Source organism: Saccostrea cucullata, unplaced genomic scaffold (genome assembly GCF_032062105.1).
Source record: "Saccostrea cucullata isolate Sc308-1 unplaced genomic scaffold, CSIRO_AGI_Scuc_v1 ctg4099, whole genome shotgun sequence".
Classification (NCBI taxonomy): Eukaryota; Metazoa; Mollusca; class Bivalvia; order Ostreida; family Ostreidae; genus Saccostrea; species Saccostrea cuccullata.
This window is the reverse complement of record NW_026926003.1, coordinates 40011-103525: the sequence shown is the minus strand read 5'-3', so window position 1 is coordinate 103525 and position 63515 is coordinate 40011. Positions and strand designations below refer to the sequence as shown.

The following is a 63515-nucleotide window of genomic DNA, read 5'->3' as shown; positions in this document are numbered from 1 at the left end:
TTTTTGGCGAAAATTGAGAGTAGAGCAGGTTTAGAAGCAAGACCAAATCTCTCTTTCTTTCTTTTTCAAATTATCATGACAATATTTTTGTAACCGATTCATCGAATGTTTTAATATTATAAACATTTTGGTAAACATACTTTCTACTTGGAAAATTTGATTATTTGTGAAAAATAATGGAAACGTCCTTGTCTGATTCCGCTTACGTCATTAGTATTGTGACATCACGTTTCGTAGTAGACTGTCGTTGTGTTGTGGTTACGATTCATTCCAACGGCTTTAGTCGCAGACATCAGACGTATTTGTTTACTCTCCCGAATTTTTGCAAAGTTTACTACATTTAGCAGATACATGGCAACGATGATGAACGAAAACAAAGATAAGAGGGTAAAGCCTCATATTGTGTGTTTAATTTAGTAAAAAGATAAGTTTGATATTGATTTCTTTGTTTAATATTATGTTAGAGAACTATGAGGGGTAATGCATGGTTCTATGCTGACATATTGTTACCCTCCTTTCTTACACACGCCCGTTTTCCTGATATCACTGCCAAAGAAAATATATCTACATGTAATTTTTATTCTCGGGGAAGAAAGGTTGTCGAGAAAAACTTAAGATCAGCGACTGAACGTTTTGTTGAACATTATAAGTGAAAAGATCCAGTTTCTCTATATCTATTCCGGACAAATGGTGTAGATTTTCTAGTAAAAAATCTTTTAATTTATGATATAGAAGGTTAAATATAGATATTTCTTTCCTTAAAAAGCTGTTTTCAGATCATAGAAGGAAGGGAGTTAGCCGCGTAATTAGAATATATACAGGGAATGAAATATTTTCCTAGCTCTACATTATTTCATGTCGTCATTGGCAACGTAAGCATTTCCTGCTTCCGGGAGGGGGGGGGGGGTTACAAAAAATTAAAAAGTTATTAAAAGGAGAGGGGGTTAACAAATTTTGCGGTACGAGGGGGATCGTAGTTCATAGGAATTTACATTTTTAAACCTACCATTCAATGATTAAAAAAATCCCCATAGGTATAATGTTTTTTATAGTATGGTGATTATTTAATGAAGAGAAATGTTTTTTGAAAAGGTGCCTTGAGGAGGGGGGTGTATTCTAATAATTAATAAGATGTTTCATATAATTATTTAACAGCAAAGTATCGACCCATTATAGTTTGAGAAAAGTTTTATTAATATTTCGTGAAAGTATTTATACTGTATTCGCATAACCTGTGGCCTTTTATATTTCAGAAGTTTGTTGATCCAGACGAGACAACCCTCAGAACCAGAGCAGCGCCATCTTTGGGGTCTCACAAGGTACAACATATTATTACATGTTACTTACCTTTACAAAAACGGATTGAATCATTTGGGGGGTGGGGATGGGTGTTCCAGTGCATTAAATTATAGTCTTGGAGTTGACACGTGTGTTTTAGCTCACAAAAGAATCTGACAATGGAATAGAAATGCATGTATGATTCTCCAAAGTAAAAAAAAAATGGCCATAGAAAAATAAAAAAAGAGAATGAAATAGGAATAATGAAATCCCAACAAATTAATCAAACAAATCAAATACAATCTGAACATTAAATTATAATATATTTTGCAACAATTTTACTGAATATGTTATAGGGCTTTACAGCACAGTGCAATGAGTGCACACAATTCAGTATTGCTGAACAAAAAAAGGAACCCTTTCTACGTAGATACATTGAGTTCAAGAGTATGCCGAATTACATGTATAACGAACGACCTCAAATGAATAGAAAAAATTAAAAATACTTTTTTGGCGAAAATTGAGAGTAGAGCAGGTTTAGAAGCAAGACCAAATCTCTCTTTCTTTCTTTTTCAAATTATCATGACAATATTTTTGTAACCGATTCATCGAATGTTTTAATATTATAAACATTTTGGTAAACATACTTTCTACTTGGAAAATTTGATTATTTGTGAAAAATAATGGAAACGTCCTTGTCTGATTCCGCTTACGTCATTAGTATTGTGACATCACGTTTCGTAGTAGACTGTCGTTGTGTTGTGGTTACGATTCATTCCAACGGCTTTAGTCGCAGACATCAGACGTATTTGTTTACTCTCCCGAATTTTTGCAAAGTTTACTACATTTAGCAGATACATGGCAACGATGATGAACGAAAACAAAGATAAGAGGGTAAAGCCTCATATTGTGTGTTTAATTTAGTAAAAAGATAAGTTTGATATTGATTTCTTTGTTTAATATTATGTTAGAGAACTATGAGGGGTAATGCATGGTTCTATGCTGACATATTGTTACCCTCCTTTCTTACACACGCCCATTTTCCTGATATCACTGCCAAAGAAAATATACTTACATGTAATTTTTATTCTCGGGGAAGAAAGGTTGTCGAGAAAAACTTAAGATCAGCGACTGAACGTTTTGTTGAACATTATAAGTGAAAAGATCCAGTTTCTCTATATCTATTCCGGACAAATGGTGTAGATTTTCTAGTAAAAAATCTTTTAATTTATGATATAGAAGGTTAAATATAGATATTTCTTTCCTTAAAAAGCTGTTTTCAGATCATAGAAGGAAGGGAGTTAGCCGCGTAATTAGAATATATACAGGGAATGAAATATTTTCCTAGCTCTACATTATTTCATGTCGTCATTGGCAACGTAAGCCTTTCCTGCTTCCGGGAGGGGGGGGGGTTACAAAAAATTAACAAGTTATTAAAAGGAGAGGGGGTTAACAAATTTTGCGGTACGAGGGGGATCGTAGTTCATAGGAATTTACATTTTTAAACCTACCATTCAATGATTAAAAAAATCCCCATACCATTATAGGTATAATGTTTTTTATAGTATGGTGATTATTTAATGAAGAGAAATGTTTTTTGAAAAGGTGCCTTGAGGAGAGGGGTGTATTCTAATAATTAATAAGATGTTTCATATAATTATTTAACAGCAAAGTATCGACCCATTATAGTTTGAGAAAAAGTTTTATTAATATTTCTTGAAAATATTCATATTGTATATTTGTATTCGCATAACCTGTGGCCTTTTATATTTCAGAAGTTTGTTGATCCAGACGAGACAACCCTCAGAGCCAGGGCATCGCCATCTTTGGCGTCTCACAAGGTACAACATATTATTACATGTTACTTACCTTTACAAAAACGGATTGAATAATTTCTTCTTTTTTCCAGTGCATAATAATTTTTTATAGTCTTGAAGTTGACACGTAACAAAAGAATCTGATAAGGGAATAGAAATATGACATCCCCCCCCCCCATTTTTTTTTGTTTTTTTTGTAAAACTCAAGCGAGGCCATCTTTACAAAATTTTCTGCTTGACATCTCCCGACTGATTGACTGAAACTGCCCGACTCATGGACTTTTTATTTACATTCCAGGACACTTTTTTCCCGTTAACAAATGCTAGTATGTTGAAATTTTTTTGGAGAAAGATTTTCATACATACCTCTCGACCCAATAGTTTTACCCAGAGTGGGGAGACGGCAAGTAAACAGTTTTGATAAAGATGGCCTGAGCTTAATTCATTGTCGGTCCGTTATCTAGTTGTTCTTATTGTTTCGTCCTAGTTTGTCAAAGTTCTCTCTCGAAAAGGCCATATTATTTATATTCTTAAAAAAGATTATTTAATCTTTTAAATTGGGGAGAAAGGGGGGGGGGGTCAAGTTAAAGAAAAAATAGAACTTATTACAGAAAAACGTCAAAAATTACTTGGCCATAAAATTAAAATATGAAAAAAAAAATAAATTAATCAAACATAAAACAAAACGGACTCTGTCTCTGAATATTAATTTATCTACCGGTATTTTGCGAAAATGTACTGAATGTGCTTATATTTAATGCTGAACAGAAAGTAGATTTATTAAGTTCAAAGGCATGCCGACTTATATCGAAAGATCTCAAATGAACAGAAAAAATAAATACTTTTTGGTGAAGTTTGAGAGTAGAGCAGGTTAAAAGCAAAACCAAATCTATTTTTTTTTTTTAATTTTCAAATACTCATGATAAAATTTTTATAACCGATTCATTGTATAGATTGATATTAAAACATTTTTGCAAACCTAATTTCTTCATGAAAAATGTGGTTATTATGAAAAATAACGGGAAAGTCCAAACGTAGTGGCTGATTTTGCTTACGTCATTAGCATTGTGACATCACGTTTCGCAGTAGACTGTCGTTATGTTGTGGTTACGATTCATTCCAACGGCTTTAGTCGAAGACATTGGACGCATATTTTTACTGTCTCGATTTTTTGCAAATTTTACTGCATTTAGCAGAGAAATGGCGACGATGATGCACGGCAACAAAGATAAGAGGGTAAAGCCTCATATTGTGTGTTTTATTTAGTAAAAAATAAGTTTGGTTTTGATTTCTTTGTTCAATTTTACTATAGAACACTACGAGGGGTAACGGATTTTTCTATGCTGACATATTGTTACCCCCTTTCTTACACACGTCCATTTTCCTGGTATCATTGCCAAAGAAAATATATCTACATGTAATTTTTATTATCGGGGGAGGGAGGATGTCGAGGAAAACATAAGATCAGCGATCGAACGTTTTGCTGAACATTATAGGTCCAAAGATCCAGTTTCTCTATATCTATTCCGGACATATGATGTATATTTCCTTTGATAAAAATCTGATAATTTATATATAAAGGGTTTATATAGACGATTCTTTCGTTAAAAAAGTTGTTTTCAAATCATAGAATGTAATAAGAATATACAGGGAATGAAATCTTGTCCTAGCTCTACATTATTTCATGTCACCATTGGCAACGTTAGCCTTTCCTGGATGGGGGGGTGGGGGGTGGGGGGGGGGGGGGTTGCAGAGTTACAAAAAAGAAGGATAAGGGAATTAATAAAAAAAAATCAAGGTACAGGGTCATAGAAACTTGGCATTTTAAACCTTTCTTTCAATAATAAATTTATATATTTTTTTCTCATGATATGGGAATTAATTTAATCAATGAAGAGAAAGGATTAAAACGTGTTGCGGGCGGGCGTATTCTAGTACTTGTGAAAAATGATGCACATGGAAGAGAAATGCATTTAACCCACTGTAAATTGGCAATAAGCGGGGGTTGCAAATTAACGGGTGCATTAACACAGGGTGAAGTTTAGGAGAATTCCTGGCAATGAGCGGGTGTGGCAATATAACGGAGGGCATTATACCCAGGTAGCACTGTAAGATTTTGAAAGTATTTGTACTGAAAGTGATATATTTTAATGGATATTTTGTTTGTGTTGGGATGAAGGGGTTGGGATACATTATATTCGTATAACTACCAGTCTACTAGTTGGTATAAAGTATTAAGCGTACACATTTTCTATACTTCAGACTGTGGATGGTCCAGACGGGAACTCACAGGGAACCAGAAAGCCTCCGCTCTGCACCCCTGATGAGGTACTGTTAATAACTTTTTATTTGCAAGATCATTATTTTCGCTAGATAATATGCTTGCAAAAATATTATTCTCGCGTATATTAATATTCTTAAAGATTAGTTATGTACATCAGTGAGCAGCATTCGTGAAAATTTTGTCTCGCAAAAATAAGGTGTCGCAAAAGTCTTGTACAGAATGCTCTAGCTCATATTAATCAAAACTGCAGAGCATTTACTGTTTCCTGTTTAGAAAAATCTTAATTTCGCTTTTATGAATATAAAAATTTGCAGAATTATCATGAATATTTGTTATTATTTATTGACTGGAATTAAGACATATGTAATAGTTCTTAATGTTCTCTTTATTTCGTAGGCTGTACCCGTAAAGAGAAAGCGGTCCTGGCGATACAACCGTGTCTGGACAAAGGACCAGAAGTGGACACGAGAGGTAAACATCATATTTATATCCTGTTGATGGAGATTTTCAACATTCAAAATAACTAAGATAATAATTACGAAATTAAAACGATTTGATGATCAAAACATGTTCAGAATAGCTTGATAAACACGTATTGAGAGATATATATATATAATTAGCTGATATGGAAAAATAAAACCAATCTTTGCTGTCTTTCAGGGACTCGCCACCAGCGTACAACAGAGGGTGCCACCCCCCTCTACAAAGGACCAACCCAAACAGGTATGTCGAATTATAATAATTTTAAAATAATTAGAGTATAGGCAGCATCTTAACACTCAACATAAACCAAATATTACCGGTATTATATAGTATTTGCGGCAACTTATATTATCAATGGTGTTAAATAGTGATTTTTTTTTAAATACAAGTATGCTATTTTTTTTTGTTTAATTTCAGACCGGTGATGAATCAGGCAAGGCCTCGCCAGAGACCCCCAGGGGCTCACCATCCCGGGAAACTGACGAGGTGCGGCACCCGAGTATTATTTATTGACTTTATGTAATTAATGATACTACATGTATAATAGTAATGGTGTTTACAGTAAATATGTCTCCTCTGTTTTGTAGGTCGTACCCAAACGGAGGAGGATAACCTGGAGGTACAACAGAGTCTGGCGGAGGGACCAGAAGTGGACAAGAGAGGTGAATGTTCAGCATCAGTTACAAGTATTTGAAAGGGGGCAATTGAAAAAAAGATAACTTAATTTTAAAAAAATTGTAATACTGTATTATAAACTACATATCAAACTGAAATAAACATTGTATTTTAGGAGCAGACCCAGCAGCAGAAGACACCACCCAACACCCCAGTGACCAGTGACGGACCCACCAAGGCGCCACCTGTCCCAGAACCCAAACAGGTGAATAATCATTCTTAATCTAAGTGCTCCAGTTTCTTCTTATATTTCTGAACATTTCTTCACAATGTAATTTTGGACATGATAAATTGTTGATACATTTTTATGGAGGTTTAATTGTATATAGATAAAACACTTTTTCCCTCAAGGATTATGACATTATGAACTACATGAATACTAGTATATCAAACTGAAACATTTTATTTTAGAAGCAGACCAAGCAGCAGAAGACACCACCCACCACCCAGGTGACCAGTGACGGACCCACCAAGGTGCCACCTGTCCCAGAACCCAAACAGGTAAATAACCATGCTTAATCCCCAGTTACTTCTTGACTATTATTAATCATTTAACATGTTTATCATAAGATTCCTATCGATTTGTTGAAATTTTTTATGAATCTGTTTAAGTTTTGGAACGCGTATTTCATTGACAGCACATACATAGTAACATATAGACTTCAATATCACATTTATTACATTATCGTCATAATTATTCATCACAGTCAGCAGAATATGTATTCCTTTATCATGTAGAATGCTTATTACTCCAGCAACATTATTAATTCAGATATATATATACTTGAACTACACTTGATACCCGGGTACTTGATTTTTAACCTATACCTAGATAGTTCCAGTTAAGAAATGATTCAATTGAAGATGACTTGTTTTACAGCCTGAGCCACCACAGTTCCTGAGGACCTACTGGAGAACCAACCGGGTGTGGAGACGGGACATGGTGTGGACCAGAAAGGTAAACAAAGTACAATTGTCCTCTGTCATATTGGTAACAGTCTATCAAGCTAGCTATACAGTCCTGTAAAGGTAGCAGTGTTGTACCCATATTTCTCTGTAACACGTGGTCATTTGCAATGCATTGCTGATCAAACTATCAGTGTCATCGGAGGACTTTCCAAGCGGCAGGTTTCAGTCTGTTTTACTCGAGCTGTTTGAAATTTCGAAACTCAGGACATGGAAAACAGACTGTGTGTTTTGACTGGTTGAGGTAAAATCGCAGAGGAGATCTGAGAGGGCTTGTTCAGGTACCACATTACACAAGGTCCAGTCTACGACCCTTGAAGAACTAATTGTGGACAGGAGGAACCATCATATTAGCTTAATTGGTATCATGGAACCCAAGAGGTGGTCAACTGTGGAGTGATTCTAGGACTAGGTTGAGGCGTACCATGAACTGTACTAATGTGTATTTGGCATAAAATCAAATACACTTTGTGAAAAATCAGGAGAATTTAATTTGTCCGATTTTAGTAAGACGATAGATTACATGATGTAGATTATACTAATTGCATACTTCTTTTTATTGGTATTTGATTTCCACAAATAGTGTAAAATGCCATAGTCACAGAAATTCAATTTCTTTGAATTATTTGACCTATTGCTATCTGTTTTCGTCCGTCGTCGTGCGTCGTGTGTTGTGTGTTGTGTGTCGTGCGTTGTGTGTTAAAACATTTTCAGCTTCTTCTCTGCAACCAATGAACCAATTTCAACCAAATTTGGCACAAAGCATCTATGGGTAAAGGGGAACAAAAAATGTGAATTTCATGATCCCTGCCCCCCTGGGGCCTGAGGGGTGGGGCCAAAACCACTAAAATTAATGCAATCTTTAAAAATCTTCTTCTTTACTCCTGGACATCAAGCAGTCATACTGTTTGCATGATTGTAATCAGCATTGAGTCCTCTACCAAAATTTTGAAATTCATGGCCCTGGGGTCAGGGGTTCTAGTGCTAGGCCGGGGCTAAATAAGTATATAGTGAAAATGCATTATTTCCTTGAGAATCTTCTTCTCTGCTCCTGGGTATTAAATAAACCAACTGAGTACATAGTTATGATGAGAGTGAGTGCCTCTACCAAAATTGTGAATTTTATGGTCCCAGGGTCAGTGGTTCTGGTGTTAGGGTCGGGCTCTATTGATTATATATATAGTGAAAATACATGAATTCTTTGAAAATCTTCTTCTCTGCTCCTAGGTATTAAATAAACTAACTAAGTGCATAGTTATGATGAGCAAGAGTGCCTCTATCAAAATTGTGAATTTTATGGCCCCAGGGTCAAGGGTTCTGGTGTTGGGGGGGGGCTCTAGTAAAAATACATGAATTCTTTGAAAATCTTCTTCTCTGCTCCTAGGTATTAAATAAACTAACTAAGTGCATAGTTCTGATGAACAAGAGTGCCTCAACCAAAATTATGAATTTTATGGCCCCAGGGTCAAGGGTTCTGGTGTTGAGGGGGGGGGGGGCTCTATTGATTATATAGTGAAAATACATGAATTCTTTAAAAATCTTCTTCTCTGCTCCTAGGTATTAAATAAATAACTAAGTGCATAGTTATGATGAGCAAGAGTGCCTCAACCAAAATTGTGAATTTTATGGCCCTAGAGTCAAGGGTTCTGGTGTTGGGGGGGGGGGGGCTCTATTGATTTTATAGTGAAGATACATGAATTCTTTGAAAATCTTCTTCTCTGATCCTGGGTATTAAATAAACTAACTTAGTGCATAGTTATGATGAGCAAGAGTGCCTCAAACAAAATTGTGAATTTTATGGTCCCAGGGTCAGGGGTTCTGGTGTTAGGGCGGGGTTGTATAAATTATATAGTAAAAATACATGAATTCTTTGAAAATCTTCTTCTCTGCTCCTATGTATTAAATAAATTAACTAAGTGCATAGTTATGATGAGCAAGAGTGCCTCAAACAAAATTTTGAATTTTATGGTCCCAGGGTCAGGGGTTCTGGTGTTAGGGCGGGGTTGTGTAGATTATATAGTAAAAATACATGAATTCTTTGAAAATCTTCTTCTCTGCTCCTAGGAATTAAATAAACTAACTAAGTACACAGTTATGATGAGCAAGAATGCCTCTTCTAAAATTTTCAATTTTGTGTCCCCAGGATCAGGGGTTCTGGTGTTAGGGCGGGGCTCTATTGATTATATAGTGAAAATGCATTAAATCTTTGAAAATTTTCTTCTCTGTCTCTGGGTATGAAGCAGATGAACTACCTATATAGTTATGATGAGCAAGGGCTTTAATCTTGCAGAATTGTGAATTTCAAGGCCCCAGGGTCAGGGTTTGGGGGGGAGGGGCTATACTTATATACTGAAAATGAATTGATTGTTTGAAATCTGCTCCTTTGTATTTATAAAACATTTATTTATTTTTTGATAGGCAATTTTAAGGGTGCCTTTTTAAAATTTGTGCAATGTGTGGACATAGGGTCAGGGGTTTTTGTCACAGTGTTAGGAGCACTACTGTTTATTGCTGAATATTACTGATTAGTTGGAATGCATTTTTGTTCCCTTACCCTGCGTATGGGTATTCAGTAACCAAGCTAAGCATCTGCTAAGTGTAAAGTTATGATGATCAATGGTGCCTCTTTCAAAATAATGAATGCCATATAGCATCTGGCTTAAAACATGAATCAAATTCAATAACTGGAAAGTTGTTGCATAATGCTCAGGTGACCTATAAGGCCTGTGGGCCTCTTGTTGTCTCCTGCAGTTTGGTATGATTTCAGTAAGACTATGTACACAAGTAGATAAATCTTTCTATTTATCATTTTTTGATTTTGACAAATTGTGCTGTCATGGATATATATAATTAAAAGAAAGAAATAAGTTTAACTATTTTTTTCTCAAAAATTATTTTTCTCACAGTTTCAAACCAATGCCAATAAGTTGATGCATGTGTAAACTATATTAAAATGCATAATACTGTACATCGTTTTTTTTTTTTTTACTGTGACAAATGGTGTTACCATGGTAATTAAAATTTGAAATACCTAGGTAATTCATCCTAAAATTGAAAATCATTTTCAATCAGTCTGGATACACAAGTAGACTATACATGTACTTTATACTGAGAAAAATATAAATGCATTGCTTTTTTCATTTTTACAATCATTGTTGCCATGTGATGCATATTCATAAATACTCTATAAATACATTTTTCTTGAAATCTCTTTTTACTGTTTTGGTTGGAAGTTATTAGACAAGAAGTCTAATACACTACTTGATAAGTAAATGCAAGTAGATCCTCTGGTATCTGAAAATAAATTTTAAATTAATTGTCCAAACTATCTCTTTCTGAATTTGAAGACAGCTGAAATATGCATAGAGGAGTCCTAACAAAACTACAGTTCTGTAAATGAATCCAAATATTATCTTAATAGAATGAGAAATTTAGGATGTGAATGTCAATAAAGTCCCATGGGCCTCTTCTTTACATAAAAATATTTCCACAATTATATAAATAAAAAACATAGGTAATCAGAAATAACAGAGCTCACCTCATTGAATGCAAGAGATATCAGAGCTCACCTCAATGAATGCAATGTCTTAACTAAGGCAAAGTCCCACATTAAACTGACAATCTTGAAGTTTACATTGCAAGATGCAAAAATTTGATCTCATAGGGTTTGCAGTTATCATTAACTTCAAACTAGACACCCATCAAGAAAATGTAATTCAACATCCGAAGCAAGTTTGAGAGTGTTCATCTTTTGATGCATCATCCTTGCAAGTTTGGTTAATATCTACTTAGGCCTTATAGTTTTGTGGTAAAAGAACTGCACCCATAACTTTCATCTGGTCCATTATCTGAGATATGCATGCCAGATCCAGCATCCAAAAAAAGTCAATTGGTGTGCATCCTTAGCTATATCATTCATACAGGTTTGGTCAACATAGGGCTTATAGGTACTATAGAATAAACCTGCTCCAAAAGTTTTAACCTGTTCATTCATCTGGAAAAATGTAGGTCAGATTCAGCATCCAAAACAAGTCCATTATTGTGGATACTCATCAGTGCAAGTTTGGTCAATACAGAGCTCAAAGTAAGTCAGAAATAAGACCTGCACCAAAAACTTAACCTTTTCACTCATCCAAAAATGCATATATATATGTCATCCTGGATACGCAAGTTTGGTCAACATAAGGCTCACAGTTACTTAGAAATGAGACCTGCACCAAACACTTTAGCCTGTTCACTCATCTGGAAAATGTAGGTCAGATCCAGCATCTGAAGCAAGCCTGGTAGTATACAATCCTAGATGTATCATCCATGAAAGTTTAGTCATCACAGGGTTTATATAGTTACTTGGAAATGAGACCTGCACCATAAATATTTTTACACATCCAGAAAATATGTTAGACCCAGCATCGGAAGCAAGCTCTATGATGTACATCCTTAGATGTATCATCCATGTAAGTTTGGTCAACATAGGGCTTATAGTTGCTTGAAAATGAGACTGCACCAAAAAACTTTAACCTGCACCAAAAACGTTAACCTGCTCCAAAAACATTAACCTGGTCATTCCTTAGCTAAAATTGATGCATCTGAAACCTTAACCACTAGAAGCATCCTTCATGCATGTCTGATCAATATATAGCATAGAAGTACTTAAAAAGAAAACTGCATCAAAAACTTTAATCTGATATGCCAATGTCAATGCGGAGGGTATATATCACATGAGCTCCCCAAACTTCACTGAGGTGAGTTAAAAACAACAAAAAACTTCCAAAGAAACAAAAATGAGTCCAAACTGCAGCTGCTGAGTCCTCCTGTGTTGGCACCACTAGACCAGAGAGAAAGAGCAGGCAGACAGTTGTAAGGAATAATGGGTAAAAGGTCAAAGGTAAATTTATTCTTGAAAATCATCTAATCATTGATAGGACTGTTAGTCATAGCAGTGAAATTCAAGTATAATACAATATTAATATGAATTGTAATACATGCATGTGTATGTTTTACGGTAAAAGTCATCATGAAATAGTCTGTTACCTGTCCCATGTCTTTTTAAAAATTTGGGTTGGGGTTCATTTTTCTTTGGCAAAGAGGTTATGTTTTCCATTATTAGGCTTTTATTCCTATATCTGATCTTTATTAAAGCTTAAGAATGGCTGTTTAGGTCAGGAAAATATCCCTGGGCAAATGAGTTATTTGGCAGTTACTTAATTTATAACAATATTAACTATTCCTTCTTTCTTTATTTACATAGTCATCGGTAGAGCCAGAGGCCAAGACTGCTGTTGCTGTAAGTATACTCAGATACAATGTTAAATATATATAGCATATAGCATATACAGCAATTATTGACATGCTTTGTATAATATCTCTTATTTTGCATAGAATATTTTTGTTATAAATAGATTAACAAAAGATTTATTTTTTCAAACAAACAAAGTATGACACTTTGGTACCTTTCTTCCAGGAGGCTGACCCACCCTCTCCCACTGTTGAGACTGGACTCTGTGAGGTACAGACTGATGTCACCACTCGATCTTCCCTGGGTGAAGACGTCCCTTCCAGACGTTCCTCCTCGACTGATGAGTCGTATCCCACCCCACCCTCCGATTGCGGATCTACCCCACATGCTGAGATTCCTCTCAACTCTTCCTCTGACAAGCCTACAGCTGCCACTGACAGGGTAGGTGTAATTAAAGAATTACAAGAACATGTATTATTGTTATACTCGAATAAAGCAATGAAACCAAACAAAATATTCAGAAAATTTAACCTTCAAAAATGTTTGTATAATAAGAAAGATATAATCTAAGCAACAGCAAGTCAATATTTGAGAGGAGAATGATGGCTGCTTTGAGCAGGTACTAAAATGAGACCAAAAAAAGTGAAATTTAATTAATTATTTTTTCAGGTGATTGGTGGCAAGCTGCCAGAGACAGAGAGATTGGTGGAGGACAAGGCAGGACGGAATGGATGTACCGAGACACAGCCTACAGGGGCGGAGGTAATGGGAAATAATCAAATAGTCTTTATTAATTACAGATAAATAAAATGTGGAATGTCTACATATGTGTCTGTATAATAGTTGTCTGATATTACAAATATTGTTGGTTTATTTCAGGATCGACCCACTCGAAAACGTAAAAGACCGGACCAACCATTTGTGTCTTCAAAGAGACAGAAGACTGCTATGGTAGGCATTTTTTTTTGTAACATTGACTACTTTTAAAATGTATTCTAGACATTTCTGTTATTCTAGCTTTAGCATTTTTTCTTATTCATTTTATTTGAAAATCTTCTCTTTTTTTTTAGCTTTCGCCAATGGAGATTGAAATACAGTGCTTGGAACAGATGTTTGCTGCCTTGAGTTTGTAGGCCCCAGCTTTTACCTGTGTGACTGTGCACCTGACTTGAGACTTCTGACATAATGTGCTGTTTTGGGTTGGTGTTTTTCCATGTTCCTCTATGACTTGTCACACAGGTATGTGGTCCTACATCTCTTTGTATATATGTACATAATTCATACTGAATCAGTGTAAATAGTTTTGATTAAATTTTGCTAATTTACATATTTGACATTGAAAAAATTTTATACCCCACTCCGAAGGAGAGGGGGCCTGGTATACTGTTTTACCCTTGTGTGTCTGTCTATCTGTCTGTCCATAACACATTTTTGGTCGCAGTTTTCTCAGCAACTACTCATCGCAGATGCTTGAAATTTTAACACAATCTTTTCTGAGGCATGCCATATCTTTTGATTTGATGTCAACTTCCTGTTCATCTGTGCATCTGTCTGTTTCATACATACAATTTTTGTCACAGTTTTCTCAGCAACTACTCATTGCAGATGCTAGAAATTTTAGTACACTCTTTGTACATAAAATTTTTGTCACAGTTTTCTCAGCAACTACTCATTACAGATGCTTGAAATTTTAGCACATACTTTGTTGAGGCTTGCTATATGGTTGGATTTATTTTTATGTGAACTTGATGTCAACTTCCTATTTATCCATGCATCTGCCTGTCACTGTACATGTGTATTTTAACATGATGTTTATGTTCACATCAGTGCGGGGGCATTGGCTCACAGGCTTCTTGTTTGTCCTTTTCGGCTTTTTTATATTCTTAATTTTACATTTATTTGGAATTATATAGTTTTTTTCTCTCTCTGAAATAGTGTAAATACTTGTTGATTTTTTCCAATAAACTTTAAACATCTTTATTTTGTTGTTATGTTTTTATTTGATGATGGAGACATATAACATGGTGATACCTTTACATAGCTGTGTCACAATTAAGAGCACAATAACTCGGCATGATGGATTCTGGAGCAGAATAGTCTATAGTCACATCAACATTGAATGACTAAATATATTGCTGTTTAAAGAGACAATAAACATTAGGTACATGTAATCAGAGATTAGAGCTACCTCAACGAATGTTGCCTTTAAATAAGACAATGTCCCACATTAAACTAACAATGTAGGAGTGAACATACCAAATTGCAAAATTTATGAAATTTTGATCTGATAGGGCCTGCAGTTACTTGGGAATAGACTTATCCTTCAAACTTCAAAGTAGTCGCCCATCAAGAAAATGTTTTTCAAATCCAGCATCTGAAACAAGTTTGAGAGTGTTCATCCCTTGATGCATCATCATTGCATTAAGTTTGGTTAACATAGGTCTAATAGTTTCTTGGTAATAGACTTACACCCATAACTAATTAAACCTGGTCCATTATCTAGCAAATGTATGTCGGATCCAGCATCTGAAGCAAGTTCATGAGTGTGCATGATCTTTACATGTATCATCCATGCAAGTTTGCTCAACATAGAGCCTATACCTACCTTAGAATCAACCTGCTTCAAAAACTGTTCACTCATCCGAAAAATGTTTGTCAGATTCAGCATCCAAAGTAATTTCATATGCGTGCATACTTAGATGTACTTGTATCATCAATGCAAGTTTGGTCAATATAGGACTCATAGTTACTTGGACATTGGACCTGCATGAAAACCTTTAACCTGTTCACTCATCCAGAATATGTAGGTCAGATCCAGCACCTGAAGCAAGCTTGGTAGTATGCATCCTTAGATGTGTCATCCATGCAAGTATGGTCATTATAGGGATCATCGTTACTTGGAAATGAAACCTGCACCAAAAACATTACTTTGTTCACTCATCTGGAAAATGTAGTTAGATCAAGCAACTGAAGCAAGCCTGGTAGTATGCATCCGTAGATATGTTACTCCTTCAAGTTTGGTCATCATAGGACTCACTGTTAATTGGAAATGAGACCTGCACCAAAAACATTAAACAGCACCAAAAACATTAACCTGTTCACTCATCTGGAAAGTGGAGGTCAGAGCCAGCATCTGAAGCAAGCCTGGTAGTACGCATCCTTAGATGTATCGGTATCATCCATGCAAGTTTGATCATCATAGGACTCATAGTTACTTGGAAATGAGACCTGCACCAAAAACATTAACCTGTTCATTCACCTGTTCATTCATGTGAAAAATGTACATATAGGTCATATCCAGCATCTGAGGCAAACCTGACAGTGTGCAATCTAAGATGTGTTATACATCAAAGTCTGGTCAATAAAGGATTTAGTTACTTTGATATGAGACCTGCACCATAAACATGAACCTGTTCACTCATGTGGAAAATGTAGATCAGATTCAGCACCCGAGGCACGCCTGAAATAAGCAATGCATCCTTAACTGTATCATCCATCGAGGTTTGGTCACCATAGTTACTTGGATATGAGATCTGCACGGAAAACATGAATCTGTTCACTCATCTGGAAAAAGGTCAAATCCAGCATATGAACCAAGGCTGGAGGTATGCATCCTTAGATTATCATCCATCGAAGTTTGGTCGATATACGACTTATAGTTACTTTTAAATGAGACCCGTACCAAAAACATTTACCTGTTCACTCATGCAGAAAATGTAGGTTAGATTCAGCATCCAAAGCAAGCCTGATAGTTTGCATCCTTAGATGTATCATTCTTGTAAGCTTGGTCATCATAGGACTTACAGTTACTTGGAAATGAGACCTGCACCAAAAAAATTAAATTTGTTCACTCATCTGGAAATTGTAGTTGGATGCAGCATCTGAAGCAATCCTGGTAATATACATCCTTAAATGTATTATCCATGCAAGTAAGGTCAACATATGACTCATAGTTACTTGGAAATGAGACTTGCAACAAAAACATGAATCTGTCCACTTATGTGGAATAGTAGGTCAGATCCAGCATCCGAGGCAAACCTGATAGTATGCATACATCGAAGTTTGGTCAACATAAGACTTATAGCTATTTGCCATGGATATGAGACCTGCACCAAAAACATGAACCTGTTCACTCATGCAGAAAATGTAGGTTAGATCCAGCATCCGTGGCAAGCCTGATAGTATGCATCCTTAGATGTATCATCCATTTAAGATTGGTCATTAGAGAACTCATAGTTACTTGGAAATGAGACCTGCGCCAAAAACTTTAACCTGCACCAAAAACATTAACCCTATTCACTCATCTAGAAAAAGAAGGTCAGATTCAGCATCTGAAGCAACCCGGTAGTATGCATCCTTAGATGTATCATCCATGCAAGTTTAGTAATCATAGGACTCAAAGTTAGTTGGAAATGAGACCTGCACCAAACAAGAGGCCCACGGGCCTTATAGGTCACCTGAGCATCATGCAACAACTTTCAAATGATTGAATTTGGTTCATGTTTCAAGCCAGGTGCTATGGCATTCACAATTCTAAAAGAGGCACCATTGCTAATCATAACTATACACTCAGCAATTGTTTAGTTTGTTTACTTAATACCCATAAGCAGGGCAGGGGAACAAAAAATGCATTTCAAGCAATCAGTAATATTCACCGATATCATAAGTGCCCCTACCACACATGAACCCCTGGCCCTAGGTAAACACATTGCATAATTTTTGATAAGGCAGACTTGCTTATCAATAATGTTTGATTAATAATAAGGAGAAGATTTCAAACAATTCATTTTCAGTACATAAGTAGAGCCCCCCCCCCTCTTCGGTATCCCTGACCCAGGGGCCTTGATATTTACAATTCTGGAAGAAGAGCCCTTGCACATCATAACTATATAGGTAGTACATCTGTTTATTACCCTGGAGTAGAGAAATAGATTTTCATAGATGTAATGTATTTTTACTATATAATCATTATAGAGCCACTCCGTAACACCATAACCCTTGACCCTGGGGCCATGAATTTCACAATTTTGGTAGAGGCATTCTTGCTCATCATAACTATGTACTTAGTTTATTTAATACCTAGGAGCAGATAAGAAGATTTTCAAAGAAATAATGTATTTTCACTATATAATCAATAGAGCACCACCCTGACCCTGGGGCCATTAAATTCAAAATTTTGGAAAAGGTTCTCTTGCTCATGATAACTTTTTACTTAGTTGGTTTATTTGATACAGAAGAAGCAGAGAAGATTTTCAAAGAATAAATGCATTTTTACTATACAATCAACAGAGCCCTGCCCTAACACCAGAACCCCTGACCCTGGGGCCATAAAATTCATAATTTTGGTACAGGCACTCTTGCTCGGGAGGTCAACATTACCGCTACATTGCCAAAAATTTCAACTCATTACCGCTACATTTTGTCAGATTTTCGACCGATCATTACCGCTACATTTTTCCGGCAAAAAACAATTCATTACCGCTACATACTAAATCAGCCCAAAACAACTCATTACCGCTATACATATCGATTTAGCCAGGTATGGTTCGGTATACATGAGTTCTAATCAATAGAATTTACTCACTGTCTAATCAGAATGAGTACATACAGTGTATATATAAATAACTATGCAGTCGGAATTTGATTATTTAGCGTCATCTTAACATTATGACCACCATTGAGAAGTTTAATACAAATCGAGGGAATGCCGGCTTACTTATCGATTTTTTTTTTTATAAATTTAGAAAAAATAAGACTTTCAAAAACTCAAAATTGTGGAGATGCGTTGAAAAGAGTTGCAAAAATAGCTGCAAAACAGACCTCGACGAATTATTTGTTGATTTTAATTTTAAAAAAAACCCATCCTGTTCAAATTCCTACTTTTACCACCCCGTGTTGAGCAGGAGGAACGGGTCTTATGCATGAAGTACATGTATAGGTTGTACTGTACACGCATAAGTGGCTGGCTAACGAAATAGGCAATGTAGTAGTAATGTATACATTTTTATATGTAACAGTAATGTAAGTTTTTTTGTAGCAATAATGACTATGTAGCGGTAATGAAAATTTTGAAAATGTATGAAAATGTAGCGGTAATGATACGCACCCTCTTGCTCATCATAACTATGTACTTATTTACTTTATTTAATACCTAGGAGTAGAGAAAAAGATTTTCATAGATGTAATGTATTTTCACAATATAATCATTATAGAGCCACTCCGTAACACCATAACCCCTGACCCTGGGGCCATGAATTTCACAATTTTGGTAGAGGTTCTCTTGCTCATCATAACTATGTACTTAATTAGTTTATTTAATACTCAGGAACAGAGAAGAAGATTTTCAAAAAAATAATGCATTTTCACTATATAATCAATAGAGCCCCGCCCTAACACCAGAACCCCTGACCCTTGGGCCATGAATTTCACAATTTTGGTAGAGGCACTCTTGCTCATCATTACTATGTACTTAATTAGTTTATCTAATTCTCAGGAACAGAGAAGAAGATTTTCAAAGAAATAATGCATTTTCACTATATAATCAATAGAGCCCCGCCCTAACACCAGAACCCCTGACCCTGGGGCCATGAATTTCACAATTTTGGTAGAGGACTCAATTCTGATTACAATCATACCAACAGTTTGACTGCTTGATGTCCAGGAGTAAAGAAGAAGACATTTTTAAAGATTGCACTAATTTTAGTGGTTTTGGCCCCACCCCCTAGGCCCCAGGGGGGGGGCAGGGACTATGAAATTCACAATTTTTGTTCCCCTTCACCCACAGATGCTATATGCCAAAATTGGTTGAAATTGGTTCAGTGGTTTCATATGGAAGGGAATTACCGCCAAAAGTCTATGTATCTTGCTTTTATTCTTATTATGCCTACTTCTTTATGCTTTGTTATTATTGTAATTATATGTCACTTTATTGTTTTCATATTCGTCTTTATTACATTTCACTTTGACTTTTATCATTCTTCATTTTGTCTTTACTTCTATGTTGCTTTATTCTTGTAAATTCATTCTACTTTATTTTAAACTTAAAGCTGACATGAATTCTTAAAAACGCAACATTTTCATCTATGTACGACTTGTTTCATACCAACGATAGCCGTATTCCGCCATATTTCTTTCAGATACCTTGTCTCATTGTAACGATGTATACCCCAATGCGCTCGTTACAGTTCAATGATTTTTTGGTTTGGGTATCGACTTGTGCACATCTCCGATGGTAAAGCATATATGAGATCACATAAGGATATCAAGACATTTCAAAACCACAATAAACAAAATAATAATCATATTTCTGAATAATTATTGATTTGAATCAAAAGAAAAGAAATGCAAGTTTGGTGAGAAATTTAGATGCACGAGTACGTATTTTTACAGTGCGACAATTTATGCAGAATAAACTTGAAATAAAAAGCAGTAAAATCTGCAACACATTTTGAAATTATTATTATTTGAATGGCGTAAAACAACCAACGTCTTTGATTTGCAGCCCCTATGCAATTGGTGCATATCGAGAAAACGCCTCGAACGCTGTAAACGTACCCATGTACCTGGTAAAAAGGTTACTGCATCGGTTCGAAGATGTGCACAAGTCAAGTGATATACACCCTGAATTCCATTTATTGAAATATGCATCACAATAAAGAAATAAACTCCGTAAAAGCTCAATAGTAAACACACTGTCATTACTCCGTACAGACAAGCACGTCGATACACCTAGTCCGTGCTAATCATATTTTGGTCAGGGAAAATATCACAAGTGGAAAGAGAAGTTATTTGGTTTTTGCGCGGCTGAAGGGGGGGGGGGGGTTATAACTGCTGTTCAGAAGCTATAATTGTGAATTGTCTTACATGTAGTTCTAATATACATTATAATCAAAGTCATGTATATAGTCTGCAGTTGGTTTGCGTCGCAAAATTCATTTGTCAATTATCATGATTATAACTGATAATTGTAGTACTAATCTCAAATCTAAACCAAGTAATTTGATGTACGGCAATTATTTACTTCAAATCTTAAAAGCAATGACCCAGAATATTTTTTTTTTATGTGTATATAGATCTATACGTTCTTTAACACACAAACACACGAAGAAATGCCATCCACTGTTCAGATTGACATTTAGGCATTTGATTTTTTAGGCGGGGTGGGGGGGGGGGGCGTGCAAAAATAATTGACATGACCGTTATCAAAATATTCTTGGAAGACGGACATCTCTGCCGAATTCAATTTTGAAAATTTTATTTTTAAATGTGTCACTCCGACCACAATGTATGTGCATTTTGAGGTATGTATAAATGTTTTATAATTATGGTGTTATAGAGAGGCTTTTGAGATTTCACTATCCTTGTCTGATGGTGTAGGTACTTTTTTTATATTTAAAAATTATCTCTGTAGGAGTATTTGGGAGATAATTCTAAAAGCTAAGATACGAAGTCTTGACACTGGTTGAATACGGATAATTTTATTTACTAATTGTATATTGAACTAACTCTCTCTCTCTCTCTCTTTCTCTCTTTCCCTCTCTCTGTAACCATCTGTAACCATCTCTTAGGACAATAATAGGTATAAGATCCTACGCACTTTGTGCCGTCCATTTATTAATCCTTAGGACAGAGCAAGGGTTTTTAAACTAGAGGTATTGTGAGCAATGAGCTCACTAAATGATACCCCCGCCGCCCATATGGTTATAAGAGGATTTGCAGATAGGAGATGGGTATCCTAAAGCGTAGCAGACCTACGGACGGACATAACTATTACTATATACCCTCCCACTTTTCAAGCGGGAGATAAAATAAACGTGAAATATACATCACAGGAATGGGTACATCGGGAACTTTCTCAAATACCTTCTCAAACGCATTGGCGTCGGAAGCAAATTGAAACTGGGGGGGGGGGGGGGCTAAGTGCAAAGAAATTTTTTTATACATTCAAAATATCTGTCAAGCTTAAAAAAAAGGGGGAATGTCCTTTTCCTAAACACAAATCTCCTATTTCGTGCGGGGGAAAGGGGGGTGGGGGTGGGGTGGGTTCGAACTTCAGTAACAAATTTTTTCTCCAAACACCAACACATTCCTCTTTTTTAACTTATACTGCGACTTGTCTGTGAAAAGCGGGGGGATGGGGAGGCTAAACCTACGCAGCAATATTCAATGTCTATACTAAGTATATATTTGTAACCCCCCCCCCCCCCGGTTCCGACACTTCAATGCTGAACCTGGACAAGAAACAAGAGAATTTTTAAAAAGCTAATTGTAGGTAGAATGTGGATTTCTCACGGGGAGTTTCCTCTCTCTTTTTATATGTTTTTTCTAGTAATCATTAATTACTTATGTCTAGAAATTTAATTCACATTAAATTATCATTTCATTATTATTGTACCACAGAATCAAACTAGTTTATTATACTCCGCGCAACAAGTTGCGTGAGGTAACATGTTTTGGACCCATCAGTCAGCCCTTTTTTTTGGGGGAGGGGGGGCAGCGCAACTTCTTATAAACTAATGCACAGAGTTTTGTTGAACTATGCTGATATTCATAGGAGTCAATGTGTCTGTATTTGTACACCACCAGGAAATTCCGAAATCTTTATTTTTTCGGGAATTTCCGCACTTTTACATTTAGATTTTGGCCATATCTTGAATATAAAGATGAGCAGTTTGTCAGCACAATTCCTCATAAACCGGTGCATATAATTTCGTCAAACTTAGCAGATAATTAGGACACAACGTGTATAGATGTGCATATTACAAGGAAATTACGATTCCTTTATTTTGTCTGTGAATTTCAGCACTTCGACTTTTGTGGGAGCGTGGGGTATGTGAATTTACTCACTTTTTCTTTCATTGTGCATAAAATTATAAATAACTTTAAATCAAATTATATTTTGTCTAATAAAGCCAATACACAGTATTTATTTGATTATATTTGATCATAAAGAAATCCCATCTGTTTCAGACGTTTTTCTTAAAATGTTTTTATGAGAGGATATGCATGTTCTATCCCCCCCCCCCTTCACAGGAAAATATCTTCATATCTTCAAAAGTTGAATGATTCGTAATGATGCATGCTTTATTATAAATTTGATGAAGTTAAACCATGTTTTAAAAATTTTATTTACACCATTTACAGACAAGAGTAATGTTTATTCTTGAAAAAAAAAATTATTTGCATTTTCTTCAGTCAACCCCACGGCGCTTTCAGCCTTTGATATTTTCCCTGAACAAATAAAATGATCGGCATGGACCACGTGTGTCCAAGCAGTTTTTTTTACTGTTGAGTTAGCAATGGATAACATGATTTCTGAGATGCATTTTTCAATAAAAGTAAAATAGGATAATTCTTTCGACATGTGCACATCCCTGTAACGATAGCAGTATATATTCAGGTAAATATTTCTATCACTGCATTTGACGCGTTTTCTCGACTGACCTGCATGGAATTTTTGCTCTACTTGAATGTTTTCCATGTAAGTGTATTTTCTATATTGCAGCAAATGCATTCAAAAATAATTTTATTCTCGGTATAGTTCTAGTTTTTGTTGAATTTTTACTTTTCAACCATGTATTGCATGGTCAGTTTATGGACTCCTCTTAAAACTATGATATCGGAGATGTGCACATGTCGACAGCCGGGATAGAAAATCACTCAAGTGAAACAGTTCTAAAAGGCTATATATAGCAGGTACAAGTGGCCAAAAATGTTCGATTAAATATGGCGGAATCGAAGAAATATGGCGGACAAAGGCGTACAGGAATGAAGTAAGTCGTACAAAGATGAAAAATGATGCCTTTTTAAGAGTTCATGTCAGCTTTAAACAGTTTCATTAATAAATTATTAGCATTATCTCTACTACTCATGTTAATTCAATGACACTAACAATGAAGCATATTCAATGAAGACGAATGGAAGTTGTCAAACCGTCAAAATTTAGTGCGGCATTATAACGCTAGGTGGCGTGGTGTTTGCTACGAGTGTTGGTAAAACTAAGTAAGCAAACCCGGGTCGGGTTATTTGAGATTCTTCAATACGCCTTAATACTTTATCAATCGAACTGCTGAAGGCCGGATCCGATCTCCCGATCCAATGATGGAAACTCCATATCTATTTTCTCTGGGCACACAGGAATAGCGGCTTCTTTATTTCAGACGTAACTTTATACTATACTGAATATGTTCATTTAAAGGCCGACCCACTTTTTGTTAGAGTAAGGATCAAATAAGTAAATGTAGTACGTGTAGTTGGAAGAAAATTTAAATTTGATTCTATAGAAGAATTTGAATCTAACTCAAAACCCACCCCGCCCTCGAAATGGGATTTCATTGGCGTCGGAAGTTAATTGAAAGTTGAGGGGGGGGGGGGGGGGGGGGGGGGTAAGTGTAAGAATTTTTTTTAGACCTTCTAAAAAACCTGATAAGCAAAAAAAAAATGTCCATTTTTCAAACACAAAAATACTATTTATTGAGGAGGGGTGGGGTGGGGTGGGTTAAAGGTTCGAACTCTAGTTCCAATGTTTTTTCTCTCCAAATACCACCTCTTTCCCCATTTTAAACCTCCACTGCATCGTGTCCATGGAAAGTGGGGGGGGGGGGGGGGGGGGGGGGGGGGCTAAACTACGCAGGAATGTTCAATGTCTATACTAAGTCTATCTTTGGAAAGAAGTGGGGGCTAAGCCCCCCCCCCCCCTTCCCCGGTTCCGACGCCTATGTATTTTCAAGTTTGGACAATTTCCTGGGGTTTATTTTGCGCTTGTCAAGTTTTTTTCAGCCGGGAGCTTGAATATTTATTCTCTTGTTGCCCCCCTCCCCACTTTCAAAAACGATGCTACGCCACTGTTCTCTCGCCTGAAAAATATAACTCTACTAAAGTTATTTGTTGGATATTTGAATCACAGGCGCTTGACGTTTTTAACCTTTCTCTTTATAAATAAAAATTTTCCCTACTATAATAATGATATCATTATAGTAGGGAAAATTTTGATTTATAAAGAGAAAGGTTAAAAACATCAAGCGCCTGTGATTTGAATTACAGTTTAATTGTTATAAAAATTTTAAATATTTTGATACTAGTTAACCCTTGTAAATTGGGTTGATTTTCAGAACCTTCCACTGAATTGAACTTTATTTCACGACAGATAGTAACTGTTGATGCGCGTGATTCTAGGGACAGGGCTTTGTAAATGAGTGAGGAGCGTTATGGGTAGGCAGGAGCGGATCCAGATTTTTTTTCCAGGGGGGAGGGGGGGGGGCACCAAGTAAAAAAAAAATCTAATCCAAGAAATTTCTTGACAAGCATAAAGAGAAGAAAAAAAACCTAAACTCGCTCAAACGTCAAAATTCTATTTCGTGGGGGTGGGGGTGGGTAACTTTTTCCCTTGTTTTAGTAACCTTGTTAATTCCAGGGGGTCCTACCCCCTCTAGATCCGCGCATGGAAGGTGAAGTCGGAACTAGACTACATGCACCCAGGTACACTAGAAACACCCCGGTCTTTTTTTCTGCGTTAATATTTTATATTGAAATAGCACTTTTCAATAAAGAAAGAAATATCTTTAGTACGCATTGTGTTTGTCATCAACCAGGAGAGCTAAAAAAATCTTAAAACGCGAAAATTCTATTTGGTGGTGCTGAAGGGGGGGAGGGGGGGGGGGGTCGTCAACTTTTTTCAGTAATAAATTTCACTCATATGCCACTAAGTACATATAAATTGACTATTAGTACTGCAACAAAAAGTGTAAGGATAAGGGATGGGGGGGGGGGGGGACAAAGAGCCTTTCGCTGAACTTTTCCAGTTGTAAAAAGTTACGTTTAGGAAAATGTTTCTTGACCACCCTCCCCTCTACCGATGAAACTTACCCCATAGGAGGTCGTCCACCCGGAAGTCAGTATATATATTGAGACTTTGGTGGTGTAGTTGTACATTGTATAATTTCCTTTTCGAGAATTTTTCACTCAAATGGAGAAGCCACCTCATGCCGGTGGAGAGCTGCAAATTTGTCCTATATACTCGGCACTTATAGCCATTGAGCAGTGAGGGATCCTTTTTCGTGCCAGCACCTACTGCGACACGGGACCTCGGATAATGCGGTCTAGATCTCATCCGAAGGACCGAACTCCACATCCTATAGTGGGATTCGAACCCACGACGTCCTTACTACTGTACTTCATGACTCTATATAGAGCAGACGCCGTAACCACAGTGCCACATGGGCGACTGCATCCAGGGGGGGGAGAGAGAGAGAGAGAGAAGGATTATTAACCATATGTACTCGTGAAGATTATCTAGGTCTAACTAAATGGTTAAAATGATTTAATTATAAAACACTATTAAAATGATAAATATTTAAATATTTATTCATATAGAACTAGGTCCCTGATAGAACGGATAAATTTTCTTCAAAAACTGAAAACGTTAGTATATATAAACATTGTTTTACGATTTAAAAAACTATTCGGGGGGAGTCCCACTGTATAGTCTTCCGAAGGAAGCATCACAATGTAGTCAGCCTTCCAGGGGAAATCTTACCAACTAGCGAGACTTCCGAGGAAATGGCATGCATCGGGTACATACCTGGACTTATAACAAACATCAGTCTTTTAAAAATTTAAGTTTGATTAATAAAGTATTAAGGCAGAAAATTGAAAAAAAAACTCGAATAACCCCGGCACGGGTTTGCTTACCTAATTTATCCAACACTCTTAGCGAACACCCCTGCCACCTAGCGTTATAATGCGGCAATAAATTCGGACAACTTGTATTCTTCTTCATTGAATATGCTTCATTGTTTGCGTGATTGAGTTAACGTTCGTAATAGTTATAATCATTTAAGAAACTGTATCAATTTAATAGAAAGTAAAATGAATTTACAAGAATAAAGCAACATAGAAGTAAGGGCAAAATGAAGAGGGATAAAAGTCAAAGTGAAATGTAATAAAGACGAATATGAAAACAATAAAGTGACATATAATTACAATAATAACAAAGCATAAAGAAGTAGGCAGAATAAGAATAAAAGCAAGATACATAGACTTTTGGCGGTAATTCCCTTCCATAGTTTCAGAGAAGAAGCTGAAAATGTTTAAATGTTAACGCACGACGAACGACGACAGACAAAAACGGATAGCAATAGGTCACCTGAGTTTACTCAGGTGACCTTAAAACTTTAACCTGCATCAAAAATGTTAACTTGCTCCAAACACATTAACCTGGTCATTCTTTTGCTGAAATTGCATCTAAAACTTTATCTGTACAATTAAACCCACTGGAAGCATCTTTCATGCAAGTCTGATCAATGTTAGGCGTGAAAGTACTTAGAAAGAAAATCATGCCAAAAAACCTTAACCTGGGACGCCAAGGGTATCACATAAGCTCCCCCAACTTCGTTAAGGTGAGCTAAAAATCATATAAAGTAATTATTACAAAATATCAACCATAACTGTATGTACAATAATATGAATGTAAAATTATGAGAAATGGATATCACGCAATTTTTCTAAACACTACATTGCTCATTATTTTTAAATTAGCTAGGCCACCTGACTTGCCAGTAGGGAGCTGCAAATTTTGTTTTATACTTACTGGTAGCACTACGGGACATTGAGCAGTGAGGGATCTTTTTCATGCCAACACCTAGCTACTGCAACATAGGGTCTCAGTTAAAAAAAGTTTCATCAATGATTGACTACTTATTCAGTGACTCTAGAGCAGATGCTCTAGCCATTGCACCACTCGTGACTATATTGGAAATGAAGCAAAAAATTCTTTTAGAAATCATTCTCTGAGTTAGTTGACCCATATAGTGCTTTAAAAGATACTACGGACATACTTTCTTTTGAACGGAATTATAATTTATGCTTTTTCAAGTATGCAGTAAGAATTTTTCCACCAAACTTTGTCAAAGCATTCTTTGTCATTGAGACCTATACAAAAGCAAAAATTTGGCATAATTTCCTACCTGCAGATTGATCAGAAATTATGATTTCATGGAATTATGACTCAGCAAAAAGTATATTTATAGCATGTATATACCGGTATGCATTCCTTTCCAAGAAATGAAAATTGTACTCTTAGTTAAAAATAGTTTTTATTTGTTATGTAAAAGTTGTATGACACTGGTCTGAGAGTAACCAATAACACTTCAAATACACCGTGTATAAAAATTGGATTACAAAAATACAAACTGGTGTGTTGAATGGCTCTTAATGCTTCTATAGAACAATTTAAATTTTCTTTGACAACATTCATCTACCAGAAATACCCTCAAGTTAAATAGATGCAAATGTCTGCCATTAAAATGGTGCAATAAATAAGTGAGAGAATATTCTTATTTCAACCACCAACATAAATAAGAGAGAGAAAAGGGCAGTAAATAAAGGTCATTCAAATCATGGAAAAATTCTTGTAAAAACAAGACAATGTACAAATATGAAGGTTTCAAACATTTGCTTTTGAAAAAAGTCAGTTAATAATTGAAACATTATACTATAAAAGTCATTTGGCACATATTAAAAATGCAAGATAGTAAAAAAAAAAAAAAGAAACCAGTAGTTTACTATAATACCAATATAATAATATACCAGCATGCCAAAATATTTAATTTTATTAGTAAATCCACTAAGGAAAACATTAAAATTTGATGCTTCATTTTTCAGAATAGACTTTTCATCGTGCTCAAGAAGACAAAAAAATATATATCAATGTTTCACTTGGAAAAATTCCATTTAAGATATTGTAAATAACAATGAATATTTACTATGATACTTAGTAGTTCGTAAATGAGAACAGAAAATGACTGCAACTTAATGCACACAGTACGTCAAAACACAGAACAAATTGCAATGCTGGACTTGTATTTATGCACCATATATCCTTGAAACTTATTAATAAACATATTTCTTTAAGCAGTGAACTGGTGAAAATAATGAAAAGTGATAATATGAGAATTTACTGATGAATCTACAATTATATATACTAATGGGCTTTTTTTATCAAACAGAAGAAAAACATAAGACATATACAACTTTCAATTTGAATCCAGTTACTGTATCCTATGACAATGGGATATTAAATATATAAATATATAGTAACCTTAGATTATAGCTATTTTATGGACAAAACAAGCATTGGTTTCCATTTATAAGTAAAAGCTATAATAATTGACGGGGGTTGTTGAGGTGTATGTTTATCATGAAAGGTAATACCATAGCTTTCTATAATGTAGGTGTCTACATATCGTTGACATTGATATACCTAAAGAAAAAAATTGCTTTCATGACAAAGGAAGATTTATTTTAAATAACAAATTAAGAATGGCCTTGACCTTAGATTCATACATGATGTTAACTGAGGTTCAGGGTACATTCCAGTGGAAAGCCACAGTATGCATGGTTATACATGATCTATATTAATACTGTTCCTTAATTTTAAGCATGATAAATTTTAGCTTCGTATCCCCTTACTGAAAATGAACAATTGTATGAAGTATATAATAAATATTTACATACATGTATGTTATATATTACAAGGAAATGACCTTGGAAGTATTGACAAAATGGAATCTAATCGATACACAGAGACCCATGAGCCACATTATCAATGCTCACCTGAGTAACTAACCCTGCTGATCTAGAAGAAAGATTTTTATCTTTTAACATAAATAATTGTGATCCCATGGGATATAATGGTCCCACCCTATTTAATCATGGTCCACACCATGGCTTTGCAGTTAATTAAGGAGAATAAAATCTTTCATTTATACATGCATTAGTTAAAATTTGATCCAGATTTTAGCCTTCTTTTACTAAGATTCATTGTTTTTGGGTCAAAAAATGAATCAAAACAACTTAGAAATGATTGCACATTAATATTTCTTATGTGGTTCTTAAGAAGGTGGATGCAAGGCAAATGGTATTTATAAGAATGCACTTAAGCTCAGGTCATCTAGCAATAAGAACATCTCACCAAAATTTATTTTTAGAGAGCGTTACCATATTAATTCTAAGCAAAATCATGATTCAAAACTTGGGTGGGTAGCTATTAAATTACCTTTCTTACAGAATATGCATTGAAATACTTTTGAAAGAAAAGGCACAAAGTGTTATAGAGCTACTCTGTTGATAAACAATTCTTTTCAAGTATGAAAAATAATTACTCTGACTTTTAAAAGCTGTTCAAAGTGGAAGTTATGAAAGGCATATGACATGAAATTATTTTATACAAATACAGAACTCAATTTGCACTACTTGGAATGATTCAAAAGATCTATTAAAAGCCTTCAGAAAAATACAGGAAAAATAAGAAACAAGAAAACACGGAGCACCTACTTTTGAAATCGGAGAGTACTACAACAAACAATAATTATTTATAGCACAATTAACACATTTCATTTCCTAACACAGATATAAAACATTCAAGAATTTTTGCACCATAGCTGACAAAGGGATATTTTCATTCTAAAATACATATTATTCTCACACTTTTGATATTTGTTCCATCATTATTGTTCTATCATACTTTTGCTCAGTAAGTCTCGTTATATAATTGTAAGATCATTTATAACAAAATAAACATCAACAACCTTCACAGATGTGTGAAAACACTACAGCCTTAAAATTCTCATAAATAAAAATGCCTTAACAGATAATGCTTTACTAACTGTTTAACAATCGATGTAAATCATCAATCAAATGTTTCAATCCAAAAACATAATTTTCATCCTCCTCCGGCATATGGTAAACATGAGCGAAGTCTATCATACGCACTTGAACTTTAGGATGAACAGATTCAGACCGACCGTCCGTCACTAAATCCACAAAATCACTGGAGATCACATCGGAGAAATCATTTTCAATAATGGAGTCTGTATCGCCGTTACAGCAGTTATCGGCGACGCTCCCCTTGAGACCGGCGGAAGACGAGGGCGATTTAGATGATAGGGGAGAGTTCACATCGCCGTCGAACACAATTAATATGGAACTGGCGAAAAAGTGAAAGGTCCGCTGCTTATTGAACCACTCTAAAATTTCCTTCAGCCTCACTATCACAGCTTTTATCACTTCCTTTTGCAAAACGCCATCTAGGGAGAAGAATTTTCCAAACCCTGCAAATACCAAAGGTGTGAATTTTTATCCAGTTCTTTTATATATTTATATTAAAACTGAACTGAAAATTTAATTTTTTAAAACATAGTCTTATCAGAGAAAAATATGAAATATTTGTTTGATTGTTTAATGTTTCTTTAAGAATTTTTCACTCAATGAGATGAGACGCTTGCCAGTGGAAGGCTGCAGTTTTAGACCTGCATGTACTCAGCACTTAGAGCCTTTTGAGCAGTGAGGGATCTTTCTCATGCCAGCATCTACTGTGACACGGGACCTGTTTTCAGGTCCTGCAGTGGGATTTGAACCCGCAAAGATCAACTCCTTACATTGCAACTCTAGAGTAAATGCTCCAACACTGTGCAATGCAGGGAACTACTTCCTAAGTAAAGAGTGCCTTTAATTAAAGTAAACTTTTTTTCAACTTTACCTTTAAAAACAATAGTTTCTTCATTCAAGTTTTTGCAGAAGTACTTGTCAAACTTTTGTGATTTTCCAGTGCTTGGACTATACGTCTGAAAGAAAAATTTTGTATATTAATTAAACTACATTTTGAACCAGACCACCAGTACATAACCACCAAAATCCTAATTAATATATCTAATCTATAAAGGAGAAAATCTTTATTATGACTGGCAGTCATTAATATAAAACTTGAACACAAGTCAAAAATATAGCTAAAATGATTATTTATTTCTTTTTTCCATGTTGGATATAAACTTTTGCAGTTTTTACTCTATTCTTACCTGCATTCCAGAGATCTGGTACCCAATGTTCTGTGCTGGAGGAAACTTGGCAATTTCTAGGGCCATTTTCTCTTGCGAGGCCTGGGGGTCATACGTTTTCCTCCCCATCTTAATGTCCAGAACACATGGATGCTTCATGTCCAAAAGTAAGTTTTCCAGTTTCATAAAGCGAGCTAAAAAACAAAAAATGCAGAGAAGTTATGTACACAATAAAGATATAATTTACTCCCTAGTTCATTTTTACTTCTAGTACAATTATATTTTCTGACATAAAATGCAAATAACCATGGCATGAATTTAGTGTTGAAAAAGGAATATGTTGGTCAGTAAGATAAAACTGAATGTGTATATTAAACATCTCAAAACTAATAGAGAACCAAGACTTGATCTTAATTAAAGCATGTTCTAAAATGTTCTTGTCAAACTTAACAGTTTCTTCATTAAGAAATTTTGATGGGTTGTTTATGTTATCTCCCTTAGCTTTGCATGTAGATATGTACCAAAAAGTTTGTTAATTTATCAAGCTATTACATGTATTACTGTAAATCACCTTTTATTCACGAGAACTTTATTTTCACGTAATTACGCGAGACAGTAAGCTCACGAAAATTTCATTCTTGCGTATAATAGAATTCCTTAAGATTATATAGACCAATGACCACAATTCATGAAAATTTTGTCTCGCTAATAAAGAGTCAATGACTATCTCGCGAAAATAAGGTGTCGCGAAAATTAAGTGATCTACAGTATTATTTGCGATTATATATTCTCATTTGGGAGCATGGGGTATCATTTAGTGAGCTCAGTGCTCAAAGTACCTCTAGCTTAGGATAGGTTTGCCATAAATCTGCATTATCAGAGCATGTAATGTTTTGTTCATTGAAAAATTATATTGATATTCTGTTCTATTTTATAAAATGTTAAATGGCCTGGCCGACAAGCATCATAAATTTTTTTCTCCATATTTGTTTTCAATTGATTTAAAGCAAAAGGCATTTGATAATTTAAATACGATCAATATTCATTTAACTCTCTACTTTTAAATTGCTTTGTTGAATATGTTTCTGGATACAAAATCAATATTTAACCGTTGGGCATGTCATTTCACAAAAAATCAACAATGAAGTATGAGGAAAAAATTTAAGCAGTCAATATAAATTGAAATATGTTGATATGAATATGTGAACATTCAGAAACTGGTCAACGGTACTTGGCAAACAAACTCTCTGCCCAGTAACCAAACAGCTTTATAGCTATGTACACATGGTCTCCACAAATCAACGAAATAAATGACAAAAAATCGCAATCGCATTTTTATGCATGTGTGCCCCATTTATTGAATAATATAAAATTGCTAGAGGCCCCTGACTGGGAAACAAGAAATACTATATTGAAAATTAGCGAATTTATCTAATTATTCTTTTAGCCCTACTTTTATTTTTCTGTTTGTCTTAATCTTATGGAAGCTTGTACACTGGTCTTAACTTTTAAAAGAGAGAAGTTTGGGCTTTCATATTTAACATGTGTATTAATTACCTTTGACAAATCCTTTCTGAACCCCTATAATCTTGAAGTCTGACATACTTCTAAAAATTTTGACCTTGACTATAGCTTCAGCAACTAAAGATATCGAGACAGGGCTATCATATTTTAGTGCATTACCGTGTACATGTAACAAACCCCTTCCAGACTGACTTTAATTTATGACCTGTTAATTAAGTTAATACCTTTAAAAAAATCATTTTCTAATCTATATCAGAAACATATGGACAATTTTCATGGAAAATGTGCATTACCTGCAATAATGTGGCCCAGCTCAATATTTACAATGTTGTTTTTTGCAAAGCATTTGCCCCATTAAAAGTCAATATTGTGAAAATCAGGCAAAGTTACACGTACATGTATATAATTCAAGGTGGGAAATGAAATGTGTTGGGATGCTCAGAACTGCTAAGACGCCCATGGACAACAATGCTCACTGGCTAAGCTACACTTACATGAACATGAAAAATTCTGACTTCATATTGTGGCCACACTCTAGCTTTAAGGGATCATATAAACTGAACATGAATTCACACATCCTGAGGATGTTTCATTTATCAGTATGACTAACACAGTCACAGTGTTTTCTTTTCCTGTAGACATAAAGCTATATATGTAAAACTTGACCCCACATATTAGCCCTACTCTTAGCTAATTTTTAAAAAAAAAAAAATTACAACATTCATTCCTTCACTCTGGAACAGTCAGATTTTCTTTTGTGTTCCCACCTACACCCGCTTGGATTCTTTGTGTTCTTGAAATTTTTTAAGAAATGAAACAGGACAAGACGGTTACAAACTTACAGTATACATGTACCACAGAAATCCCCCCAACACAACGAATAACACCCTGAAAGCAGAGGGACCACAATTCCCTACCACAATTCCCTGAATTTGGTTGTTTTCAAATAAATTTTACAGCTTACTTGATTCTATATGATATAGCTGAAAACTTTTTTAAAAAGTCCAAAATATTAATTAATTGTTTTACCATCAGATTCTTTTGGAGAATGTACCAATCCATGGAATTTTGGCACAAGGTCACGTAATTGTAGCAGCACTTTATCATCGGACTTTTGTTCGGAGAACAGTTCCTGGTAAAACTCCACCTCCCTCTGACCTTTGGGGGGACACTGCACCGGCTTTAATATTGTCCCATCCTCATGTAGTAAGCACCCTGAAAACAAAAAAAAGCATCCCTCTTATTTTCACAGTCTGTAGATGTCAACTAAATTATTTTCATCAAAATTTTAAAATAACTTACAAGAGCAAATTATATTCCAGTGAATTATAAAGTTTAAGATTTACTGAAAAAAAATGAGGGCTGTCATTGGTAACCAAAATGACTGAGAACTGCGGAACAATTATTTCGAGTCGGGTACTGGTTTTTTTTTTTTCTGAATTCAGTTCAGTTCCAATTTGTATAGCAGAAAAGGTTTTACCTTAAAAATGGTGTTTAAAATGAAAGGTTCATTAGTGTGGAAATATTTCGATTACCATTACATTGTATTATGTAATTTGAATCATTTGGTTCAATTATTTTTCTAGTCAGGAAACTAGTTTAAACTAGACATTATGTTGCTGTTTGTTAGGTTAAAAAAAATTGTTTTTTTGGTTGAATATATTATTCAAATCATGATTTTTTATTCTATTGTATACCCAAACTGAAAAACCCGGAATCAAACCTAAATAAAAATTAGAACCAACCTCACCCAGAAGAATATGGAACCGTGACAGCTAGCCCTATAGGGAATATATAACCTTCCTGGAATTCATGCAAACACACTAAAGGGTTTTTGAACTTAAATATTGCTGAATATTGGCACAAGTCAGATATACAAACGCACAAGCTTATTAGTGGATTTGTACAGTCAACGAGTGCCAATATTCTTCTATTCAATATAAGTTCAAGAACTCTTTTATTATATCCTGTGTAGCTAAAACATTTTACCATTGATTGATATTAATTTATTGATATAGCTCAAAATTAATGAGAATTTTTCCAGCATCGATATTAAAATTAATTAAATCGTGTAATATCAGCATCTGTCTGGGAAGTAGGCCTATTCAACATGCGATATATCACATCATTTCACTGACCCTACTAAGTATTTGAATTTGCTTATTGAGATTTTTATTGACACCTAGCTATTATAGGTACCAAATGACTAATTAATATTTTCAACTTTGCGTAAAAATAACCACATTTACGTAGCTGTTGTGCCCTTTCATATATTATTTCATTATTTCATATATCATTATATTGACAACACATTTTTTTGTTTACAATGGGGAGTTCAATATTGAATGCTTACATTTGGAATGTTTCTAGTATGTATATTTATATTATATGTAACATGTGTGTAATACAAACTGAGTGCCAAGATATTGAATATTAAAATTATATAGACTTCTTGCAGTTTTTGTCACATTAAACTATTTATATGCTATCTAATAAAGCAAATTACATAAGCATATATCCATTTAAAATTCTTCTGTAGTAGAACAACCCGAGATCTTGATCACTAAGTGTATTTGTATCCTCCACTAGACAGTTAAACCTGCATATCGATCTTCCTGTTTTGAGCAATATTCCTTTTTAAATGTGAGCTTTAAATTTTTTTTCTGCATTAACCTTCATTACACAACCATCATTCTAAATACCATGTAAGATGACTTCCTTCACTTCATAAAACCTGTAAACGTAATATTACTTTAACTGTAACAGTATAAGTATACTGGTATGTTTTAAAGGAGCATATATGATCTGTTTCTAAATTATACTGCTTGAAGTGGAATGAAATGTCTTTTATTTCCATTATAGATATACTGGTAGATCAGATTGCCTATATTATGCAACCAACTGACCTAATTTTTTAAAAATATATCTTGAGGAGTGGTTCAATTCAGGCATGACTTTGCCACAATGACACATTTTGAATTGATGTTTCATAATAATAAATTACTGACTGAATTTATAATGTTACAGATTCCATAAAATATAATCTATTTTTATCAAACAGATCAAATGACAAAAATTCACTGTGAGCTCCTGTTCTCATCATTCTAGTCATTAATATCTTCACGACTTGTAAGAACGTGTCATATTTCATCCTAATAACAGCATATGCAATGTTTTTTCCTTATAAAATATATCATTTTCGTAGCTTTATTCATTATATATAGCTTTACCCTGGTATTTATAATTTATCTCATACAAACTGCTATTATGTCATTCTTCTTGGACTCGGTGTTACTGAGCTGTATGATTTATTACACCTTGTAAATAACCATGATCTGTGTGGAAATTTTGAATTTTATTAAAGCAATATGAGCTGCATGTTTGACATCGGAAAAAAATGTTGCAAATTTGTAATTAACTATTTCAATGACAGAAAAATAGAACATTTATAAACTTCTTTGTTCATATTTGCTATGAAAGAACTTTTTATACGCGCTGATTGAAGCAAAATTGAATTATTGTCGTCCTGTACAATACTGATTTCTTATATAATACTGTATATTCGGTTGTACAGAAATATTTCTTCTGAAACATTTTTAAATTTTATTTTTGTTTTATTGATCATAAGGGTTTAGATTACATACAAATTAATCATAATAACACATTTTACCAGCAAAATAAAATTCTCAAAAATGCAGCTCATATTGCTTTAAATTACGGACTTCCCTAGCTGCTTTCATAGTATACAATAACAAATATAATATGACACCTACGTCTAGAATTACATATAACAATAATGTCTATCTGTTATTTCTACCTTCAAAGCAGGTGCCAATAAACTGAATAAACAACAAGGAAATTTTTTTCGTAAAATTATATCTTGTATGACTCTTAACATGCTTACTACCAAACTTTTCTGATATAAATATTTCTATTAATAGTGCACATGACCACTAAGTCATTATCAAAAATTGCATTTATAAGTCATCAATCTATTCCCCCATAAGACCAGACATTGCATGAAATCAGTAGATGAATTCATAAATGCTGAATCACATACAGGTCCATGCAGAATTATTGGTATACAAAGTAACTAGAAAACTGACCAGTCAGCAAGGGCCCCGCTATGAGGTAGAATTATAAGGGTGCAGCTTATGGAATGATTTAAGAAATACATGACGAATAAGAAACAGCAACTGTATTCTTAAAATTTCAAGATAATTCCCGAATATCCCAAAAACCTGTAAATAATATCCTTGTATTTATTTTACATAAGGCAGTAAAGAACAACTCAACACTGAATGTATATCTAAATAATAGTGAAGCTTTTGTTATATAAAATGCCAGCCTTCAATGAATGCAAATACATATCATGAAGGCTTGACCTTAACTTCAAAACAAACAGCAGTTGCAGACAAAGGTTTTCATTAATCTTAAAGTGACAGATAAAGATAAGCCTTCTAAATTTTCTGCAGCAGACTAGATAATTAATCCCAAGGGATTAATTGTACTTCTCTCTCATCATTTTCTTCTAAATTTATAATAATAACTTTTTCAGCAATGATAGAATGATCGAGGTTTTTATCCAACTGCCTTAAAAATTAATAATATTCTTGAATTTTCATGACCCCCCCCCCCTCAAAAAAAATTAATAAATAAAAATATATATCTTCTTTAATCTATTTCTTCTTTTTCAAAGTCAATGAAATTAAAACTCATCGTGTAGGCTATTTCAACAAAAATAAAGTAAAAACATTTATACTTCAATCCACATTTCATAGTGTTCATAGCATTCCAAATGGACTTAACTTCAAAACAAACTTCATTTGCAGACAGAGGTGGTAATTAATCTCAATGTGACAGATAAAGATAATGCTTTGGATTTTCTTCAGGAGGAAAGCTAATTAATCCCAAGGGGCTCATTCATTGCAGTATTCAGTTTACAACATTTTCAGAAGTTATCTCTCTTTCCCAATTCATTCTTATATAAAGTTAAGGAATCTACCCCACCACCCCAGCTCCAAACCAGAGGACATAGAGAAACAAACTTAGCATCAAAATATGTCTTTTTGCCTACTGAACTACCATACCAAATTTGAACTTAATTGGGCTACCATAAAAAAAGTTATTAGGAAAAAACAGAAAATTTGTGGACGGAAGAATGACAGACGGACAGACAGACAGACAGAGTGATTACTATAGGGCACCCGCAAATCCTTGCGGGGCCCTAAATATTGATACAGGCTTCTTAGTACAGTAATTCATTAAAGCCAAGTGATCAGGTCCATGTAATAGGAACAAATAATAAGATTAAGGGGGCTCTTTACAATGTTACAACATGGCGTACTTCCGTTGAAACGCCATTTTGGTCCCAAATGATCTGATTCAAATTCACTTAACACTGATAAATCACTGAGTATAATACAACATGCGATATTGTGGATGGAATGTACATTGTATCACCTCAATTAATACAGTGTATTGCCCAACACGCATCCTTTCTTTAAAAATTGTTTGTCAATTTATTCAATTTGTAATTATTCAATTATTAAATAATATATTTACAAACTTATAGAATAAGATTTATAGGTGAGAAAATATGATATAAAATCATGGCTTGTCCATATGTTAATTCATCATTACGTGTCAAAACACTCAGAAATTTATTTTTTCTTCAATAAACATATAATGCTTTCCAGCAAAAAATATCTCTCAAAAATGCAAATTTGATAAGATAAGACATACATGTATGTATTATCTTCCCATCGAGTAGAGGATACTCTGTTCACGATTTGTATACACCCAAATGAATGGTTATACCTGGTGAAATTTAAAGTCTTCATGAAATCACCAAAACGTTTGGACGGTAAGTAGAATTTTGCATGACCCAAACATTTGATCAACATTGATTATCAGCTGTTTGTATGGGAAACGTGCAGGTTTTAGACGAAGTGTGAATTTGGTTGTAGGAATTTCTTTTACCCGCTTTTGGCCATTTATCATGTTTACATGCTTTGTTATATCTAGCACTGAATAACACATGCAAGTTGGATAAAAACGGTAAGTAAATCTACCTTTCTCAATACCATGAATTCACTCAATACATGTCTTTGTCATTGACTGGAAACGTGATGGTTTTCGCTTAAACTCATTTAAAAACAATACATGTACAATACGAACTTCTTTCAATGTCCTTACGTGACATTTTTTTAATACTTGTGCAAGTAGAGTTTATTTGAAGTTTATAAAAAAAAAGAGTACAAAGATATTTGAGTCCACTCTTAAAGCGGATCTCTCACACCTGAATTTTTGTGATGTTTGAAATTTTTGACATTTTTTCAATTTTGTTCAATTTCTTTTTTTCATTGTTTTTACCCTTTGATATTGTATATCTTTTCAGATATTGAAGAAGATCCAACTCGCTATTCTCAAGAAAATGCTGTTTTAGTTTTTCTTTTGTCTATTTTTGAAAATTTAAATAAAAATTATGTTGATCTTACTTTTAACTTTGTTAGTTACTATTTCAATATTTTAAAACATTAAACTTTGAAGAGAAAGAAATATATGCGGTATATTGCATATACTTGCCCCCACAAAAGTTACATTTTGAAAACTTCACGAAATGTGCTGTATTCAATAAATTGTATGAGAAATATAAATTAACAGAACATATTATAGTTTCAAAGCAGTTTATTCACAATTTTTGTTTTTATGACATCACAAACTAGTCCAATTTTAGAAATTTTTTCAGAAAGAGGACAAAATGGACAAAATTTCAACAATTTTAGCTTTTAAATTTATAGAGCGCATGTTTGTTCAGGATTAATATTTACATATTTCATTGATATTATCATTCTACACATTATATAAAAATATTGATCCTGAACACACATGCGCTCGGTGACTTTTACTCAAAATATCGACGAAATATGTACATTTTTCTGTAGAATTCATTAAAAACTGAAATTTACGTCATGTTTGTGACGTCATTACGTACATATGACGTCATCACTTATGAAAATATTCAGTGCTTTGAAATCAGCATATACTCCCTTGTTTAAGAACTTAATTAAATATACCTCCATCAAAGTTTGATTTGGGGGGCAAATATTGGTTATTACCGAATAAAGTTCTTTAGAGCACTGGGCCTACAAAAATATAGATAGGAGGGGTTTTAACAAAATTAATAGAATATTTCAAATATTTCTAAAAAATAAATTGAAATACTTTGGAACCTTATTTTATCGGATATGGGGCATATTTTTAGAAACAAATGCATGCAACAAAAATCAGTTATACTTAATAGGTGTAGAGAGCCCCCTTAAGGCCAACATTTTTTAATATGCAGTTTTACGGGACCGCCGACCCTAATTTGGGCTAAAATGAAATAAAAATAAAAGTCTCTTCTTCAAGTTTTATTTTTGTTTCTCCCGCCGATAGCTTATTTATAGTCACTGAAAAAATAAAAGAAACGTCAACAAAATTTTTACAAGCCTTTCAAAACGTGATTTGTCATTGGCTAAGGTAAATATATCCATCCAGTCACAGTTGACAAAACTAATCTGCATGAATGAGAAGCGTGGATAGTCACTGCATAGCATAACAGTTAGCGGCAAAATGTCAGAATCGTAGTGTTTAATATATTTTTAAATTGACTCAGTCATTTTTAAAAAGTAATATGTCATTTATTAGAAAAAAAGAATATTAATTTCAGATTTACTTTTAATGAAAGATTGAATAAAATAGATGAAACATTAATCTTGATCAAATGTTATGCAGAGGGCCACGTGGAAATTGACGTTCTGTCAACCCGTTGTTTTGAGAGGTTTTAAGTATGTATTATCTTTGACAACTGTTCCAAAGCATTGAAATATGGCTTGAAGATTGTTCTGAAACTTATTTTTATGACAATCATGTTTTCTTTTACATGTAACGGCTGAACAGAACACTGTAGAAATTGGCGTGACTGAGGAAATTCGAGTCACAACTTTCACTCGTTAATATCATGTTAATCACACTTACTACGATTCAAAATAGAATTTTGCTTGTTATGTAACAAATTAATGGACATCAGCGTGGTAATAACAGCTTTCTTTTTTTTTTAAAAAATTACCAATTGGGAAAAACAAAGCTGCAGATGATACATCCATGCAAATATATGACCTATTTTTTTTATTCGAAAGTTGTTGATTAGAACAAGTTTTAACAAATATTCGAATTCTGCAGTAAACAGAGTAATTGTCATTGCCTATTTTACATGTATATACTTATGGTAAATATGTGTATTTTCAACAATCATGTACTTTGAAAGCTGTAGCAATTTTGAGGCAATTTGAATATGATTTCAAGAGAAAAGATATGTTTTATCCATTTTTGTGTATATTAATTTGAATTGCATTGAAAAAGATACACAGATTTTCTTTTACCATTAGTCTCACTTGTGAAATAATTTAACTGATCCATTAAAAGCCTCACTAATTATATATTCTTGCCATTATGATAGCTACTCATAAATCCTCAAATCTTATTATTTATTCAATACCAAAAAAAATATATGATAAAATTGTTTTGCATGCATTAATTTTTTCAAATAACACTCTTTTCTGACAAATTAAGGTATTAAAACAATTCCATTCTTAATTCAAAAAATAAAAAAAATTGTTACACTTTTTGGTTTTATTTTTATTTTTCTGACCGACTGCTTGAATTTGAAGGTTTTATTTTTATTTTTATTTCGACCCCCCGACTCAATTTTTTGAAAAAAATTCCCGTAAAACAGTAAATAAAAAAATGTTGGCCTAAGGCATTCCATATAATTTGGGAAACTAGGAGAAACCATCATGTTGCACTAAAAGAAACGGGACTTTAACAGGCAAATGACAGCAATGTTTGGCAATAAAAAAAAACATGGAAAATGCAAATTCCACAAAATTTTTCAATAAATAAGTCTTCAAGGTGCTGCTGATATTATTGCACTGTCACCTAAAACTGCATGGCCATGAAGTATTCATTTTCTTAATTCAGAGAGCCAAAAGAGGCCCCAAGCATCAGCCGAACCTTGCTCTTTGCTGGCATCAGTGATTTTTGCCATATTTTACAAATTGTGAAAAGTTTAGGCAAGCAATGAATTAGCAACATAAGTTTTGAGATGATTTTTTTCTTTTTTCAACACTATTTATAATCCATTACAACAGAGTTGTAGGGAATAATATTACACTGGTTAGTAATGCTATCATGTGTGTGTGCTTATTTGTGGGTTATGTCCTGTGTGAAATGGAAGTGATGTAATTATGTTCCCCAAACGGAGTTTGGGAACATATTGTTTTTACTCTGTTTCTTATTATTATTATTATTATTTTTTTTCTTATTTGTTCTCCGGTACTTTTTTGTCCGCGAGTGTTCTCAGAAACTGTTCACCAAACTAAGTTAAAACCTTTTTAGGGTTAATGGGTGTGTAGTGTAGGTGTGCGGAACGAAGGTCATTTTGCGCGCATACGCCTGCACGTGCGTGCGCGTGAAATGAGTGAAATGACTGATATATTTAATATAGTCATAACTTTTACATTTTTTGATGAAATGCTTTGAAACTCATTATATAAGGATATATTAATAGTGTTAATAATATAATACTGTCAAATTAGCACGAACTCACGCGCATGCACATGCGCTTTGCTCTGATTGGCTGAAACTAAAAACCTCAATATCTTTTCTGTTTTTTGACAAAATGCTATGAAATTTAAAACATAGGCATACTTTAGGATGTCCTACAAAATGATATATAACAATTGTCATGAAAACATGCGCATGCGCGTGCGCTGCAATCTGATTGGCTTAAACTTTAAATGGCTATAACTCCCTTGTTCTTCAAGCAAACAAGATGGGGTTTAGAACATAGACAGACATAATGGACTGCTACAAGAAGGTATGGTCGTCATGCACATGCATGTACCTGCGTGCACGTGCGCTTTGATCTGATTGGCTGAAACAAAAATATCAATATCTTTTTCGTTTTTTGACGAAATGCTATGAAATCTTGGACATAGGCATGCATTAAGATATCCAACAATATGATATGTAACAATTTTCATAAATGCATGCACATGCACGTGCGCTGCAATCTGATTGGCTTAAACTTTAAATGGCTGTAACTCCCTTGTTTTTCAACCAAACAGGATGGGATTTGGACCTTACACAGACATAATAGACTCCTACAAGAGGGTATGGTCATCATGCACATGCATGCACGTGCGTGCACGTGAAATTGGTAAAATTAAGAATACACCTGAATGATCGTATTTTTAATGCTTTTGGATTTAATGCTTCAATATTTAGTATATCAAGATTTCTAAATAGTGGCGACAAGATGTTATCGTCATTATGCATATGCATTCACATGTGCACGCGTGCTATGCTTAAATTTGAATATACTTGGAATACTTCTGGGAAAACGTTGATAAAGTCTTAAATGCATAGAGTTTGCCTTTTTTAATAAAGCTTACAAGGAATATGGCACGAAAAGGGATTTGGGGAGCGTTTGGGGAACATCTGTAACGGTTCCCGTTACAATTAGCACTAGTTTGTATTGTGATCAACGTCAAATGCTGCCTTAATTTATAGATATGGTCTGTGATAGTGGGGCGCTCAGCTTTGCCGTGTCCATGTCTTGAAATTTTATCTGAACAAGTACATCTATACACTGGTGAGAGGCTCTTATGAAAAAATGGCCAATATATTCAATAACTACCAGTAGTAATCTTTGCCCGTTGAATCCTGTGAAGTAGGTTTTTAAAGATAATCTTTACTTTGTTCTCAATACCTATGTTGCTAAAATTATCTACAGTACATCATTGTCTACAGGCACCAGGAAGTTTTCAATTAGTCCAAGCTCTAAATCTACTTATGATGAGTCTGTGATAAAAGAAACACCCCCCCACCCCTTTATATTTTCCCCTATTTTTTTTTTTTTTTTTTTTTGTTGGAAGACTGAAAATGCAGGAATCCACTTAATATGAAAGGTATTTATCCTTAAAGAATTATGAATAATTAATAGTTAAGGGGTAGATGTATCCACTTTCATTTTGTACCCAAAACAGTTTACAAGTACAAAAATACATGTACCTCTATATTGAAACATAAAAACATTTACCAGCAAGTTTTATAAAATTGCTGAAGGTATATTAAAAGGTTTAAAAGTAACATTGATTTCCAATAATCAATTAAAAGCGAACACTAAATGCACATTTAATCTTTTTTTAAAATCTGGAATCTAGACAAAAGAAATGTTAACAGTGAAATTATGACTGTAATCTGGACTAATATTACATACACCCTAACGTGAAAAACAATTAGCTAATTTGAAAGTCGAACAAGATGAAGATTGGGATAATCCAAATAAATACTACAGTAACTGTACAGCATCATGAAATAGATATAGAATCAATATCTGATTTGTCAGTCATGGTGATAACTAATATCCTGAAAGTTGATAAGTAAACCTCATTTGATCTCTGTTAGATTGCAGACTTCAGGCCATGATTTAGGTCTTTGCCATCATTTATATGTATTGCAATGTTGTTAATATAATTGATTTTTCTTAAGCCTCATTTCAGAAAGACAGAATTGGAATAGAAAGCATCATTAATGCTGGAATTAATAAATCCCTTTTGGTTCATAGACTCTGTTATAATCAGTCATATGAATGATTTCTCATGTTTTTTTTTTGTTTTATCTTGTTCAATCACTCTGATTAATAAGAAACATTTCTCAAATATAATTACAGTACAAATCAAATAGGGAGTGGTCACTTGTAATTTTAGTCATTTTATATATATGAAATGTGCAGCAAGCAAATATAGCCTCATCGCAACTACTGTAGACGTACTTTTTTCCACGGGGTCATAATTCCGCGGAATCTCAATTTCTGTTTAATCCACTGGTAGAAAATTACGCGGATTTCTTAGACTGTCACTATATGCCTTACATTTATATTAAGTACGCTTGGACAAATTTCCGTGGAAAATTTGTAACCGCGTACATAGCGTTAGCCGTAAATTACTACCAAACGGAAAAAAGTACTTCTACAGTATCTAAAGATTTGAAAATGGATATGGATTTCTGAAACAAATCTGACTTTTTTGCAAATCTAATCTTTTAATTTATGTTAATCTTATTAATCCATATAAACATATACAGAGCCTGAAAATTTGTACTGAAAACGAACTGAGGCAAATTGTCTTGTAGACCACTTATTAATAAGCTAAATAATGAAATCTCATGTACTTAGAAGTCACCACGACCACCCACTCACACCATAATTCAATTAACAAAAAAATTAATTTTTAAAAAAGAAATGACAAATGGCTTTCAAGAGATGCATTTTTAAAAGATGTTTTTAAAGAACATTCTTGACTGTGAATATGAAAGCAGATAAGGTTACTGCATCTCCTTGACATTTCTGAGCACCCCTTGTATTGTGTCGTTTATAAAATATTTCTTGAAAATTTTTCTGCCAGAATTTAAAGCTATACAAATGAATAAAGATTCACAAACAAATAATGTGTATTTAAAGGTCTAGTGAAGATAATCCTCTCTTGCTTTTTTGTGCGTTAACATTTCAAACATTTTATCCACTCAAAAAGTGCACACTACATTGTTTGCTCAGAATCTTGATAACAAAAAGCAAGATACTATATACTCTCTTCTCTATAGCACTGAAGTTGACAAGGGTACCTTGTTCTTGTTAATTAACCAGCGATGCTCTACCACTGTACAAGAACAATATATCTAATGTTCTCATCAAATACCTGAAGCTTACCTATTTTGCCCTCTGTGTTTTGGTGGCCTGCCACCTGATTATCTAAGGGCTTGGTACCTGGGGGTAAGGTGGGGGTTCGCTGTAGGGAAGACATTACTTTCTTCAAGACTGAAAAACAAATATTAGTTTTAATGATTTTAAAAAACAGCAACAAAGGCAAGCTCAGGAAAATGCTGACCTAGCAAAATCTTGACTTGTTCAAAAGCTGTTTAAACTATACTAGCTGTTTTACTAACACTAACTTATTTAATAAGACAAATGAACAATTTTTTGTTACCATGCAAGTTTTGCCTGGGGTACCCAGCAAGAACACAATGGACTAGAATAATAAATTGAGGAAATTTGGATCATATTACACAAATTACATTTAAATATTCAACCTTTATGCAATATTCATATGGTTAAAGTTTGTGTGAAATTCAAATACCGTACATGTATCTACATTTTGTAAGACTACAATGCCAACAAGAACCAAACTCTCAAATCTCATATATTATAATTCTTACTTCATTTTCAAAATGATCCACATTTTAAGGAATACTAATAAAGGATTGGGGGGGGGGGGGTTATTCATGTTATGAATTACAGACCAAAGTCAAAATATTTAATTTCGGACTTATAACTGCTATTGGATGGCCGCTGCATGATCTTATCAAAGCACATGGTTCACAATTTTCTGTAATGCTTTGAAGACAAAAGTACTACCCATGTACAAGATAAGAGAGGGCTTGCTGGATTGGTCGAATTTCATGGAAAATAACAATCAGTAGTGCTGTTTGGAGTACAGTATATATATTGCAGAAATCAAACAAGGCTGTACTTCACAGAATTATAAAAATAGAGACAACACATTATCAAAACATTTTCTAGATGTACATGAATACATATTCAGGAAGCTATGCAAGATTCTCTTAAGGAAGCAATCATAATTCATACATAACTAGTTATGAACGTAAAATGTATCTCTTTATGTATCTCTCTGTAGCCTGTGTTCATGATACTGTATTAATGGTTTGTAATACAGTAATACATAAATATTATTTTCTTCACATCCATTGTTAAACCTTATACAGTGTGCAACATAAATTATGATTTTAAAAAACCCCAAAGTAGAATGTACTTAAACATTTTCAGGTCAGTAAGCATTAAGGATAGATTTTCTTGAGGGAGAAATCATTTCAAAATACTTATCTGCCAATTTACTTCCTGATTTTATCAAGTTAAGAATTTTTCTGAAATTTTAAGATTGAAATGCTTCAATGTAAATTTTTATGATGCCTTCAATATTTATTCTAAAAAATAATAGATTACAAAAATGTCAATTTTTAACATAGTGGTTATGAAACTTATGACTTAACAAGCTGCATATTCTTTGAAGTTTATTGACTCATGAGACACTAGTGTCCAATTAAATACAAATGTCCTGTATGAGTTATCGTCATAGCATATGGAACTAGAAATTACTTAGCAAGGAATTCTAATTGATCAGTGCTGGTTACTTTTGACTTTTCCTCTGTATATTCCATTCTCTAAATGTGTCTATAAATGAATGAATGAAAATGACAGTCATATACTGGCTTTTTTAATAACTGACATAATTGTTTTCCTTTGCTGTCATATGAACAGGACATTGTGGGTGTTTTCTACGAAAAGTGAAAAATGAAATGTCCATTTAAGAATTAATAATTCATTTTTATGCTTTCAGTGCATGAATGCATTGAAATGCAGTGGAAAAACCTGATTTATACTTTCTTTAATATGCAAAGAAAATTAGTATTCTTTATAATAATGTCATTTATGTGTGTTATTGAAACAAATAAGCTCCAATGATTCCCTGGTCTAGAGATTGTCAGAGACATTTAAATAAAAATTATTTTTATTTACAGGTTCAATAAAATGCCACCCCAAAGCAGCAAATGTTCTCTTTGAAAAGAAAAATATTCACAGGATTATTAAGGTCATATCTTTTAAAAGTTTAAATACGGAATAACAAAAATACCCTCAGGACCCATCCCTTTAACAATAAATACATGTAATTGTTTATAATCAATGAGTAATGATACCTTATAAAACGTCAAGCATAAACATAAATACTTCATTTCAAAATACAAACAGACATTTATAAAATGATAAATTGTTGATCATTTAACACAGTTAGAGTAATTTGTCATAAACATGAAAAAGACATACAACGTGTTTAATAAGCTACAAAATATTTGTTGAAAATATCAAAATTTATAATTATGATAATTACATAAATATTATTGATTATACATGGTATTTTCATTGAAAAATTGTGTTGATTATACATGCATCATAACTTTTTATTTGAAAATCTTCAATTAATTGTTGATTTTATTTGTATGCTTGTTTAATGTCTCTTTGAGAATTATTCCCTAATACTGAGACACATTGTAAAATTGTTGGTGGGGGGTTTCAAATTTTAGACCTATTTCCAGGGCACTCAGGGCCATTGAGCAGTGACTGGTGAGAGATCTTTTTAGTCCCCAACCGGTGAAACCGGAGGGGACTTTAGGTTTCCTCTGCGTCTGTCCGTCCGTCTGTCTAGCTGTCCTACTTGGTTTTCCACACTTTTTTTTCTAAACGCTTGCAGATATTGAGCTGATTTTTGGTATATGGGTGTATCTTGATGAGTTACAGATCAAGTTTGAATTTCATTTTGCTTCATTGATGTTTGACATAATTATGACACTTATAATTTTTCATAATGGTTTAAGATCAGGTTCGTGCTGCGCTCAATTCCAATGGTCAACATGGTAAATATGAACCGAGAAAAAGACGTTGAAAAAAAATTAAGAGGCAGTCCACCGAAAAACCAGGCAGTATTGTATTAATAGGCGGCACATCGAATGTGAGGAATATTTGGTATTTTATTAAAAACAATACCAGTGTAGTCCAAAAGGAATAATGTAACTAAAGATTTGTTTGAAAATTGCTTATTTAGTAAAATATCCGTGTGTTTTGTGTTTTTGAATTCCCCTATATAAACCATTGAAAGTAGGTAAGAAACAAAGAACTGTAATTTCCAATACAATTTTAACAGGACTATAATTCACGCTTAAATAAATCTAGAAATATTTCATCGTTTTGTTTAAAAAATAAAATCATTGGGAAAAACACTTTTAATAGAAGTTTTCTGGCAAAATATATAGACGTTTTTATGAAAATTTGCGATGCAAGAGTTATCTCCCGTGTCATCGGTAAATCTGCTAAACACATTTTCATCGTAATCCTAATGAAATATTTAGAATCGATACACTAAAGAAAATTATTAAACAAAAAATAAATAATTTTTTTTCAAAATATAATTCATTTTCGCCTCCAAGCATAATATTTAGATTAAAATTGGCTATAATATTCAGGTTAAATCCATTTCCATTGATGTATCAGTGACGTCATAATATTGCGTCACAATGAAATAGTTTCAAGTTTTCCAGAGGAGTTCGTAAATTCTTTGCGTAAAGTGTATTAAAGAAAAATATTTTTAAAAAATGATTTATCTTTTTCTGTTTAATTACTCTTCAGAGTGCATTATACTAAATGTTAAATAATATTTTAATATCAAAATGTATTTCACACAGTACACGGGCGGCGTCTCAGCAAGATGACGTTTTGATAAGTAATTTTATATATGTCCGAGAACTATTTTTTTTTAAATTGATTTACCAGGATATGCGTTTAAATAATTAATGAAGTGTTTATAATGAATATTTCTCATAAAATTGGGAATCAATGATGAATGTTTTAGATTTACGCAACATTAAATTCAACGAAGTTGGTAAATGTAAAAACTAAAACTTAAATACATTTATCTATGCAATCAAATCAAAATAAACGATATACTATGGAATGCCATATACAGCAGCCAACTGCCTACTGCCAACTGCTGACTGCTTACTGCCAACTGCCACACATATTTGAACAAATGTTATATTTATATGAATTTTCAAAAAAAGAAGAAGGTAAAAAAAAAAACAAGGTGCGGATCTAGGACATTTTACCAAGAGGGTCACTCTGGTAAAAAAAAAAAATCAAGCCCAGAAATTTCTTGACAAGAAAATAAAACGAATGTTAGTCCTTTCCTAAATGTGAAAATTTATTTCAGCTGGGGAGAGGGGGGTAATTATGCGTCACACCTTCATGTCTATGACATTTTTTATACCAACTTAACACGAATTCGCGTTTCAGGGGGGTGGGGGTTCTAAGGTCCCTTTTAGTTGATAACTTTTAGTTGGTCTAGTTTGTGCATTAAATATCTTTACAGAATTCAGAGGGGTGATCTGGACCCCTTTCTCTAGATCTAAGCATGTAAAACACATCTTATTTGCAAAAACAAATAGATATATTAAATGTTTAATCGACTTTTTCTTTTTGTTGTTGTTTGTTTGTTTGTTTTGTTTGTTTTTTGTGAAAATTTACATAAATATCAATATAAAAATAAAATTTATTCAAGTTTGTGTAGCAGTTGGCAGTAAGCAGCTGACAGTTGACAGTAAGCAGGCAGCAGTCGGCAGTAAGCAGTTGGCTGTCGTATATGGCATTCCATAATATACAGTTATTAAAATGAAAAAAAAAAAAAAAACTGAAAAATAAGTTATAAAAATATATTTATCGAGTTAAATTTACTGCTGAATTCCCGACTATAATTTGGCACTATAACGGAAGGTGGTTTAGTGAAACAATTTTTTTTTTTGGTTTATTTATTTTATTTATTTAGTTTTATTCTGCGATTGAAACAATCACACGCTCATATTTAATATGGAGCATAAACCTGTGACTATGTTGACCAATACTAAAATGTTTTCATGTTCATGAAACCAATTTTTAAAAATAATGATGCCATGACCCTGTACCCCCCTTCCGCGCTTCTTGCTTGCGATTTTTCGGCTCTTGAATAATTATACTATACATGAAAGAACTTATTTTCTTATTTATATAAAGACAAATTTGTAAAAGAGGAAAAGGCTTTACAGATGACAGGTAAGAAAAAACTTGGATAAAGTCGAGACTTTACACATAAAAATATTTATTGCATTTAGGCAATTTTAATTTCGCTACTGATAGAATTTACTCGATTTTTAATTCCTGAGACATATAAAAAAGAAATTTTACTTGGAAATAGGATGAATAATGAAGCTAGAATGTTGTCTGCTCTTGTTGTTGCATAATGCATGCACAAATACTTTTTTTAAAATACCGCGTATCTATTAAGAAATCAATCAGTTGTTTTACATGTAATCTTCATGTAAGTAAAAGACATTGGTAATTTAAATAATATGTACATTTCAATCTATGGTTACACTCATTTAAAAACAGTAAACTGACTGAAAAGAAATAACAGACAAGCATTTTTTCTGATAAATTAAAACGAAGAGCCAAATTTAGGAAATTTTTCTAAATTTACGGTACAAACCGATCCCGATTGAAATAAAACCGATCCCGATCGAAAATAATGAAAAATTGATAAATTTTTCAAACTTAAGGCACCTGCCACCTATATAATATTTTCAAAAAAATAAATCAAGTAATTTATTAATCATATTACAACAATGAGCCAAATTTGACATTACTATTTTAGTATTTTCTTCTTTATACAATTCCGGTCGGGATCGGTTTCATTTGTGAAAACTATGAAAAATAAGTAAATTTGACTCCTTTTATTTCTTTCAAAATACCTTTTCCCAATGTTTTTATTGAATGACCCAAAAGTTTGTACTTTGTATTCATAATATAAACATAAGAAAAAAAATCTGTCCTTGTAATGTATTGGGTTTTATAACGTAATGAAAATTGGATACTGAATTCAAAAAGTTACTTGCTAAACTCAAATTTGGACCATATACTTTTTTCTATAGAAATATAAATTGGAGTCTTATTCATTAATAGAATAAAAGATAAGAGTCTATGCTATAAATAATATTCATCGACACATCCACCTTAGGAGTATCTGTTACATATAAAACAAAATAAAAACGTAGTATTTTTTTTACCCTCATGTTGACCTTTTTGCACTTAAAACTAAGCATTTACCAAAACTAGGACTAGGGGAGCACTATAAAATTTTTTGATGTTGTCATGTGTAAACACTTGCTTTAATAAGTCTACATGCAAAAAATAATTGAAATCTATGACATACGATGTGCCACCCATTGCCTGGTTTTTCGGTGGACAGCCTCTTAAATGAATTTTCGTCTTTATGTGGATTATTTTCTCAGGTTAAAGGCATTCACATTCACAACCTCAAAATCAAGCAGTTTTACCTTGGTCATAATTTTTGCATATCATAAAATGACATCCTGAAGAAAAAGGGGAACCCGGTAGGGGACATGTATTGCTTATGCAATACTCTCAGAATGCTTGTTTAAGTAGGCATCTACTAATACAAGGGACCTAAGTTGTACAGTCTCATCCAAAGGCCCACAGTGGGATTTGAACCTGTGATAAAGGGATCAACTACTTGCTCCCTGGCTCTCAAGCAAATGCTCTAACCACTGTGCCATGTAGGTTACTTCATTTAGTTTTAAAAACAGACAGCAGATCTGATTAAAATTTTCTACATTATTCATAAAAATTAATTATATTTGTAAAATCTTATATTTCTATGCCTGGAAAATGTCAACATATATTTCATAACTGATCATAACCTACACATAAGTAGATGACATTTTATATGTTACTTTTGTTGTCTGGATTTTAATATACATGCATGTATTGTCACTTGTAAATTATAAATTTTTTTAAAATCCTTTTTCCTAGAAAGCTTTATCATCCTAAATTATATAAAAACGTATTAAATTTCAGGTATCTCAAAAAGCATGGAAATTTGTTCATCTACTGCACTGTTTAACAACTTAAAAAATTTAAAGAATCTGCAAACACTGAACAAAGAGAAACAGAATTTAAAGAAATCATATCATGCTATACCCCTCCTAAATCCTAAGTTGATTATCCGATTGCATGGTAAGCTGCATAAATCAAAGTTTCTTAAGCTCTGCATGAGAATTAAAAGGTAGCCATCATAAAAATTATGAGTATATACAGTGTTTACACATGCTATAATAGTATATGCAAAGTTTAGTAATGAGTATGCTGGCTGGTGCCTTGCATATAATTCCAGGAAACTGCAAAAAAAACCTGCAAGTCCATCTGCCTACTTATCCTAATTCCTAGAAGCTTTAACAGGTTGGGACCAATCGCCCAAATGGGATATAATAGTCCGTTTGGGATATAATATCCCAAATGGGCTATAAATTTACAGTGCAAAAATTGAAAATTTTTATTTTGGCTATAAATATCATAAATCCGCATCAGGACACTTAAAAAGGAATAACTTTTGGTTAACAAGTTTTCCTGTATGTCATTTGTTTAGGAGATCGATCCCTCGGAAGTTCTTTAACTTCTTGGGGATCAATCTAACAAATGGTAGGGTTGCAGAAAAACCTGCTTACCAAAAGTTATTCCTTTTTAAGTGTTTTGATGCGGATTTGTGATATTAATAGCCAAAATAAAAATTTTCAATTTTTGCACTGTAAATTTGTAGCCCATTTGGGATATTATATCCCAAACGGACTATTATATCCCATTTGGGCAATTGGTCCCAACCTGTTTAATGCCAAGACTAATTTATTTTTATCAAACTATTCCCAATATGTAGTCCACTAGTCCCCACTCCAAACCCACCTTCTAAACCCCCTCCCCTCAGTCCTTAACAGTCCACTAGTCCCCACCCCACAGACCTTATTTGCAGTTCTAGGAAACTTAATTCAGTTCAAAGCTCTCTCAATATCTGGGTGCACATTACTTCTTAAAACATGTACCAATTCAAGAAAGAAGCTAGTTGTAATTTAAGCACACATTTTCCAACTGAATAATGAAAAAAAAATTGTTGTAAAGATGAATTACAAGATCTTATTTCTTATGTCATAACAAAGGTCACTAATCCCAAGTTTATAACATGTATCAGGGACTAGACTGAGCTTAATTGCTAATGTAAGTTAACACCTACTAAATATGCTGGAAAGCTTTACATTAAATTGAAGGTTATGTTAATTAAATTGAACTCTTTTATTTGATATCAAATTCTTTCCTCATGGATACTCTGTCCAATCAATGGTGAATGATATCTTTAATCAGTTTTTACCTATCCACTGTTCCAGAAGGAAATATAATTAATATATTTTTAAATAATATCTAATATTTACTCATCTAGAAGTGAATAGGAATGGGCAGTAGACTCAGCTATTTTAGCCCTAATCCTATGTATTTATAAAGTAATTACAAATTAACATATAAAAAAGAAAAACAACATTTACTTATAAACACGGAGATATATCATGCACTGTTTACTGTTCATCTCTTTGAAGGTGGAAATGAGCCTCCCAGTGCACATGAAAGTAAAATAATGTGTTTTTATCCTACATGACACACTTTGCTAAAGGGAAGATTTGATTCATCTTGATACATGTGGATAAGTGAAATGCACCTCATGAAAGGCATGACAATAGCACAATATTTAGTCTTCTATTTTTACTTCAGTATTTTAAAAGAATGCTAAAATGTTATGGCTTACTATTTGGTAAATATCATTTTTTGTTGTACAGATGCACCAAAGATTTAATTTAGTTCTTCACACATGCATTGTAAAACTGGAACAAATTATTCAAAGGTATACATATTACAGATTGATAGATCTGATAGATGCCTTACTTATTGCAAAACCCCCGCTTATGATGATCGACATTTTTAATCTATACCTATTTAAATTTAATTGTTGCTTGCACAAGAACAATACAGCTCTGAACTGATTATTTGATATGACATAACATCAACTGACAATTTTTCAGATATATTCTCAGACAAAATACAAGACATGGTGCCAAACATTTCATACAATACATGGTTAACCATTGTTGACAAATAGAATTTAACCCCCCATGCAAGTTTACCAAGTATTTAAGAAACTACCTATTGTATTTAAAAAAAAAAAAAGGCTAGTTAAGTACTTACCAATTTTTTTCAGCCCGGCTTTTGCAAGAGCAGACCCTGTCTTGACCCTTGGATGCTGATGCCCACTATCTGAAAATGTGATGTAGACATTTTTGATATACTGAAGAATCATTCTAAATAATAAAAAAAAATCCCGTGTTATTTCAACGCCATCTTATCGATTCATCCGTGTCACACAAAGTAAGAGGCCTTTAAACTTCGATGTGTACATGTTGCCAGGTGCTAATAAAAATAGAATTTGTTCCGACTAGCAAACCTCACGTGTGAGTTAGCGCGATTTGCTTTTCCTTGAAAGCAAAGAGACGAATCACACCCACACGTATTCTCATACTTTATACTACCTGAATGCCTTGAGTAATTTGTTAAAAGACTCCATTGTTTTTCTGTATATTGTGATTGATTTGGATGTATGGATATGCGGAAGCGACTTACGAAATTATATGTAGGAAGGGACATAACTCTAAAAGTTTTCTTATACCTTCATTGTAATAAACTGACATACTAACCTTCGAGTTGAGAAATTTAATGCCTATTTTATTAGGTCATTACTTATTCACGGCCACTTAATGGGTATTACAAAATGCCCAGACATACAAGTTTTTCATGACAACCTTCAGAGATGTACCTGTACGCTATACAATTTGCTGAATTTGGACCACTTCCGTTTGCTACGGAAGCTTATAAATGCGGGAAGCAACACCTTTTGATTTTTTGTCCCCCGCTTGAAAAGTGGGGGATATTAATTTGGGTTTGTCCGTCCGTCCGTCCGTCCGTCCGTCCGTCCGTAAATGAAAAGTCCGTCCGTCCGTCCGTCTTTCTGTCTGTCTGTAACGCTTTCGTTTCCACACGATATCTCGAGAACCCTTTGAGCTTTTGCAATGAAATTTAGCATAGCAACTCCCTATGGACTAAAGAAGACCCCTATTGATTTTGAGGTCAAAAGGTCAAAGGTCAAGGTCAGAAATAAGCAAATTCTGTCTGTTAAAACACTTTCGTTTCCACACGATATCTCTAGAACCATTTGAGCTATCGCAATGAAATTTTACATAACAACTCCCTGTGGCCTAAAGAAGACCCCTATTGATTTTGAGGTCAAAAGGTCAAAGTTCAAGGTCGTAAATTTATACATTCTGTCTGTGTGTAACACTATCATTTCCGGGCGATATTTCAAGAAGATTTTGAGCTTATGCAATGTAATTTTATACCAAAACTCCCTAGGACGTCTCTCGCCCCTCTCAAAGTGCCCCGCCCCGTTTGTTTTATTAGTATTTATAGTATTACATGTCGCTATTTTTAGCGCAGGGGCATGAGGAGAGTTATTGCGTATAAAACAGGTTCTCGGCGGACTTTATGTTCTTATTACATCTATTATAACTGTTTAATAAAGGCTAAATAAATCAAACACCATGGATTGTGTAAAATTTTGAGAATACCGAACATGAAAACATGAATATATACACGTATGTGACTTCAGTTCTGCATATACTTCACTGCGTGTTAAGCGACTCCGTGGTCTAGTGGTTATGTCACTCGCTTCTAAACTGCGAGGTCCCGGGATCGAATCTCGACCGATCCTTCCTTTTTTTTTTTTTAAATACTTTTTTTTTTACTAAATGATAGTATTCAGCATGTGAAATGAAAAATTTATGAGGTTATAAAATCATCATTACAGTGTGATAAATATTCCATATAAAAAAAAATCTTCTATACACATAATAAAGAATAAGCAATCAAATCTTTATATGCATATTGACATACATGTATTTTATTTCCTTCAGTATACATGTATACATTTAATAATTCTACAAATTCAGTCAGGGGGAGCCGACTTTTTCCCTAAGCGGGGGACACGAATTCTCTGAATTAGCTTGTTTCTATTGACGCGTGGAATTGTTTTAAAATTGTAGAGCATGTACACTTTGCAAATATTTATGAATACTGAATAATTTTGGACGATGCACATCCAATGAATTTTGAATTAATTTATTTTCTGTATAAAACATATCATTTTCTACCATAAAATCTCCTTTTGCTTGTTTTGTTTTTTATTATGATTTATTTAATTTTTTTCTTTCTTCATAATACGGGTAGTGCGATATTGATTGATATATAAAGTATTTATGATTTATTTATTTCAATATTAGGCGCCCTTGGTTATCAAATCTCAATAAATGCAAAACTATTATCAATTTTGCATATTACCACCAATAGTCATAACACCAAATTTTTATTTTAACAAAAATTTGTGGGAAGACATTACTCATGGACATGTAATAATTCAGTTCATTAATTTTTTGTTTCATGTATGTGTTTCCTATCCTGTGAATTTTAGGTCGACTTGGAGATCTATAGGATATATCCTACGTACTTGTAATCCCTGAACTTTATTCTGAAGGCCTTTAGAAACCGCGGGAAAGGGGGCATACACCCGATTTTTTTTTCGAACAAGGGCGCGGGGGATTTAGAAGGGGGAGGGCAAACACTATCATACGGATGGGCATCAGTGTTTCACAAACGCATCACTGTGTCTTTCAATGCAGAGGCGCCGGAGTCCCCCCCCCCCCCGGGGGGGGGGGGTTAACAAGTTAGGTGTTATAATTCAATAACAATTTAATTTAAATTTTTTAAAGTCTTTTTTATGTTAAAGTCTTGATAAAATTTCAAAAACTGTACTCTTATGTTATAAATGTTTTAATAGAAATATATTTCTTAATAAGCAGGAATAGTTGCGTGTTAAACTACAGTCTGCTAATGAATCATATTGTGTCAATCCAATTTTCAAATCATATAGTTGAATAATACTAAGTAAAAAGTGTTAACCTTTGCACTTCCATTTGGATTCTTGCATTTTTTCCAGAAAAAAGGAAATGCTAATGGGAGAAAATGTTTCATCATTACGTATAATAGCCAAACTGTTCTTAATTGTTAAAAAAATAATTATAGTTTTAGCATATTGCGTCATTTCCAATAAAGCATCAAATTTATTTTTGTATTTTCCGTCTTAAAAAAAAAAAGAACAGTTTGGAGTTTTGGGGGGAAAAATGTGACAATAAACACCTACCTCGTTGTGTCAGAAGGAGATTTATGAAGAACACCGAGACTCCCAGGAGTAAAAATGAGACTATCAGCAGTGCACACGTAGTCCGAAACATGGACTGCATCTCGCGACAAAGCATTATACCAAGTCTGCTATTAGCGCGGCCATTTGACTAATTATACCCCCATCCAAATTCATTCATATTCATGGCATGCATCTCTTGGAAGGTGTTCGATTAAGAAAACAAACATGAGGATGGAGTAGAAGGACTTCTAAAGGTCAAATGCATTTCAATAAGACTTGACAAGGTTTCTCTTTTGAAGTTTAATATTTACAAGGATTGCTTCGCCTTGATAAGTAATTAACATAAATAATGTGGCACGGATCCTGGTAGATATTCAACCGACAGAAACACGCAGATACTTTTTATATAATAAAAGGTCAACTAAGTGATAATATGAAGGTCTTATTACCCTGGTACATAAAATCTTAACATATCAGTCAGTTACCTCTAAATCAAAATCTGCGATTTAGCAAATATGTCAAGGTAACTAGTTTTATTGAGAGTGAAAAGTACATTTTGTTAATTCACGAAGCATGCGCCTCTTGTTTTTGCTTGTATTAATCAGGGACCTATATAACAAGTATATGGGCCAATATTGAAATGAGATCCTACTGATTAATAAGTGTTCATCAAAGTGCTTTTCTTATAGATTCACTGGTAATATAATTTCTTTTCTCATATTAGATATGCAACAAATCTGAAACTCTGTATAAATAATATATCACTTAGTACATTTGCATGTTTAAACGAATTTTATATTTATTAGTATAAATTATTTACCATGTCTGGAAAAAGAAGTTTCCCTATATTCAAGAATTTTTTTTATAAAAAAAAAAATAATTGGAAAAAAGAGAACAAGGAATGTATCTTTGTATTGGTTGAAGTTGTAAAAACAAAAATATGCCTCCGATGAACTTTTTCCTCGATTTGAAAAAAAATTACCTTAATTAAGAAATGTTCATTATGAAAAAAAGAGAATGACATTTTAACCTCCACAAATTGCGAAAGAAAATTCTTTTTTTATGTAGCAAAGTCATGCACAGCATATTCGAATTATGCTGTGCATTTAATAATGAATTCCATTGGAAAAATATGTTGTGCGAGATGAAATAAAAGTAGGTCACAACAGAGATAATGCTAGCAGGCATAGAATAGCATTTTATTTAGTATACATGAAACGAAAAACGTTAAAAAAATGAGTTTAACAACCAAGCGGTGTGAGCCTTGATTCGAGTAAAGTCAATAGGTGAGCACACCTTTTCGTATCGTTTCCCAGACTTTGTTATAATGACCCTGGAGAAATGGGCCTGTTTGACGGCGAACACGTGACATACAGCTGCTAAATATCTCACCATTGATCTATGAAGGCGCAAACTGCTCGTCCTTCGCGAAATTCAAAACGAGGTGCATTAATGTCAGACAATTTGATAAAACAAGGGGGCATAGTCTCGTATCAAATTTTTGGTTATCAGCATATGTGGTGAACAAAGTTACAATGAATCCTTGGAGCAAATACCTTGTGTTTCTCAGCCTGGACAGCAGCAAAAAATTGATGGATATGAATCAAATTGTTGAGTCCATTTTCATTTATAGACTTATCTTCGAATCTTGCTCTCGAATGATCTTTCCTGGATAATGTTCTTTTGGCACGTTTTCCTAATAATGACAAAAGATTTGTAAAATCTTCCCCTACCACAGTTGTGAAAAAAACCCTCGTCAGGTAATTCATGTTCCTCCACTTGAATTTTTCTCACCCGCAGGCGGCATCTCATTAATACAAAGAACATGATATAAAAGTTTATTGAAGTAAGCAGGGCTGATCCGTGATTTGCTTTGTTTCACTTGATCCATTTTGTTCATGTAACACTCTTATAAATTTGATTTTGAGCATAATGTATTAGCAGCGTTCGTTATCTCCATATGAAAATTTCTACTTTCCCATGTTGAAAAACACCGACACAGGAAAAAGTCAAAATAAGAATAAAACTTTAGTGATATCATGTATTTTATTGTGTGGTGCTTGATGAAACTAAAACTTGCATGTGTTAAAAATGGAACTAAACAAAAATCTCGAAATACTGTATTTAAAAATAGAAGATTTTATATTAAAGTGCATTATTTGTAAACCAACTTTTATGCTAGACTACATATAATTCAACCACATGAAAGGAAGTTTGCAAAGTTTTCCGTAGCATTTTAACTTAAAAATTATAATTGTGCACGCTGAATCTCCCATGAAGAGTCTTTTAGGTTGAAATGTACCGACTATAATATGGCACAATAAAAAAAAATTGAGGGATTTTCTAACAATGGGTACACCCACGCAAATTACAATAAAAGTTGAAAACATGAAAAGACAGTTACATCTTTCTACATAATAAAGGTCCTACAGAGTTGTGAAGCTCTTTAAGACTATTAATGAAATTGTTTTAAGAGTTCGAGTTTGGATGGAAAGCTTCTGAAAGATGTGATAAATATAATATACAACCACTGGACCTTTTTAACCTTTCTTATATCGGTAAAAAAAAAATCCATTATGTTAGGCTGCAGCACACCTTCTGATTAGAACATACACTTCAGCCTAGAATTATTATTATTACTCTGTCGTCACGTCTTCTTATTTTATTTCCAGGCACGTTGTTTGTGGATGGAGAGATAGCGCAAAAATGGAGGAAGGGATGGATGTAGGCGACACATTCGATACTTATGAAGATTTTGAAAAAGCTTTAGAAGCCTACTGGAAAGAGAAAATGTTCAGACAGCAAATCAACAAAAAGCGAGAATCTAAAAGTGAAAAGACCTCTAGATTTGTAAAATATGAATGTGAGCAGACCCTTGGAGACACTCAAAACTTTGAATTTGAATTCATATGGAATTCTCTTATACAGACAGCCAGCTGAATAGTAGCTGCTTTTAATTTGCATCCACAATAAGTTGCCTGTCAACTGATTTCAGCGAACAGTGCTAATGTGATTTCTACATGCTAATAAAATTAGCAAAAGTTTCTTGTTTTCCTTAAACAGCGCTAATTTTCTTTCAAGCCATTTATCTATTTTGCAATTCCCAAGAAATAGCTCTTGGTTTCCAAGATGTGGAGACCTTACTCAGGCGCCGTCATTACAGTCCCAGCTTTTTCCATATGGATGCTGGTGATGGTGATTTTGTACAGCTGGAGGCCTGGTGCTTCTTTAGTATATTATGTCTTTTTCAGGTATGGTTAATCATTTTGCAAATGTCAAACTCAACTGCTCAATTTCAGCTTGTGAGGGATACTGTCACAGATCTGATGGGGAGATTGATTCACTTTTTGAGGGCATTGACTTTTACAGGTTTGAGGACTTGTGTTCAGATTTATTCCGCCATTCAAAGATTCCACGAGTACAAAATGTAAGTTTGTTTGTATGCACGTTGTTTAACTAACAAATCTTGAAGATTTATGGTCTCATATTCTGAAGCCATAAAGACTTTTACTTGAAATCTTTAAAACAGCGCGGCCTCATTGAATGGACACCCTGGTTCATGGAGTGTCTTTCAGCATATGTGGTCCCTGAACCCAAGTCAATGCAATTCTTTTTCTCAGATTCACCATCACCAACGACAAGATATTGACAGGATTGTGTTGTCAACTTTGTGTGTCCCCACCATTTGAAGCTACATTTAGCAGTGAAACTCTGTCATTTTTGTGTTAATTAAATTTGAATCAAACTATTCCGGTGTGTTCTCCCATAATGGCCAAAGCTGGATAGTTTTCAATACATGGATATCTTCTGACTTCATTCATAATTACCTTGATAGTGTTTTTATACATAAGTGAAATTTAATTTAATTTAGATATGTAACTTTAACTGTACGATTTCATAATATATGAATTCAAAAACGTTTATATTCAGGTATTTATACAATCGGTTTTTTTATTTTTCTCAATAAAAATGAACGTCCTTGATTGGACATTTACATATATTTTGTTTTGAAATAGGTACTTTTTCTTTTAATCAGTGATCTTTAATAGGTCAAGTTGATAAAGATGCTTTATTTATGTCATTTTAATATTGCAGTACTAAGACGTCGAAAATTTAAAACAGTCAAATTAAAACAAAATCGTACACTCATTAATCTTTGAAATACTAGTATGCTGGTTACGCTCATATAAACACAAAATTCATTTCTTTTACCATGGGAAAAATACATTTTGTAATATTGAATCACTCAATTTTTGTATTCATATGAAGTGTGCAAAACCTTACGCGTGAAGACATTTAGAAAATACTTTTCCATTCTTATGTCCATACGACATACAATACTTTTTCTTATTTGGATACTGTATTTTCTCGAAATTTAAGAATGTTAATGGTTATCTAACAAAAAAGACTTAGGCAGCAAAATACTTTCATCACCTGCAGTTGTTGATCTGATACGCAAGGACATGCTCTACGTACGTACAATTTCTAAAACGAGGTAAATTATTGACAAACAAGTTGATAAAACAAGAATGTCAACCGTCTCATTTAAAGTCACCATTTAGTAAGCTCTATGGTCGATACAATAATGTCAGCATACAATTGGGATGTTTTTCATACAAATTGTTAGTCCATTATTTATACAAAATTGAAGACGGTAATTTTCCATCATGAACATATGCATTCTCCATGGCATCTTACCTCTGATTTTTGGAGGTATTTTGTATTGTTTAATGGACTCTTGATTTTGCAAGGAAAGCATATCCCCGACATTAGAAAAAAAGATGGCATATCATATACTGATAAAAGTTACCAATGTGTTCAATCTTAAAATAAGAAGTGCACACTTCAATAAAGATTTTTTTATGAAAGTTTTACCAACTATTATTTCGCGAATTTGCATAAACTACTATTCAATATTTATTTAACTTCGATTTTAAAAATAAAAGACTTGATTTAAAATTTTATTTGATAAAAAGGAAAAGTTGTTAAAAATTAAGCTCTTTATCATAGGGGCTATGGGAAGCCTGAAATATGTGTCCCATAAGAAGTATCCTTGAGGTGTGCTAGTTTTGTCATTTATTTTATTTACAGTTTGTTTAGGAGGAGTTGTGGATGAGAGATGGATAGCTTCGTAGAGTTTATGTCCATTATTTTTTCACATATGGAATTCCATATCAGACAGCCATGCAACTGCTTTTAATTTGCTTAGTTTGAAATACAGCTGCTAATGTGATGTTATACAAATAGTTTCAATCAAAAGAATTGTTGTTTTCCTTCTAATGCGTGTTTTGTTTCATATTCACATTTCAAATGTTCGCATATTTAGAGGATGCGAGATAAATACTTGCAAGAAATATGAAGAAAACTAGTTTGGCAATACTCATATGGAGACGCCTTCCAAGTAAGTAAAGTCTTTGAAATCTTTAAAACATGTCTTCTGGTTCATGATTTGTTAATTTTTTCTCAAATGTGCTTGTCATAAAAATCTACACTATATCCGTTGTAATCAGTCGAAATTTA

General features: G+C 33.6%; 3 protein-coding genes and 1 long non-coding RNA gene across 6 annotated transcripts in view; 3 read left to right on the top strand and 1 right to left on the bottom strand.

Annotated features, from left to right (window-relative positions):
• Nucleotides 1-5352: 5352 nt before the first annotated feature.
• LOC134270370 (uncharacterized) lies at nucleotides 5353-6350 on the top strand. The gene is made up of 4 exons (XR_009992792.1): nucleotides 5353-5423; nucleotides 5776-5850; nucleotides 6040-6102; nucleotides 6280-6350. It is a non-coding gene; the product is annotated as an uncharacterized LOC134270370 (long non-coding RNA).
• Nucleotides 6351-6388: 38 nt separating this feature from the next.
• Nucleotides 6389-13309, top strand: LOC134270373 (platelet glycoprotein Ib alpha chain-like). Its single transcript, XM_062752613.1, has 8 exons — nucleotides 6389-6400; nucleotides 6450-6524; nucleotides 6653-6742; nucleotides 6949-7038; nucleotides 7418-7495; nucleotides 12752-12787; nucleotides 12965-13180; nucleotides 13295-13309. Exons 1-8 carry the CDS (start codon nucleotides 6389-6391, stop codon nucleotides 13307-13309), a joined length of 612 nt encoding a protein of 203 aa, XP_062608597.1.
• Nucleotides 13310-27814: 14505 nt separating this feature from the next.
• LOC134270377 (inositol polyphosphate multikinase-like) lies at nucleotides 27815-55550 on the bottom strand. 3 transcript variants are annotated; one of them, XM_062752619.1, is made up of 7 exons: nucleotides 55441-55550; nucleotides 54935-55003; nucleotides 45908-46015; nucleotides 34123-34308; nucleotides 31591-31763; nucleotides 31275-31359; nucleotides 27815-30846 (listed from the first exon to the last, which is right to left on the bottom strand). In XM_062752619.1, exons 3-7 carry the CDS (start codon nucleotides 45999-46001, stop codon nucleotides 30398-30400), a joined length of 987 nt encoding a protein of 328 aa, XP_062608603.1. In that variant the 5' UTR covers nucleotides 46002-46015; nucleotides 54935-55003; nucleotides 55441-55550; the 3' UTR covers nucleotides 27815-30397. The 3 variants fall into 3 exon arrangements, with proteins under 3 accessions (XP_062608603.1, XP_062608600.1, XP_062608602.1); XM_062752616.1 differs by lacking the exon at nucleotides 55441-55550 and adding an exon at nucleotides 55276-55391; XM_062752618.1 differs by lacking the exon at nucleotides 55441-55550 and having other exon boundaries at nucleotides 54935-55215.
• Nucleotides 55551-60701: 5151 nt separating this feature from the next.
• The window catches only part of LOC134270372 (heat shock 70 kDa protein-like), a 4928-nt gene continuing 2114 nt past the window's right edge, over nucleotides 60702-63515 (top strand). Inside the window, exons 1-2 of the mRNA XM_062752612.1 lie at nucleotides 60702-60858; nucleotides 61247-61422. Of these exons, the coding sequence (XP_062608596.1) occupies nucleotides 60702-60858; nucleotides 61247-61422 (333 nt within the window). The remainder of the gene's footprint in view (nucleotides 60859-61246; nucleotides 61423-63515) is intronic.

What these genes read in the sequence shown, in the direction of transcription:
- LOC134270373 (XM_062752613.1), top strand. An exon ending in ACCAGAAGTGGACAAGAGAG is followed by an intron (nt 6,525 to 6,652) that starts GTGAATGTTCAG and finishes ATTGTATTTTAG; the next exon opens with GAGCAGACCCAGCAGCAGAA. An exon ending in ACATGGTGTGGACCAGAAAG is followed by an intron (nt 7,496 to 12,751) that starts GTAAACAAAGTA and finishes TTATTTACATAG; the next exon opens with TCATCGGTAGAGCCAGAGGC.
- LOC134270377 (XM_062752616.1), bottom strand. Translation starts at nt 55,390, where the DNA reads ATGTCCCTTCCTACATATAATTTCGTAAGTCGCTTCCGCATATCCATA. An exon ending in AAATTACTCAAGGCATTCAG is followed by an intron (nt 55,004 to 55,275) that starts GTAGTATAAAGT and finishes TCACATTTTCAG; the next exon opens with ATAGTGGGCATCAGCATCCA. An exon ending in AGAAACTATTGTTTTTAAAG is followed by an intron (nt 30,847 to 31,274) that starts GTAAAGTTGAAA and finishes TGGTATTTGCAG; the next exon opens with GGTTTGGAAAATTCTTCTCC.